Here is a 72,089-nt window from a genome sequence, read left to right as displayed (position 1 = left end):
TACTACTATGCGACGATACACCGAAACGTCTAGTTTTGGCCGATCTGCCAATATCTCCTATCTCAGGACTCGAATATAAATCAATAAACAAGACATTACATAATCAAATGTAATAATAACAGTCTAGTATGTGATTTAGGGAAACTCGTATCAAATCTGAATCGAGTTGTGCAATCCCGTGACCACATGAATTATACCTTTCTTGTCGCACAGTCTGTGTCGAACCAAAATCTCGAATACCAAGTAGTCAATACAAATCTGAAATGGCATAAACAATGTGCATTTCAGTCATATACATCTCAAGCAAATCAATATGCGAAGCTAACATCGGTTTCAATGCAATTCGACGGCATAACGGCGTAATTCTTTTATACCGGTAACTCAAGAACATCATACTCAATCACCATCAACTCATCATCTCATCTAACATCTATATACATGCTGTAATCTGTATATTCTCAATCCAACACATGCTGGAAATCGAACGTATAGCATACGGCGTCTGAAATTCGATCTGTTTACGTTTCTACGATGCTCAGTATATCAAGAACACATAATCTATGTCAAATCTGAATTCTTCCAACACATAATTTTCGAAACATGCTGGAAATGAACAATACTTACATCCTTAGCTAGCTCTTGTTGCAAGGATCACAAATCTGTACTCGAAAGTAAAATCGGATAGCTAGTTGTTGCATAATCTCAATTCTAACATGAAGAAACTTTGAAGAAAACAAAAGGACCTCTCGGTGCTCTTAGCAGCTGAAATGAAGAATGAAGATTCAGCAATTTCGTATATATATACCTGCCATGTGTCAAGCCAAGAAAAGGAGGTGGATCTCTCGCATGCAGCACCGCGGGTGCGCTCCTCTTGTACCGCGGGTGCGCTGTGCTCACGGCGAGTTCATCAAAAATTGCAACACTTAGACCGCGGGTGCGGTCCCTGCATGACCGCGGGTGCGGTCTCACCACCGCGGGTGCGGTCTTGTTAACACCGCGGGTGCGGTCTTGCTTCGCAAAATTTCACTAATTTCCTCTCAATGCACCGCGGGTGCTGTATCTCTAACACCGCGGGTGCGGTGTGGCTTCGACCAAAACCTCACAATTCCGATTTAAATGTCATGCATTTTCAAATTTGTGAATCTCACATCCATAACAGCTGATAATTCTCGAGTCTTACATTTTTCCCCCTCTTAGACAAGAGTTCGTCCTCGAACTCATAAGCAAGTAATCATGCAAGTATATACAAAATTGTAAAGTCAAAACGGAAAGAAAGACTCACATCATAAGAATAGCTCGGGATGCCTCTGTCTCATCTCAGACTCTGTCTCCCAAGTTGCTTCCTCGATGCCATGACGACTCCACTGAACCTTCACAAGCGGAATAGTCTTGGTTCTAAGCTGTTTCTCCTTCCGATCAAGAATCTGTATCGGTCTTTCCACATAGCTCAGAGTATGATCTAATTCGGCTTCGTCAGGCTAAATGACATGAAAATCATCCGGCATGTATTTGCGCAACATCGATACATGAAAAATATCATGTATACCGGACAGTGAAGGAGGAAGAGCAAGTCTGTAAGCTCGATCGCCAATCTTCTCAAGGATCTCGTACGGACCGACGTATCTAGGAGACAACTTCCCACGCTTGCCAAATTTGACAACGCCTCTGAAAGGTGAAATCTTCAAAAATACTCTGTCTCCCTGATCAAACACTAATGGTCTGCGTCTGATATTGGCATACTTTGCTTGCCTATCTTGTGCCGTCTTCATTCTCTTCTGAATGATCTTCACTTTCTCGGTCATCTCATGAATCATATCAGGTCCCAACTCTGGTACCTCGGAGATATCATCCCAGTACAACGGAGATCTGCACTTCTTTCCGTATAATGCTTCGAACGGTGCCATCTCAATGCTAGTCTGATAGCTGTTGTTGTATGAAAACTCACACAACGGCAATGAATCTTGCCAACTAGTACTACAGCTCTCAGCATGTCCTCTAAAGTCTGGATAGTCCGCTCTGACTGTCCGTCTGTCTGAGGATGATAAGCAGTGCTCAGGTGTAAAGTCGTACCCAAAGCCTGCTGCAAGCTGTGCCAGAAATGAGAAGTGAATCTTGGATCACGATTTGATACGATCGACTTCGGCACACCGTGCAATCTGACGACCTCTCTGACATACAACTCTGCCATCTGATCGTGTCGGTAGGTCATTCTGTACGGAATAAAGCAAGCTGATTTGGTCAGTCTATCAATGATGACCCAAATCGAATCACAGCCCCGTGATGATCGAGGTAACTTCGTCACGAAGTCCATGGAAATGTGGTCCCATTTCCATTCAGGAATAGACAAACTCTGAAGTAAACCTCCGGGCTTCTTCCTCTCGGCCTTCACCTGTTGGCAATTCAGGCATTTAGACACAAATTCTGCAATATCTGTCTTCATCTGCTTCCACAAGAATTGCGTCTTCAAGTCATTGTACATCTTTCTGCCTCCAGGATGAATGCTGAACCGACTACAGTGTGCCTCTAACATGATCTGTCGTCTCAAATCTGAAACATCTGGCACTACTAGACGGTTATTTACATACAGAACAGAATCTCTAACCTGATATTCTGAGATATGACCAGCTCTGACCATATCAATCGATCTCTGAACGTTCGGATCAGTTCTCTGTGCTTCTTTGATCCTCAAAATCAGATCCGGCTCAATCTGAATCGCAGCAAGTCGCAACGGTCTACTATCTGTATCAAATGTCAATCTGGACAAGCAACAATCTTCTACTAAATTCGATACACCTACAGTCGATAAGGAAAGAGCACATACCTTTCGACTCAAGGCGTCTGCCGCTGCATTCGACTTTCCTGGATGGTATTTGATCTCGCAATCAAAATCTTTCAGCAGATCAAGCCATCGTCGCTGCCTCATGTTCAACTCTGACTGAGAAAAGAGATACTTCAGGCTCTTATGATCGGAATAGATCTCAAATTTCTCGCCATACAGATAATGACGCCAGATCTTCAATGCAAATACGATCGCTGCCAACTCAAGATCATGAATCGGATAGCGGGTCTCGTGTGGCTTCAGCTGTCTAGAGGCATACGCTATCACGTGCCCTCGCTGCATAAGAACACACCCTAGTCCTCTGTGAAATGCGTCACAATATACAACGAACTCACTTGTACCGGTAGGAATCGTCAAGACAGGCGCATTAGTCAGCCTCTTCTTCAGCTCAATAAAACTGGCTTCACAATCTTCTGACCACACAAATGGCATGTTCTTCTATGTCAACTGGGTGATAGGCTTTGCTATACTGGAGAAGTCTCGAATAAAACGTCGATAATACCCGGCTAGACCCATGAAACTGCGTATCTCTGGCACAGAAGTCGGTCTCGGCCAACTGATCACAGCTTCAACTTTACTCGGATCTACTGCAATACCATCTCCAGATATAATGTGACCCAAGAAGACAACTTGTCTCAGCCAAAATTCGCACTTGGACAGTTTAGCATACAACTGCTCTTTTCTCAAAGTCTTCAGTACAATTCTCAGATGATCTGCATGCTCAGTCAAACTCTTCGAATACACCAAAATGTCGTCAATAAACACAATCACAAAATCATCTAAATATCTCTGAAAAATGCGGTTCATCAAACTCATAAACACCGCAGGTGCATTCGTCAAACCGAAAGGCATAACAACAAACTCGTAATGTCCATACCTGGTTCGGAATGCAGTCTTCAGTATATCAACATCTCTAACTCGGAGCTGATGATACCCTGATCTCAAATCGATCTTCGAGTATACAGAAGATCCCTGTAGCTGATCAAACAAGTCGTCGATGCGAGGCAAAGGATACTTGTTCTTCACTGTTGCCTTGTTCAACTGCCTATAATCAATACACAATCGCATCGAACCATCTTTCTTTCGAACGAAAAGCACCGGAGCACCCCAAGGAGATACACTGGGTCTGATATATCCCTTGGACAAAAGATCCTCCAACTGTGCTTTCAACTCTTTCAGCTCTATCGGCGCCATCCTATACGGAGCTCTCGAAATAAGAACACTGCCTGGCACAAGATCTATGCTAAAATCTACCTCTCGAACCGGTGGCTGATGAAACTTAAATTTAATAATTTATTATATGTTAAAACCTATATTTTAAAATTTTAAGTTTCATTAAAATTATAAATTATGTTATTTTAGTATTGTTTGTTTATATTTAAATGTCTTACTAAATTTATTTTATTTTCAGGTTTTTTTTACGTGTTGGTAAAATAATGATAACTCAAGCTAGAAAATTCAAATGGAGGTGACTTTAACATGGTTGGAATCCTTGAGAAGTTATCTACAACTTTGCAGAAGACATGATTGCCTAAAAAGCTCATTAAGATGATCAAATTGTGCAAAGATCAAAATGAGGACACATTTACTTTTACTATGACCATCATTTAGTAAAAAATTAATAACTATTTCAATATTTATCCAAATGAGGTGAATCAAGTGCCCAAACTCATCTACACAAAATTCCCCACATGTTTGTGGCCTTAATCAGAGTCAAAGTGGTGAGAAAAGTCGTGGAACAAGGCATTGAAAGAAGGGACATGGAATTGGAGTTGAGGAGACAAAGAATACTATTACAACTACATGACATTAATAGAATTTTTGACCCTTTCTCTCATTTGGCCTATAAATAGAGGCCTTGTGGTAGCTTGAGAATCATTCTATCTCATTGTAAAATATAGTGTGAGTGTGTATCAAAGTTCTAAGTTCCAATATATTTTCTTTCATTTTCTCAACTATGAGTGATATTTTAGTGTTGATTAAAAGTAAATTCATGGCAAGCTAAATCTATTATGTCAAGGTGAAGAGGATGCATTCTTGGTGAAGTAAGATTGTTTATATTTTGTATATTCTTTCTTTATTTCTTTTCATTTAGCTAACTTATTTTCATTGTAGGTATAAAAATGAATTATTTCTTGTTATCAATTTACATCAAAAGCTTGATACCATTGAAGTGGTTATCTTGATTTGTTGTTTAATTTTGATACAATAAATATTTCATCACTTATTATTATATATAGATATATATATATATATTTATATAATAATATCATAATATTTCATTTAGACGATAGCGTGGCTCTGCCGGTTGTTTTAAATGAAATATTATGATTTAATACTAATATCTAACAATCTAACATTTACTTTATCGCAACTAACTTTTATTTTTCGCATCTAACTTTTACTTTCTCGCAACTAACTTTTACTTTTCCGCAACTAACATTTACTTTATCGCAACTAACTTTTACTTTACTGCAATTAACTTATTAAATCAATATATTTCATTTAGGCAATAGCGTGGCTCTGCCGGTTGTTCTAAATGAAATATAATGATTTAATCTAACATTTACTTTATGCAATTATTTATTTATATAGTTATAATATAATCATAGGTACCATATATAAAATATCGGTTAATTCGGTATTTTCTATAGTGGGAACTATATTATATTATGTATGTGTTTAATTTTCTTGGAACTATTATTTATGGTTGTTTCTTTTGTTTTACTTTTAGTTAAACAATATTATATAAACCAAGAATAAATCCTCAAGCCTTGACAAAATTTATAATTTGTAAACTTCATTCTTGCATTTGGTAATCTATAAATTAATAAATTTAAACTAAAAATAACCTCTCTGTGGATCGATCTCGTACTTACGAAATATATTACTTGCAGACAACCTACACTTGGGTGAATTATTATTTAAGTAGTAGCAGTGGCCACCCTGGAATCTCATCAGGAAAAACATCTGCAAACTCGCAAACCACTGTCAAATCTGCCAATGCTGGGCTCGACTTCAGTAGGTCTACTGAATATACGAGAAAGCCCTCTTCTCCTCTCTGAAGCAATCTACTCATAGTCAGAGCAGATACTAAGGGAATCCGAGATCTGGAACCCTTGCCGTAGAATTTCCCCTCATCTGTCATGTCGGGTCTGAATCTGACAATCTTGTGGAAACAATCTACAGTGGCCCTGTACTTGGTCAACATGTCTATACCAACTATACAATCAAAATCAGCTAAACCAAGTACTACACAATCAAGATCAATCTCATGCCCCTCAAACTGAAGCATACAGTGTCGAACAGTAGTCACAGATATCAAACCACTTCCCAACGGAGAAGCTATAGACACTACTGTAGACATCGACTCAACAGGCAATGAATGTCTCAATGCAAAATGCTCAGATATGAATGTATGGGATGCACCTGTGTCTATCAACACATATGCAGGTTAACCGCAAAGAAAACAGTTACCTGCAATGACATCATCAGGTGCCTCCTGCGCCTGCTCTTCTGTCAGCGCAAACACCCTAGCCTGCTGCCTCGGAGGTTGACTCACTGTCTGACTACCTCCTGGTCTCTGCTGGGTCGGTGTGGATGGGGGCTGGAAGGAATGTACAGAGGATGCCTGTCTCTCCATCTGAGGCACTGTAGCAGACGATCCTGCACCCTGGAATCGCTGGGAACTCCTCTGTGGGCACACTCTGGCGAAATGCCCCTGCTGTCTGCAGATGTTGCAGCGTCCCAGAACTTCTTGACACTGCTCCGTGGTATGTCGCCCTCCGCACGAACCACAGTATGCGCCACTATAATCTGACCCCTGACCCCTCTGTCGAGATCCACTCGAACTCAATGAACTACTCCCAGATTTCTTAAACTGTTTGCCTTTAGCCTTCAGGAATTCCTTCTTGCCACTACCACTAGCTCCACTGTCAAAACGAGGAGGAGGTGGTGGAAACTGTACGTTCGTGGACTGTGGTGGTCTCTGTCCCTGAACACCGTAGGAAACGCCTCGTTGCCTGATCAAGCCAGCCTCTGCTCCCTTCGCTCGGTTCAGTGCCTCTGAAAAAGTTTTAGGCCGTCCCGTGTTCACCAAAGTAAAGACATCCGGATTCAATCCGTTGATGAACTGATCGGCCACTGCCTCGTCGTTCCCTGCCACATGAGGTGCATATCGTAGCAATGCTGAAAATTTAGCCACATACTCCTCGATGTTCCACTGTCCCTGCCTCAGATTCGCAAATTCAGCTCCTTTGTCTTTTCGGTAGGAGACGGGAAAGAAACGCTGATAGAACTCGTCCTTGAAGACTTTCCACGTGATGTCAATGCCTCGGTGCTCCAAGGCTCTCTTCGTAGTCAACCACCAGCTCTTTGCAACCTCTTGCATCTGATGCCCTATCAATTTCACGCGTCGCTCATCAGTATATGCCAAAGACTCAAACAACATCTCGATATCATCCAGCCAGCTCTCGCATTCTACTGCACTCTCTGTGCCCTTCAGGGTAGGCAGATGGAAAGACTGAAATCTCTTCAATAAGGTCTCCATCGGCGTAGCGGTAACATCCATCTGTGCACCGGATGTGCTACCCTGCTCTGGCTGTGGTATACGTCTAGGCGGCATAAATCTGATTATCAAACTGATTAGTACACCATAAAGATCATCTGTCTCAGCCCTCCTCTGATCATATACCTCTGATCAAGAATCGGTTCTGATTCAGGCTTGAAATGCTGTAAATCAATTCAGATAATACAGCAACATACAATAGGGAAAGCAATAAACCATGCTAGCATCTCAAAAGCAAGGAAGATGACTCGATCTACCCCGCTCATTCTATTCTATCTTAGTCTACAGAACCTACAGCTCTGATACCACCTGTTGTGGGGACCCGGGCTTCAACTCAATTCTTTTGGGATTTAATTGGATCTTTGTTCGAAAATGTGGGTCAAAAATTTGCTTTTAACATTAATTCAAATGTATAATAAAAGCATGACATATATTTATAATAATTAAACAACATCAGATACATACAAGTCTGTCTAGTACAACGATACAACTAATGTTCGAATCTCAAATACAAGTAGTTCAGATCTAGACAAAAACTACTAGTAATCTGCTGCTACACCCGGCATCACCACGCTATCAACTCTCTCTTCCTCGTCGTGACCCAGATCCTGCCCCACCTGTTGCCATGCACACATACAGACACGACAACAGCCGGATAACTCCGGTGAGAACATATCCCAGTATAAAACATGGATGCATGCAATGTAATAATCATGTACAAAAGCATAGCATATGTATAAAGTAACATGCATGTAAATCTAAACATGTAGAAGAATACAAATCTGTATTCAACATTTAAATCTTGACTCGACTCGTTTCTAATCTAGGGATCCCGGTGTGAATAAGACGGTCTGTCACCTACCCAGCCACTCGGGGTAACGGTACGTTTTATTCCTAGACTTCGGTCAACTCTGTATCGAGGGTCTACACATAGAGCAAATCTACTACTATGCGACGATACACCGAAACGTCTAGTTTTGGCCGATCTGCCAATATCTCCTATCTCAGGACTCGAATATAAATCAATAAACAAGACATTACATAATCAAATGTAATAATAACAGTCTAGTATGTGATTTAGGGAAACTCGTATCAAATCTGAATCGAGTTGTGCAATCCCGTGACCACATGAATTATACCTTTCTTGTCGCACAGTCTGTGTCGAACCAAAATCTCGAATACCAAGTAGTCAATAAAAATCTGAAATGGCATAAACAATGTGCACTTCAGTCATATACATCTCAAGCAAATCAATATGCGAAGCTAACATCGGTTTCAGTGCAATTCGACGGCATAACGGCGTAATTCTTTTATACCGGTAACTCAAGAACATCATACTCAATCACCATCAACTCATCATCTCATCTAACATCTATATACATGCTGTAATCTGTATATTCTCAATCCAACACATGCTGGAAATCGAACGTATAGCATACGGCGTCTGAAATTCGATCCGTTTACGTTTCTACGATGCTCAGTATATCAAGAACACATAATCTATGTCAAATCTGAATTCTTCCAACACATAATTTTCGAAACATGCTGGAAATGAACAATACTTACATCCTTAGCTAGCTCTTGTTGCAAGGATCACAAATCTGTACTCGAAAGTAAAATCGGATAGCTAGTTGTTGCATAATCTCAATTCTAACATGAAGAAACTTTGAAGAAAACAAAAGGACCTCTCGGTGCTCTTAGCAGCTGAAATGAAGAATGAAGATTCAGCAATTTCGTATATATATACCTGCCATGTGTCAAGCCAAGAAAAGGAGGTGGATCTCTCGCATGCAGCACCGCGGGTGCGCTCCTCTTGTACCGCGGGTGCGCTGTGCTCACGGCGAGTTCATCAAAAATTGCAACACTTAGACCGCGGGTGCGGTCCCTGCATGACCGCGGGTGCGGTCTCACCACCGCGGGTGCGGTCTTGTTAACACCGCGGGTGCGGTCTTGCTTCGCACAATTTCACTAATTTCCTCTCAATGCACCGCGGGTGCTGTATCTCTAACACCACGGGTGCGGTGTGGCTTCGACCAAAACCTCACAATTCCGATTTAAATGTCATGCATTTTCAAATTTGTGAATCTCGCATCCATAACAGCTGATAATTCTCGAGCCTTACATGTACTGGAATCGAGCCTGGCATTGGCAGATTTGCCAATGAGGTATGAGTTGACTGATGATTTTTAGATAAGATTGCAGATTTGCTTTATATTAGAATTGAATCGAGATCAGGTACGGTTTATTTGATTAGAATTTAGTACAAAATAATATTGAAGATACAGAATGAGTTGAAAGAATTGACAGATTAGAATATTAGCTGAGAATCACAGTTGATTGAGTATTTCTTTCGAAGATACTTCAATTCTGTTTATAGATTGACAGATTTTGGGTGTTCAGAGGTATTTTGAAGAGCTATGCTTGTTATATCTGCTTGCGTATGGTGATTGCTCTAAATCAGTATTTGAGACATCTGATATTGTTTGAGAGCATATTCTATTTGCAGATGAGATATGGCAGATGATTTAGGCACTGTGAAGATTGATCAGTAGTCAGAATCCTCAGTGTTGTCGCAATCTTTGTTTTATGAGTTTTTTTTAAACTCACTAGATCTGTATAGGTTCTTTCTACTCTGAATCTGATGTAATATTACTGTTATTGTGAATCAGTGTTTGATACAGATTAGTGTAAACAGTCAGACATGTGATCAGAATGTTCAGAATTTGTTTGTAATAATCAGAACAGAGCATCAGTCAGAATAACAGATATTTGATTTTGTGTTATATGGGACTGATTATGTTATGATATTAGAATGTTTCAGAATGGGTTACAGATTTTGATATTGATAGTCAGAACCGAATACCAGGTAGGTATTTCTTCTTTATTTTATGTTATTAACTGATTTGTTTATACAGGATGGTTCGAATCTGAATTCACAGATAACGTCAGAACCGAACAGTTATGGATTCAGTTTTCATTCAGATAGTTGTGAATGTACGTTATTCGAACAGATAGTGGTGATATAGACAGATCAGATCAGTTGTCACAGAATTTGTACAGAAATGTTGGCAGAAATTGTACTGATAAGTCTGAATTGCTAACAGAAGAAGCCAGAAAGATAGAAATTAGAAGATTATTACAGAATTTGTATATTTCTGAATAGAAATGGAAGTACATTTCTATGGCTTTCGTAATGAAATTACCGTCATTTTCTTTAGATTATGATATGATATGATTATGATTGACAGATTTCTCAATCTATATCTATCAGTTTGTACCAGATTACGTACAAACAGAACTAGATGACATAGATCGATGTCAAAGAAATAATCAAATAGATTAGAATATTGAATAAGATGATATCAGATTGTGATTTTGATGGAGTTGTACTTATGATAAACTATATCATAAGCTCTCTTGTGCAGATTTATTACAAATTGGCAGGTAGTTAGAGAGATTGACAGACAGTCAGAATGTACTAGTCAGATATTGGAAGATATCCAGAGAGTGGTAGTGCTGGATGCTAGCACTAGTTGACATAAAGTTTTGTTACCTTATGGGTGATTGTGTGGTGATAGCTATCCAAAGAGTACAGAGATTGTTATAGATGACACATTGTACAGTAAGTGCTACAGAGTCCGTATAAAGAAGATTCAGACAGGAATAAAGATAACTCAGAAATGACAGATTTAATTTATGGAAGTGTTCCTAAGATTAAAATTTGGCCAAGTAAATAATGTAGTTGAAAATTGTGATTTTCATAAACATTATTGAGGACTAAATTAAATTAATTCAAGTGTTGAATTAATTAAACACTAGTGGACCTAGTAGAGTCTAAATAATTAAATTAATTCAAGTGTTGAATTAATTAAATAATATTGAGCCTTGTAGAGCTCAATTAAAATAATTATTTAACTAGTGGGACTTGAGTAAATTCAAGTATTATTTAATTAATCTCAAATGTGTTTGAGATAATTAAAATTTAGTCCATGGTTTTTAATGTGTTAAAAATCATATAATATATGTGAGACATGCTAGGGTTTGCATGCTTGGGAGGTGAAGAGCCTTGATTACTTTTTATTAAAAAAATTCAAAAGACATGCAACTTTTGAGAGACAACTTTTCACAATACCTAGTCTAGTCTCCCACTCTCACTCACACTCTCTCTTGGCCGAATTCTTGAGGGATTTCTCTCCCAATTTTCTTCCATTTTGTTCTTCATTTTCTTGGAGAAAAATTTCTTCTCTTTGATAAATCCTTAAGTTTTTCTAGTGCAAAACTTGAGGGGGTTTACATAGCTTGTGGTGGGCCTAATTCTTGGAGGATTGGAGGTGGAAGCTTGTACATCTTTCAACCAAGAAGAGCTAAAGTATTTATACTTTAGTTGGTGCCATTACATCAACCTTAAGAGGTTGATAGGTAAAATCTCTTAAACATCCTATGCATGTTTTTGTAGTTTTTGTAAATATTACACAAATCTTTTATGGGGGCCGAAATATTTGCTCAAAAATTTATTATTTTTGCTTCCGTTGCGCTTCCGGCCTCCGTAACCGGTCCGCTTTCAAGTGGTATCCGAGTTAAGGTTACGGTTTTTGTGTAATATTTGCATAATATTATGTTGAGATCGATTTCTAACCGTTTGAGATTTTTTGGTGCAATAAAACTCAAGGACCGAAAATTTTACAAAAAAAAAATAATAATAATTTTCGGGGCTGCCCGAGGGCTGCCCGAGGGGCTGCCCGAAAATTTCGGGCAGCCGAGGGGCAGCCCAAGGGGCTGCCCGAAATGTGCAGGTTTTTTAAAAAAAAAAAATAAAAATTTTTGTTGTTGCCGGAATCCGGCGACGGAGCTCCGGCGACGGCGATGACGACTAGGGTTTCCAAAAGTGTTTTGGTGAATCTTAGTGTCATGGGCCTTGAGATGTTGGGCCATTGGATAGACAACATAATTTGTGAAATTTAAATGGGCCAAAATATTTTTGGTGAAAAATGAGTTTTGGGCCCTTAAGTTTAAATTTACAATTGTTGCACATATTTTCTCATAAAATAAATAATTGAAGTAGGACTTTAATTATTTATAGTAAATTGTGATTTACAAGAAATTCGATTATAAATAAATTAATTTGAAAGTAGACAAAAGTGTTTGTATACTTTGTTAATTTAATTTATAATTGTGGCTGTTAGTGATTGGATCAAGAAATATAATATTGGATCAATTAATTATAGTGATAATTAATTGATGGTGTATGATATGTGATATTATGCATGAAGGATGATCAAAAGCCCAAGCCCAATTTGCTAGGTGTATGCTAGGATATTTGTGTTGTATGATTGTAATAATTATCAATTTTTTAAAGTGGGCTTGGCTTATGGCCCGTTCCCACCCCATGAGATGTATCCCTATGTGCCATGGATATTTAATTGTAAATATTAGAATAGGGGAAGATCAAGATTGGAAGATGGTGGCCTTGGTGATTATGAAGATCGAAGACATGTAATATTGGATGCTAATGTAATAGTATAGTTGCATTGCATCCCGTGCATTTACCCTAGGATTGGACCTAGGCCCGTGTTTGGCTCACACAGGCCATTAGTGTTGGGACAATTGATCATCCTTGTACTGTTTTATATTTATAATATATGCATGATATGTTATAAATAATGAGTATGTGCGTTATTATTATTATAATAACAAAGTTGCATGAATCCGGCAAACATACGATCAAACATGGCGAGCTTTTAAAATAAAATTAATGATGAGACCTTTCAAAATTAAAAACCCTCATTTTGAATAAGATTCAAAATTATTATCAAGTCCGAAAAGGGGAATTATAAATTTGTTTATAATTTCCTTGTCTTCCATCGACAATGGGTGCATGATGAACGCTACCCGTACTCGGGGCTCGGCTCATATTACTGGGGGAGCCTTGGGTGCCGAAAAGCTGTGACATCCATTGACATGGTGATGTGAACTACGTGGAACTCCCATGATTTCGGCTCATATTATTGAGGGAACTCATGGCGACCGTCCATTAAGGTTCAATATCGATGGGTTAGGCTTGACACGTAAAGATGAACGACGTCTATAATGGGTCCTAATCAAACGTGAAACAAAAGTTTACGTTAAGGGTTGCATTGTGATGCAATTGGGAAACTACCTTTTAGGAATTGTGATTGGCTGTATAATCGGGATCATTATTCGCTAATTGGACCTTACGTACCTACTGAGGAAAGGAGTTTCCCGTTTTCACTAGAGGGTAGTGAAAATGTCAAAACAGTGGGAGCGATAATTTATAAAGTAAAAGTCCAAACTTTATATCTTATTAAATATTTTAAAATAGTCATTAACATTTATCTGTTTTACTTTTCAGTACAATCTTTGACATGTCATCAATTCGCAACCCGTTTTCCGTCATTCTCTAAAAACACATTCTAACCGGACCAAACTATATCACTTGGCTAAGAAATTTAAAGATTGTCTTAAACTCGGAGAAAATCGCATATACACTGACTGAGTCGCCCCCTGATGAGGCTCCGACTGACTGCAGTCCCGAGGAATTGCAGACCTACAAGGATTGGTGCGACCATGACTTGAAGGCGAAGTGTTATATGCAGGCTTCAATGAATGATGAGCTGCAAAGGCGATTCGAGGATGCTAAGAATGCTGCTGACATTCATATGCACCTCAAAGAGCTCTTCGGTGAGCAGACTCGGCCTTTGAGGCATGCCACAGTAAAGGAGCTCATCACTTTACGCATGCGAGATGGGACTTCGGTCCATGAGCATGGCCTAAAGTTGATTGGGCTCGTGGATAAGCTCGTAGGCATGGATTTGATCTTGCCATCGGAGTTGACCACGGATGTGTTGCTGTTGTCACTGCCCAGCTCTTTCGATCCTTTTGTCGTGAACTTCAATATGAACAAGCTCGAGCCCAGCCTTGAAGAGTTGGTGAACATGCTTGTGACCTTTGAGTCCACAATCAAAAAGGAGAAGCAGGTTCTTTATGTGGGCTCTTCATCTGGCACGAAGACCGGTCCACCTGGGAAGGGAAAGAAGCGTTCTTTCCAGCGTACCAAGAAGAGCGTGCCCTTGAAGAGGCAAAGTCCGAGTCCCGTAGTGGCAGCCGCGCCAGTGAAGGCTGAAAAGACTGTTGACATCTGTCACCACTGCAAGAAGCCTGGACATTGGAGGCGTCAGGGAATATCTTGCGCAGAAGGGTTCTGGCAAAGGTATGTTCTACATTGAAGTGAATATCTCTATTAACTCTACTTCTTGGGTATTGGATACCGGCTGTGGCTCACATCTCTGTAATGATTTGCAGGTGATGGGAAGAAGTAGGAAGCTCAGGGAAGGTGAGACCTTCTTGAGGTTGGGCAATGGAGCAAGGGTTGCTGCCAAGGCTGTGGGAGATGTTTATTTATGTTTGAACAATGATTTTAATTTGGTTTTGAGAGATGTTTTATTTGTACCAGACTTGATCAAAAACATTATTTCCATTCCTATGCTTGATATCGATGGATTTTCTTGTTTATTTGGCAAAGGTGTTTGCAATATTTACAAGAATGAATGTTTAGTTGGTACCGGTGAACTTGAAAACAATCTCTACACCTTAAAATTAAAAGATATTCCACTTAACAATGTCCAAACGATAACAACAACAAATAAGCGCAAACAAGATACTCTTAATTCGGCACAATTATGGCATGCTCGATTAGGACATATTTCCTCAAGAAGGATGAACAAGCTAGTGGGAGTTGGCATATTTGATATGTCCGATATTAATGCTCTCACGACTTGTGAATCCTGTCTAAAAGGAAAGATGACCAAAATTCCCTTTAAGGGCCATGCGGAGCGAGCCAAAGGGTTATTAAATTTGATCCATACCGATGTGTGCGGTCCGCTTAGCATCACCACTAAGCATGGACATGCCTACTTCATCACCTTTACCGATGACCATTCGAGGTATGGGTATGTGTATTTGATGAAATACAAGTCTGAAGCCTTTGAACGGTTCAAAGAATTCAGAAGTGAAGTAGAGAAACAATTGGGACGAAGCATCAAGACACTTCGATCGGATCGAGGTGGCGAGTACTTGAGTGCTGAGTTCCAAGAGTATCTAAGGGAGAATGGGATTCTCTCGCAGTGGACTCCGCCCGCTACACCACAGTTCAGTGGTGTTTCGGAGCGTCGTAACCGGACTTTGATGGACATGGTTCGGTCTATGATGGGGTTCACGGAGTTGCCGCCATCCTTTTGGGGATATGCGCTTGAGACAGCGGCACTGTTGTTGAACCATGTCCATACAAAAGCAGTTGATAAGACACCATATGAGATATGGATGGGTAAGCCACCCAAATATTCTTATTTTAGAATATGGGGGTGCCCTGCTTATGTGAAGCAGGTAGTGGGAGATAAATTGGATAGTCGATCCATTTTATGCTACTTTGTGGGATATCCAAGGAATTCAGCTGGATATTATTTCTATCATCCTCAAGAAACAAAGGTGTTTGTTTCTAGGAACGCAACCTTTTTGGAAAGGGAATTTCTATTGGATAGAAAAGGCGAGATGATAGAACTCGAAGAGGTTCGAGAAACACCCACAGTTGTAGAACCCACACCCGAGAAGCCCAGTGAGGAGATACAAGCTCCTAGAAGAACCGAGAGAGTCTCGAGACCACCTGTGAGGTATGGTATGCTTCTTGAAGAGGGCCATGATGAGCCTAATCTTGGATGTGATCCAAGGACCTTCAAAGAAGCGTTATCGGATGCCGATTCATCCAAATGGCTTGAAGCAATGGAATCTGAGATGAATTCCATGCATTCGAACCAAGTGTGGAATCTCGTGGATCCACCTGAGGGAATTGTTCCCATAGGGTGTAAATGGATTTACAAGAGGAAACTTGGGGCGGATGGGAAGGTATTGACCTTCAAGGCGCGATTGGTAGCAAAAAGGTATACTCAAAGACAAGGTGTTGACTATGAGGAAACCTTTTCTCCAGTTGCGATGTTCAAGTCCATTAGGATAATGCTAGCCATAGCTGCATGGTATGACTATGAGATATGGCAGATGGATGTGAAGACAGCCTGCCTTAATGGGGATATTAAGGAAGAGATTTACATGTCTCAACCTGAAGGGTTTACATCCATTGGAAGTGAGCATATGGTATGCAAACTTCAAAGATCTATTTATGGTCTTAAGCAGGCATCGAGGAGTTGGAACCTCAGATTCGATAGTACAATCAAAGAGTTTGGTTTTACTAAGAATCCTGAGGAACCCTGTGTGAATAAGAAGGTCAGTGGGAGTGCTGTGACATTCCTTGTTCTTTATGTTGATGACATTCTACTCATTGGGAATGATGTAGGAATGTTGCAATCAACAAAGATATGGTTAGCAAGTAAGTTCTCAATGCAGGACTTGGGTGAAGCATCTTTTGTATTGGGAATACAGATTTATAGAGATAGATCAAAAAGATTGCTTGGTCTCACCCAGTCCACATACATTGATACCATCGTGAAGCGGTTCTCGATGGATGAGTCCAAGAGAGGACATCTACCAATGTGTCATGGCGTGTCCCTATCCAAGTCTATGTCTCCCAAGACTGATGCAGAGATAGCGGCGATGACACGAATTCCGTATGCTTCGGCTATTGGTAGTATCATGTATGGGATGATATCTACACGTCCTGACGTGGCATTTGCACTAAGTGTAGTGAGTAGATATCAATCCAACCCCGGTCTTCCACACTGGAAAGCTGTGAAAGACATCCTCAAGTATTTGAGAAGGACCAATAAGTTGTTTTTGGTCTATGGGGGTGGAGAACTAAAATTGGAAGGCTATACCGACTCTAGCTTCCAAAGCGATGTTGATGACTCGAAATCAACCTCCGGATTCATATTCATGCTCAATGGTGGTGCTGTCTCTTGGAAGAGTTCCAAGCAAGACAGTACAGCGGATTCCACCACTGAGGCAGAATACATTGCTGCATCGGCTGCAGCAAAGGAGGCTGTTTGGATTAGGAATTTCATCCAAGAGTTGGGCGTCATTCCAAATGGAGTTGCTCCTATCCCGGTGATGTGCGACAACACGGGAGCCATAGCTCAGGCGAAGGAGCCAAGGTCTCATCAGAAGTCCAAACATGTATTGAGAAAGTACCACATCCTCAGAGAGATCGTGGAACGAGGAGAAGTGTCGATCGACAAAGTCGGCTCCGCAGATAATGTTGCTGATCCACTAACCAAGCCTTTACCAGGACCATCATTCGAGAAGCATCGCGAATCAATGGGTCTAAAGTACATGGGTAGTTGGCTCTAGTGCTTCCATAAATTAAAATTTATATTTCTCTCATAGAAGTCATACTTCTATTTTTCTTTACGCTTATAAACACATTTATAAGCCGTTCAACACATTGAACTATTTTACTTCTCATCGGGATTTACAGAGCTAGTACTTGTGTGGCCCTCAATGGTTCATTGATACAACTAGCCGTGGGTTCACATCTCCATGTGATTCGGACTAAACATGTCCTTATTCGAGCATACCCCAATTGCTCCATTCTTACTTATCAACTCCTTGATAATAAGAACGTCAGAACTCAAGTCTGATAGTACCCAACCAATCACGTTAAACGCCTAGCAGGATCGCTTACGTGATTCCCTAGGTATCACATGATAGTGCCTGCAAGAACCATTCAATTATGGTTAGCGTACAGTACGGTCCCTTCAACTCATATATCCCGACCGATTCGACAACTATTGGTCTATCGAGAGTTGTCAATCAATCGATACTATGTGTCATGTCGTGGTTGCATCGATGGTGTAATCTATGAAACCCCTTTCATAATTACCACCATACTCTGATCAGAGATTTCAATCCACACATACATGAAAAACACATAGGATATCCATACCCGTAGGTAAGCGGTGAATCCCCGACTACAATGCATCGACTCCTATACGTTTCGCCGTAACACCCAACCTTGCCACCTGATGACCCCATAAGAGTCGGTAAACAAGTCAAAGTGAAACGCTAGCACATAGAGTCTCAATGTTGTCCCGGGTCATAAGGACTAATGGTGTACAACCATAAACTAGGACGTTTCCACTCGATAAGTGAGAACCACTTGGAAAGTCCTTTATAGAGGGTTGTTCAGTGCACTCTACAAGGAGCACCTATCTGCATGTTCGGACATCACAATGTCCCCTACCAATGAAACATGGTACTCACATCGCAGATACTAGTCTCTAACTCGAGCGGCCTTTATCCTTCTTAGTGGCGGCTGAATCGACTAGGAACGGTTTAGAATATACAGTATTCCAAATATGAGTTTCATGATACTCATCATATGAGTATCTCATATTCTTTCTACTATTTGTATATTCAAGGACTTTATCTATGCAACTAGCATGGGTATAAAGATAAAGATGCGCCAAATAAATAAATTCAAATATTATTAAAATAAAGATCGTTTATACAAAGAGTTTCATCGTGAACAGTCGGCCAACACTTGGCTCGATGTGCACCTACTCTAACAGCTAGCACGACCACCCCCGCGGTGCGTGTGCAGAAAATGTAGTGCAAAGCCCGTAGCCACACCGCACCTGCGGTATTAGATGGAGCGCAACCGCGCTGATGACACCGCACCCGCGGTCTTGTAGGCAGCGCACCCGCGGTCTTTGCTTCGAACATTTTGGATATAGACCACCGCTTGAGCGCACCCGCGCTGCTACTCTCACCGCACCCGCGGTCATGCGTGTTGCATGAAGAAATAAGCCACGTTTCCCAGCTTTTGCATGCAGTATATATAGACGAAGGACACGTTGTTTACCTCAGAAAATTCAAAAAAAGGGGCGAGGCTTTGGAGAGAAATATCCTTACGCCTTTTGTGAGAAATCCGTGTATTAGAATTCGAAGCTGAACGCAGCAGCGTGTTCCTCTGGACTAGAGCTACACAAGGACGTAAGTTTTATTACGTTTTGCAGTGTTTTGAAAATATGATGTTACTAGAATTGCATGGGATTCAGATATGGTGTTTCTACTACCGTAGACAATGTAGAATTGAAGACAGATTAAAGAACAGACTGTTTCTGTAATTGTTATGATTTTCAGAAGATATTGATTTAGATTAAACACTAGATTTGTATTGTTCTTGATTGAAGAATGAATAGATGATTATTCTTGTATGTCTGGATAGATTATTCAGTAGATATGTGAAGTCAGATCAAAGAAAGAATATCGTATGTCGGTGTTTTGTATTTCAGCATCTCTGAAGATGTATTTGTTAGATATTCATATGCTGGAACAGATTAATCAGATTCAGATATGATTTAGATTATATCGGGATATTATTGATACGACTCAGATTGTATTTTGTTCAGATATTGATCAGATTTTGTACTGAGTGGAGTATTGATCAGAACAGATTGTGTTTTGAGTTACACATTGATACAGTGTATTTATATTGTCATGTCAGATCGGATATGGACAGAGTGAACTTCGAGACTTCGTCTTCCTCAGACAGGGAGGACAAAGGTATAATTCATGTGATATTCGGGAAGAAACAACTCAATTGAGATCGCCATTTGAGTTGCCCAATAAATCACATACTATATCCTTGTTTATAAATTTGTTTATAGAACTTGTATGCAAATCTTGCTATGCTTTGTTTACAGATCATGTTGCATTGCATTAAGATGATTATGCTTGTTTACAGATTGTGTATTCATGCATTAAGATAGGAAAGTCTGCGAGATCATCCAGACTTCTAGACGTTCGGCGATATCACAGCTTAGGGGAAGATCATCGCCCCTATTGTAGACGTGGATACAGATCAGGCCGAAGTCTAGGAATAAGACGGACATCACCTCGATTGGGAGGGTAGGTGACAGACAGTGCCACCTTATTCACCCCGGGATCCCTAGAGTTATAGTCGAGTCGAGTCTAGACATGATTTGACTAGAACTACATGTGTTTAGAGATGTGGTTTCATAGATTATGAAACCCATGGTTATTGCTTTCAGTCATGATAGCATGCTTATCTAAATTGAGTTGAATTGCATGTTTATCCGAATTGAGTTGCATGCTTATTTTGATTTGACTTCATAGATTATGAAATCTATTACTTTTGAATATGAACATGATAGCATGTTTTATGATTTAGATTGTTTCTATACATGCTTACCATGTTTTATACTGGGATTTATTCTCACCGGAGTTATCCGGCTGTTGTCTTGTTTTGTATGTGTGCATGACAACAGGTGGGGCTGGATCGGGGTCAAGAAGATGATGAGAGAAGACGAGTTTAGCGTGGTGATTCCGGACTTATTGTAGATTTGATTTTAGTACTTGAAATTAGTATGTGAATCTTAGATTTAGGTTGTACAGTGTTGTACCTTTATACTGAAATGTAGTTTTATACAGATATGTATATTATTATATGCCATTACCTTCCGCACTTATAATTTAAAAAGAAAAATTTTAGACCCCGTTTTATCTTAATTGATAATTAAATCCCAAAGATGATTAAGAAGATGATTAGCGTCCGGGTCCCCACAGTATAGGATATTGATATTTCGTTTCTAATTTGATAGTACTGTGTTTGAATCCGTATATGCTACAGATTAGGGTGAACTAGAGGGAGTATATACAGTTTCCAACCGAATCAGAGTTGATTTCGAGAGTTACAACAGTTCAGAATATGATCAGAATGTTCAGAACTTGATTGTAATAATCAGAACAAAGTAACAGATATGTGATTCTGTGTTTTGTATGAGATTGATTATCTTGTGATCTCAGAATGTGTCAGAATTGTACAGCAAAGCTTGATATTGATAGTCAGAGCCGAATATCAGGTAAGTACTTCCTCTTTAATTTATATTATTGACTAATTTGTGTATATCAAATAGTTCGAATTAGAAAGAACAGATATTGTCAGAAGCTTACAGTCATGGATTCAGTGTTCAGTCTGATGATTGAGAATGTATTGTATTCGAACAGATAGTTGTGATATAGACAGATGAGATCAGTTATAACAGAATTGTATTGGAATGTTGGCAGAAATTGTATCGATACGTCTGAATTGCTAACAGAAAAGACACAAAAATAGAAATTAGAAGATTTATTACAGAATTGTATAGTTTTAAATAGAAATGAGAGTACATTTCCAGAGCATCCGTAATGAAATTACTGCCATTTTATACAGATTGTGAAATATGATATGATTAAGATTGACAGATTGTTCAATCTATATCTATCAGTTTGTACCAGATAATGTACAAACATGACAAATGACACAGATCGGTGTCAGAAAAGTGGTCAGAAAGATCAGAATGTCATAGTAGATTATGTCAGATTGTGATTTTGCTTGAGTTTGTATTCGTGACAGAATATATCATGAACTCTTTCTTAAATTGTTTCACAGATTGACAGGCAGTCAAAATGGGTTATCCAGCTATTGGAAAACCTTGGCACAGCTTTGGGGCTGGATGTTAGCACTATGCAGCTTTAGTGTTGGATGTTAGCACTAATTGATATGATTTAATATCACTGCGTGATAATAGCTATCAGTTTATCAGATGGGTAATGAGATAGTTATAGACAAGACGGTATACAGTGAATACTACAGATTTCTTTTAAAGAAAATTCGAAGGAAGATGAAGATAGCTCAGAAATGACAGATTTGGTAAACCAACATCGGATGATGATGTTTGGTATTTGGAGTGGAAGATTGAATTTATCCTTGACCAGGATAAACAGAATTGATAACCGTCAATAGTATTGATGGACTATGAACTGTGATTGGGATAAACAAATGGAACAACGACTGTTGGTATTGTTTTATTGAACGGTGATTGGTTTATACAGATGTTGTATAACCAATATGGCAAGATTGAGTTTATCAGAGTTAGTTTAGAGGTATTATGATGTTATACTTCATGAATTCGTATTCCAGATGGGGATCAGGGATTTGAGTTTTGATTTAAACTCTAGTATACATTTCTTCTCGTATATCTGAATTGATTTCTTATGAGTTCAGGGACGAACTCATATCTAAGAGGGGGAGAAATGTAATGCCCAGAAATTATAAGAAATGATAAGACAAGATTATAAAGTGTTGCCAGGATGGAAAAATAAGAAATTTTGGAAAATGCAGCACCGCACCCGCGGTGCTAGACATCACCGCACCCGCGGTGCATGGACAGTAAGTTGGCAAGAAATTTCGAAGCATTACCGCACCCGCGGTGCTAGCCAGAGCGCACCCGCGGTGCCAACACCGGACCCACAGTACAGAACAGAGCGCACCCGCGGTCTTGAATTTCAGAAAATGATAAGCATGCCGAAGCATGAGCGCACCCGCGGTGCATGACATGACCGCACCCGCGGTCATGCGTGTTGCTTGACAAATGCTGCCACGTTTTATGAATTGCATGCAGTATATATATAGCAGAATTACACGATTTATTCCTTAGAAAACTCAGAAGAAGGTCGAGATTTTGAGGAGAAAATCCTTACGCCTTTTAGATTTGCGATTGTGGAAGATTCGTCCATCAGAATTCAAATCTGAACGCAGTATTGTGCTCCACGTGCTAAAAGCTACACAAGGAAGTAAGTTTTATTACGTTTTGAGATGTTTTGGAAATATGATGATGCTAGAATTGCATGTGATTCAGATATATCGTTTCTGCTACTGTGGACATTGTATAATCGAAGTCAGATTTCAGAATAGACTGGTTATGCAATTGTTAAGAATGATGAAAGATATTGATTTATATTTTGATATCAGAATTGTGTATCATTGATTGTGAACATACCGGTATTGAGATTTTGAGTTCTGGTATTATATATGTGATGTTCAGATTGGCAGGTTTATTCAGATTGTATTGTTATGCCGTCGAAACATCAGTTGAGTTATATTGATCAGATTCAGTATTGATTGAGATTTATCAGACTCAGTAATTACTCAGATTGTATTGTAATGTCGATGACATGAATTAGATTGTATCTTGTTCAGATATTGATCAGATTGTATACTGATTTGAGTATTGATCAGAACAGATTGTGTGTTGAGTTATTTACTGATACAGCGTATTCAATATTGTCATTTTAGATTGATATGGACAGAGTTGAATATAGATCATCGTCTTCGTCAGATAGGGACGACAAAGGTATAATTCATGTGATATCTGGGAAGATACATCTCAAATCAGATCTCCTTTGAGTTTCCCAATAAAATCACATACTTGATTATTGTTTGTTTTCTGATATGATTATGATTTGTTTATAGACTTTATATTCAAATCTTTTGTAAATGAGCATGCTTTGTTTACAGATTGTTATACATTGCATTTGAGATAGGAGAGTCGTTGACAGCCATTGTCACATATCTAGATGTTCGGTGTATCTCAGCTTAGGAGCAGCCCTGACTCCTATTGCAGTCGTTGATACAGCTCAGACCGAAGTCTAGGAATAAGACGTACAGTCACCCCGAGTGGGAGGGTAGGTGACAGCCATTGACGTCTTATTCACACCGGGATCCCTAGAGTTATAGTTGAGTCGAGTCTAGACATGATTTGACTAGAACTGCATGTGTTCAGAAATGTGGTTTCATAGAATATGAAACCCATATTTATTGCTTTCAGTATGATAGCATGTTTATATGATTTGATTTAAATTGCATGTCTATCTGAAAGGAGTTGCATGCTTATTGTGATTTGATTTCATAGATTATGAAATCTATTACTTTGAATATGTTCATGATAGCATGTTTTATGATTTAGACTGTTTATATACATGCTTACCATGTTTTATACAGGGATTTATTCTCACCGGAGTTATCCGGCTGTTGTCTTGTTTTATATGTGTGCATGACAACAGGTGGGACTGGATCGAGGTCAAGAGGATGAGGAGAGAAGAAGAGTTAGCGTGGTGATTCCGGACTTACTATAGATTTGGTTTATTACCTGAACTTAGTAACTGAACCTTAGACTTAGATTGTACAGTATTGTACTTTTATACTGAAATGTATTTTATACTGAGATGTATATTATTTAGATTCCATTACCTTCCGCATTTACATTTTAAAAAGAAAAATTTTTAGACCCTGTTTATCAGAACTGATAATTAAATCCCAACGACGATTAAGAAGATGATTAGCGTCCGGGTCCCCACATGATCCTATCTTTATCTTCATACTGGAGATGGTCGAAGATTGCTTTAAGCGCTTGGACCCACTCGATAGCCACTAACGGATCAGTGCTACCTGCGAATTCCGGTGGATCCATTCTCTTAAAAGCAGAAAAGACGGCATCAGTGCCAACTGCCTGAGCTACTTGGCCTCTCACTTGACCTCTACCCTGTCCTGTTCCTTGCAATCGAAGCAGCTGCTGAATATGCTCGCTATGGACTTTGGCCTGCTCTTTAAGCAACTTGCCGAACTCGTCGACAACTCTCGAGGAAGAACTATCCTCACCCTCTACAGCTTTACGCTTAGGAGGCATACTCTACAATGTGCTCACAAAAGACATATCAATAGATAACAATGGATAGATGCAAAGAAAACATACCCGGACAGTTGAAAGTAGACGAAGTCATATGCATTGGTCCGAAGAACGGTGCTCCGATACCACTAAATGTGACACCTCGACCCAATTTGAGAAAATACAGCGGAATTTAAAATCTTTCTTTCAAATGGAAGGAGTTTCAAAATACATTACCATAAAATGTTTAAAGGTAAATACATGATCATTCAAATGATATAACAAAAATACAAAATATCATTCCTATTATCATGTTCCAAAAATGCTTGCAAAAATAACATCTCCCTTCCAACTTCGTATGCATATGACTCCGGGCCACAATCAACGTCCAGGTCCGTCGCTCTTATCTGCATCACATGAAATAACTGAAATGAGTATAAAACTCAGCAAGTAGAACTTTTACATAGCAATGATACATAGTATACTCTGTAAAACATGGCTTTGAAAACATTAAATACCATCAACTCTGAAACATGAATATCATAGCAATAGCATAACAATGAGATGGTATTTCTCTTTACTATAGTGGATTGATATCCATAGTAACTCTGTCTGTGGTGCTCGTATCCCATCGATATAAATCGACAACTCTGAGGGATATAAGCCTATGGTCGTTGATCAACTAATTGCATACAATCTCTGACTATGTATCTATCAATCCATAAAACATTTAAACTCTTTCTTGGCATTAAACCAAACACTTTGAAGACATAATCTCTTGTATTCCCTTTTTCACAATTGAGACATTTAATTGTCTCTAATATACAATCAAGTATAACAATACATAATCTGAATCAAATGGAAGGGAATAACACAATAAAACCTTTTAAACACAATACATATACTATCATGTGAGCACAAGAGATGAAATTCCACTTACAAACCACTAGAACACCTTCACTAATCACTTGGTTGAAATCCTACAACAATAATCCATAAATAAAACCATCAATATCTTAATAATCAAACAACCATGCTAATTAATCCATAAAACCAACATAAACAACAAACCCATATCATCTCTCCTCCAAAACAAAGAAATAACTATACCAAAAGCTTACCTTAGCTTCTTAGAGCAACCAAGAACCTCGATCTCAACTCGAAAATCCAACTAGAAGCTTGAATCGAAGATAGGAAGTGAAAGAAAATGAAGAAACCCTAATCTCTAGAGAGAAAAGTCGAAATGAAAGAGAAAAGAATGAGTAAAGTAAGTCAAAACATCATTTAAAATTTCGAACAGTTTACTGAAATGCGCGACCGCGGGTGTGGGGACCCGGGCTCTAACTCAATTCTTTTGGGATTTAGTTGGATCTTTGTTCGAAAATGTGGGTCAAAATTTTGCTTTTAACATTAATTTAAATGTATAACTAAAGTATATCATGTCTTGATATTAAATAAACAACATAATATACATACATGTCTGTTTGGTAAAATCATACGCTAATGTTCAAATACCAACTACAACATAAGTAGTACAAGTCAAAAGGAAAACACTAGGAATCTGCAACGCCCGTGATCTCCACGCTATCGTCAATCTCTCATATAGCTCGAGACCCAGATCCCGCCCCACCTGTTTCCATGCACACATACAGACACGACAACAGCCGGATAACTCCGGTGAGAACATATCCCAGTATAAAACATGGATGCATGCAATGTAAACATCATATACAAACGCATAGCATAAATCAAGTAACATGAATAAAATCTAAACATGTAGAAGAATACAATTCTGTATTCAACATTTAAATCTTGACTCGACTCATTTCTAATCTAGGGATCCCGGTGTGAATAAGACGGTCTGTTACCTACCCAACCACTCGGGGCAACAGTACGTCTTATTCCTAGACTTCGGTCAACTCTGTATCGAGGGTCTACACATATAGCAGATCTGCTCCTATGCGTCGATACACCGAAACGTCTAGTTTTGGCAAGTCTGCCAATATCTCCTATCTCAGGACTCGAATCTAAATCAATAAACAAAACATTACATAATCAAATGTAATAACAATCTAGTATGTGATTTAGGGAAACTCGTATCAAATCTGAATCGAGTTGTGCAATCCCGTGACCACATGAATTATACCTTTCTTGTCGCACTGTCTGTCAAGATCTCGAATCAAATGTCAAACCTGTCACTTCAAATCTGAAATGGCAATGTGTAGACACACCATATCAATCTCTAACTCAAAGAAACATATATGCAAATCAATAATAAATCTCGGTACAAATCGACGGCATAACAGCGTAATTCTCGGTACCGGTCAACTCAAAAACATCGTACTCAATCACAATCAACTCATAATCTCATCAACACCTCAATACATAAACTGAAATCTGTACAATCTTAACATCATACATGCTGAAATTTTGAATAATAGCATACGGTGTCCGAAACTCAATCTGCCAACGAATATACGATGCCCTATATCTCAAGACCACATATTAAAACTCAAATCTGAATTCCCTCAACACATAAATATCGAAACATGTTGGAAATGAACAATACTTACATCCTTTCGTAGCCAACGATGCAAGGATCACAAATCTTAACTCGGAATATAAATCGGATGGCTAAATCATTCAAACTCTCAAGTTAAAGATCAAAAGAATGAAATCTCCTCCCTCTAAGCTCTCTCGGTTCTCTCATTCTGAAATAGAAAGAATGAAAGACACATATCATATATTGCATGCAAAAGGGACGAGTGTTATGTTTTCCAAGTGACACGCACTATCGCGGGTGCGGCAGCATAAGGGCACGGGTGCGCTGTGCTCTCGGCAGCAATGCATTTTCCTAAATGTCGATCACCGCGGGTGCGGCGCTTGCATTACCGCGGGTGCGGTCTCACCACCGCGGGTGCGGTCTTACACGCACCGCGGGTGCGGTGTTGCTTCGCACATTTCCCTTAATTTTCTGTCACCTACACCGCGGGTGCGGTAGTCCTAGCACCGCGGGGGCGGTGTGGCTTCGGCCATGCTTCAAAAATTCCACTCTAAATGTCATGCATTACCATAGCTTCGAGTCAACATCAATGACAACCAATAATTCTCGAGCCTTACATTTCTCCCCCTCTTAGACGAGAGTTCGTCCTCGAACTCATGAGCAAATAATAATGCAAGTATATACAAAACTGTACAGTCACAACGGGAAGAAAGACTCACATCATAAAAATAACTCGGGATGCCTCTGTCTCATCTCAGACTCCGTCTCCCAAGTTGCTTCCTCGATGCCATGACGACTCCATTGAATCTTCACTAACGGAATAGTCTTCGTCCTGAGCTTCTTTTCTTTCCGATCAAGAATCTGTATCGGTCTTTCAACGTAGCTCAAGGTCTGATGTAGCTTGGCTTCGTCAGGCTGAATGACATGAGAATCATCCGGCATATATTTGCGCAACATCGATACATGAAAAACATCATGTATACCGGACAGTAAAGGAGGAAGAGCAAGTCTGTAAGCTCGATCGCCAATCTTCTCAAGGATCTCGTACGGACCGACGTATCTAGGAGACAACTTTCCACGCTTGCCAAATCTGACAACGCCTCTGAAAGGTGAAATCTTCAAAAATACTCTGTCTCCCTGTTCAAATACTAACGGTCTGCGTCTGACATTGGCGTATTTCGCTTGCCTATCTTGTGCTGTCTTCATTCGTTTCTGAATGATCTTCACTTTTTCGGTCATCTCACGAATCATATCAGGCCCAAACTCTGGTACCTCAGAGATATCATCCCAGTACAACGGAGATCTGCACTTCTTTCCGTATAAAGCTTCGAATGGTGCCATCTCAATGCTAGTCTGATAGCTGTTGTTGTATGAAAACTCACACAACGGCAATGAATCTTGCCAATTAGTACCAAAATCTAGTACTACAGCTCTCAACATATCCTCTAAAGCCTGGATAGTCCGCTCTGACTGTCCGTCTGTCTAGGGATGATAAGCAGTGCTCAGGTGTAAAGTCGTACCCAAAGCCTGCTGTAAGCTGTGCCAAAAGTGAGAAGTAAATCGTGGATCACGATCTGATACGATCGACTTCGGCACACCGTGCAATCTGATGACCTCTCTGACATACAACTCTGCCATCTGATCGTGTCGATAGGTCATTCTGTACGGAATAAAGCACGCTGATTTGGTCAATCTGTCTATCACAACCCAAATCGCGTCACATCCCCGCGAAGATCGAGGTAACTTTGTCACGAAGTCCATGGAAATGTGGTCCCATTTCCATTCAGGAACAGACAAACTCTGAAGTAAACCTCCGGGCTTCTTTCTTTCTGCCTTCACCTGCTGGCAATTCAGGCATCTAGACACAAATTCTGCAATGTCTGTCTTCATCTGCTTCCACCAGAATTGTGTCTTCAAATCGTTATACATCTTCCTGCCTCCACGATGAATGCTGAACCGATTACAGTGTGCCTCTGACATGATCTATCGTCGCAAATCTGAAATCTCTGGAACTACTAAGCGGTTATTCACATACAGAACAGAATCTCTAACCTGATACTCTGATATATGACCAGCTCTGACCATATCAATCGATCTCTGCACGCTCGGATCAGTTCTCTGTGCTTCTTTGATCCTCGAAATCAGATCTGGCTCAATCTGAATCGCAGTAAGTCGCAACGGTCTACTCTCTGTATCAAATGTCAATCCAGACAAGCAACAATCTTCTACTAAATTTGATACACCTACCGTCGACAAGGAAAGAGCACATATCTTTCGACTCAAGGCGTCTGCTGCTGCATTCGACTTCCCTGGATAGTACTTGATCTCGCAATCAAAATCTTTCAGCAGATCAAGCCATCGTCGCTGCCTCATGTTCAACTCTGACTGAGAAAAGAGATACTTCAAGCTCTTATGATCGGAATAGATCTCAAATTTCTCGCCATACAGATAATGATGCCAGATCTTGAGTGCAAAAACAATCGCCGCCAATTCAAGATCATGAATCGGGTAACGAGTCTCGTGCGGCTTCAGCTGTCTAGAGGCGTATGCTATCACGTGCCCTCGCTGCATAAGAACGCATCCTAACCCTCTGTGAGATGCGTCACAGTATACAACGAACTCACCTGTACCTGCAGGAATCGTCAAGACAGGCGCACTAGTCAGCCTTTTCTTCAGCTCTACAAAACTGGCTTCACACTCTTCTGACCATACAAATGGCATATTCTTCTGTGTCAACTGGGTGATAGGCTTCGCTATACTGGAGAAATCTCGGATAAAACGACGATAATACCCGGCTAGACCCATGAAACTGCGTATCTCAGGCACAGAAGTCGGTCTCGGCCAACTGATAACAGCCTCAACTTTACTCGGATCTACCGCAATACCATCTCCAGATATAATATGCCCCAAGAAGACAACCTGTCGCAACCAGAATTCACACTTGGACAGTTTGGCATACAACTGCTCATTTCTCAAAGTCTTCAATACAATCCTCAGGTGATCTGCATGCTCAGTCAAACTTTTCGAATACACCAAAATGTCGTCAATAAACACAATCACAAAATCATCTAAATATTTCTGAAAGATGCGGTTCATCAAACTCATGAAAACCGTTGGTGCATTCGTCAAACCGAAAGGCATAACAATAAACTCGTAATGCCCATACCTGGTTCGGAATGCAGTCTTCGGAATATCAACTTCTCTAACTCGAAGCTGATGATACCTTGATCTCAAATCAATCTTCGATTATACTGAAGATCCCTGTAACTGATCAAACAGATCGTCGATGCGAGGCAAAGGATACTTGTTCTTCACTGTTGCCTTATTCAACTGCCTATAATCAATACACAGTCGCATCGAACCATCTTTCTTTCTAACGAAAAGCACCGGAGCACCCCAAGGTGATACACTGGGTCTGATATATCCCTTGGACAGAAGATCCTCCAACTGTGCTTTCAACTCTTTCAGCTCTATCGGTGCCATCCTATATGGAGCTCTCGAGATAGGAACACTGCCTGGCACAAGATCAATGCTGAAATCAACCTCTCGAACTGGAGGCAACCCTGGAATCTCATCAGGAAAAACATCTGCAAACTCGCAAACCACTGGCAAATCTGCCAATGCTGGGCTCGACTTCAGTAAATCTACTGAATATAAAAGAAAGCCCTCTGCTCCTCTCGGAAGCAGTCTACTCATAGTCAGAGCAGATACTAAGGGAATCTGAGATCTGGAACCCTTGCCGTAGAATTTCCACTCATCTGTCATATCGGGTCTGAATCTGACAATCTTGTGGAAACAATCTACCGTGGCCCTGTACTTTGTTAACATGTCTATACCAACTATACAGTCAAAATCAGCTAAACCAAGTACTACACAATCAAGATCGATCTCATGCCCCTCAAACTGAAGCATAGAGTGTCTAACAGTAGTCACAGATATCAAACCACTTCCCAACGGAGAAGTTATAGACACTACCGTAGACATCGACTCAACAGGCAATGAATGTCTCAATGCAAAATGTTCAGAGATGAATGTATGAGATGCACCTGTGTCAATCAATACATATGCAGGATAACCGCAAAGAAAACAGTTACCTGCAATGACGTCATCTGGCGCCTCCTGCGCCTGCTCCTCTGTCAGGGCAAAAACACGTGCCTGCTGTCGGGGAGGCTGACTCACAGTCTGACTACCTCCTGGTCTCTGCTGGGTCGGTGTAGAGGATGTCTGAAAGGAGTGTACAGAAGATGCCTGTCTCTCCATCTGTGGCGCTGGTGCTGATGATCCGGTGCTCTGGAATCGTTGTGCACCTCTCTGGGGACAAACTCTAGCGAAGTGTCCCTGTTGCCTACAGATGTTGCAGCGTCCCAGAACTCCTTGACACTGCTCCGTGGTATGTCGCCCTCCGCACGAACCACAGTATGCACCAATATAATCTGACCCCTGACCTCTCTGTCGAGATCCACTCGAACTCGATGAACTACTCCCAGATTTCTTAAACTGTTTGCCCTTAGCCTTCAGAAATTCCTTCTTGCCACTACCACTAGCTCCACTGTCAAAACGAGGAGGAGGTGGTGGAAACTGTACGGTCGTGGACTGTGGCGGTCTCTGCCCCTGAACACCGTAGGAAGCCCCTCGCTGCCTGATCAAGCCAGCCTCGGCTCCCTTCGCTCGGTTCAGTGCCTCTGAAAAAGTACTAGGCCGGCCCGTGTTCACCAGGGTAAAGACATCGGGATTCAATCCGTTGATGAACTGATCGGCCACTGCCTCGTCGTTCCCTGCCACATGAGGTGCAAATCGTAGCAATGCAGAAAATTTAGCCACATACTCCTCGATGTTCCACTGTCCCTGCTTCAGATTCGCAAATTCAGCTCCTTTATCTTTTCGGTAAGAGACGGGAAAGAAGCGCTGATAGAACTCATCCTTAAAGACTTTCCACGTAATGTCAATGCCTCGGTGCTCCAAGGCTCTCTTCGTAGTCAACCACCAGCTCTTGGCAACATCCTGCATCTGATGCCCTATCAGTTTCACACGTCGCTCATCAGTATATGCCAAAGACTCAAACAACATCTCGATATCATCAAGCCAGCTCTCGCACTCTACTGCACTCACTGTGCCCTTCAGGGTAGGCGGATGGAAAGACTGAAATCTCTTCAATAAGGTCTCCATCTGCGTAGCGGTGACATCCATCTGTGCACCTGATGTGCTACCCTGCTCTGGCTGTGGTATACGTCTAGGCGGCATAGATCTGATTATCAAACTGATTAGTACACAATCAATATCATCTGTCTCAGCCCTCCTCTGATCATAGACTCTGATCGAGAATCGGTTCTGATTCAGGCTTGAAATGTTGTAAATCAATTCAGATAATACAACACAACATATAATAGGGAAAGCAATAATCATGCTAGCATCTCAAAAGCAAGGAAGATGACTCGATCTACCCTACTGCTCTGATACCACCTGTTGTGGGGACCCGGGCTCTAACTCAATTCTTTTGGGATTTAGTTGGATCTTTGTTCGAAAATGTGGGTCAAAATTTTGCTTTTAACATTAATTTAAATGTATAACTAAAGCATATCATGTCTTGATATTAAATAAACAACATAATATACATACATGTCTGTTTGGTAAAATCATACGCTAATGTTCAAATACCAACTACAACATAAGTAGTACAAGTCAAAAGGAAAACACTAGGAATCTGCAACGCCCGTGATCTCCACGCTATCGTCAATCTCTCATCTAGCTCGAGACCCAGATCCTGCCCCACCTGTTGCCAAGCACACATACAGACACGACAACAGCCGGATAACTCCGGTGAGAACATATCCCAGTATAAAACATGGATGCATGCAATGTAAACATCATATACAAACGCATAGCATAAATCAAGTAACATGAATAAAATCTAAACATGTAGAAGAATACAATTCTGTATTCAACATTTAAATCTTGACTCGACTCATTTCTAATCTAGGGATCCCGGTGTGAATAAGACGGTCTGTTACCTACCCAACCACTCGGGGCAACGGTACGTCTTATTCCTATACTTCGGTCAACTCTGTATCGAGGGTCTACACATATAGCAAATCTGCTCCTATGCGTCGATACACCGAAACGTCTAGTTTTGGCAAGTCTGCCAATATCTCCTATCTCAGGACTCGAATCTAAATCAATAAACAAAACATTACATAATCAAATGTAATAACAATCTAGTAAGTGATTTAGGGAAACTCGTATCAAATCTGAATCGAGTTGTGCAATCCCGTGACCACATGAATTATACCTTTCTTGTCGCACTGTCTGTCAAGATCTCGAATCAAATGTCAAACCTGTCACTTCAAATCTGAAATGGCAATGTGTAGACACACCATATCAATCTCTAACTCAAAGAAACATATATGCAAATCAATAATAAATCTCGGTACAAATCGACGGCATAACAGCGTAATTCTCGGTACCGGTCAACTCAAAAACATCGTACTCAATCACAATCAACTCATAATCTCATCAACACCTCAATACATAAACTGAAATCTATACAATCTTAACATCATACATGCTGAAATTTCGAATAATAGCATACGGTGTCCGAAACTCAATCTGCCAACGAATATACGATGCCCTATATCTCAAGACCACATATTAAAACTCAAATCTGAATTCCCTCAACACATAAATATCGAAACATGTTGGAAATGAACAATACTTACATCATTTCGTAGCCAACGATGCAAGGATCACAAATCTTAACTCGGAATATAAATCGGATGGCTAAATCATTCAAACTCTCAAGTTAAAGATCAAAAGAATGAAAGCTCCTCCCTCTAAGCTCTCTCGGTTCTCTCATTCTGAAATAGAAGGAATGAAAGACACATATCATATATTGCATGCAAAAGGGACGAGTGTTATGTTTTCCAAGTGACACGCACTATCGCGGGTGCGGCAGCATAAGGGCGCGGGTGCGCTGTGCTCTCGGCAGCAATGCATTTTCCTAAATGTCGATCACCACGGGTGCGGCGCTTGCATTACCGCGGGTGCGATCTCACCACTGCGGGTGCGGTCTTACACGCACCGCGGGTGCGGTGTTGCTTCGCACATTTCCCTTAATTTTCTGTCACCTACACCGCGGGTGCGGTAGTCTTAGCACCGCGGGGGCGGTGTGGCTTCGGCCATGCTTCAAAAATTCCACTCTAAATGTCATGCATTACCATAGCTTCGAGTCAACATCAATGACAACCAATAATTCTCGAGCCTTACAGCGGGTGCGCTCCTATCTCTACCGTGGTTGCGCTGAGCTCACGGCCTCCGAACCAAAATTCTGAAATCGACGACTGCAGGCGCGGTGCTGCAAGGACCGCGGGTGCGGTCTGGTCACGGCCAAGAACAATACTAATGCAACTAAAATCGATCCGAAACACTGAAAAAACACAACCAACACCAACTAACAACATCAACCACGCCACAAAACAATAATACCAACTATACTATAACCCATAAACACAACTCTAAACATCTAAATCACATAACCCAATAAACATACAAAATTTAAACCGTACCGTACACCAGGCTCGGCTATTACAAATTGTCATCCTCAAACGGATGGACAAACTGAAGTTGTAAATAGAACTTTGGGAACACTTTTGCGTGCTATTCTTAAATAGAGCTTGGATTGACATTTCTATGGACTTTATTTTGGGGTTGCCTAGGACTAAGAAGGGGAGGGATTCTATTTTTGTTGTTGTGGATAGATTCTCTAAGATGGCACATTTTATAGCTTGTCATAAAACCGATGATGCTTCCAAAATTGCGGATTTGTTCTTTAGAGAAGTCGTTAGTTTGCATGGCATGCCTAGGACTATTGTTTCTGGTCGCGATGTTAAATTCTAGAGTTACTTTTGGAAGACTTTATGGGCTAAACTTGGCACAAAATTTTTGTTTTCTACTACTTGTCATCCTCAAACGGATGGACAAACTGAAGTCGTCAATAGAACTTTGGGAACACTTTTGCGTGCTATTCTTAAAAAGAACTTGGATTGACATTTCTATGGACTTTATTTGGGGTTGCCTAGTACTAAGAAGGGGAGGGATTCTATTTTTGTTGTTGTGGATAGATTCTCTAAGATGGCACATTTTATAGCTTGTCATAAAACCGATGATGCTTCAAACATTGCGGATTTGTTCTTTAGAGAAGTCGTTAGGTTGCAAGGCATGGCTATGACTATTGTTTCTGATCGCGATGTTATATTCTTTAGTTACTTTTGGAATACTTTATGGGCTAAACTGGCACAAAATTGTTGTTTTCTACTACTTGTCATCCTCAAACGGATGGACAAACTGAAGTCGTCAATAGAACTTTGGGAACACTTTTGCGTGCTATTCTTAAAAAGAACTTGGATTGACGTTTCTATGGACTTTATTTTGGGGTTGCCTAGGACTAAGAAGGGGAGCGATTCTATTTTTGTTGTTGTGGATAGATTCTCTTGTGGGGACCCGGACGCTAATCAAGTTCTTAATCATTATTGGGACTAATTAATCAATTATAAAAGAGGGTCTAAATTTTTTTTTTTAAAATACAAAGCGGAAACGTAATGTAATTTACTCAAATTACATATTAAACATGAATATACAAATCTTGTGTTATCTACAAGAATTCAACTAGGTTCAACTACATATCAGTACTGAATCCTATGTTGCTTCGAAGCCCGGATCTCCACGCTATCTAATCTTCTCTCATCCTCTTCTTGACCCTGATCCAGCCCCACCTGTTGTCATGCACACTTACAAAACAAGACAACAGCCGGATAACTCCGGTGAGATATGAATATCCCAGTATAAACAATGTATACATGCAATCATATAAAAGCATATACGAAAGCATATAAGAATTATTCATAACATGTCCCAAATCAGAAACATAAATTCATATCAAACATTCAATAATCATGAATGGCATAAACAATGTAAATCAACATGTCATATCAGACTCAACTCAACCGACGCGTCGTCTCAGACTCGACTCAACTCTATCCTAGGGATCCCGATGTCTGAATAATAATAATTATACCGAACCTCAGTCGATAGGAATGAATCAATCCCTAACGGCATCGATATAATTCATATATCCAGTGTCTGGGCGAATCAGCCGCAGAATTGACGAATCAGTCAAGAATTAGGCGAATCAGCCAATAACCAGACGAATCAGCCTGTAATTTAAGCGAATCAGCTTAAGTTTAGACGAATCAGTCAATAACCAGACGAATCAGCCGGTGACTAGGCGAATCAGCCTATGACTCAACGACTCAGTAATCAATACATACAGTCAGTATCTAAGCAACTCAATCAATGACTAGCGAATCAGCAGTCATTACATGCAGTGGCTATAAATCAATAGACAACAATCATAAGTTTCATCAATTGCAAATGTCAATGCAATAAACGAAAGTATGTGATTTAGAGAGACTCGAGTTGTGCAATCCCAACTCAACATTAATTTATACCTTTCTTGTTGTCGCTCTGATACAATCGAAGTCTTGATTCAACGTCTGTCACTGTTCAATCTGGCAATGACAATATCAATATTCTGTATCAATATTCTAATCAATTCAAAACATCTCTGTTTTATCAAATTCTGACGGTACAACCGTACCATCTTACGATACTGATAATACTATATCCGTCTATATCAATTCCAATCATTTACAATCAACCACTGTACCAATCTGGTAACAATTCTAGTCAATTTCATTCTGAAATTCATAACAATTCCATATTCAGTCCGTTTCTTAATCTGACTTCGATTCTACGCTGTCTGACATGTCAAGAACAACATATATGACGTGTATTCAATTCTAACAACATCATATTTCCAAAACATGTCCAAACGTAATAAAACTTACGTCCCGTAGTAGACTGCATTGCTAGGAACACGGTGCCGTACTCGGATTCAAGTTTGGACGGACGGATCAAAATATAAAGGCGTAAGGATTTCTTCGAAAGTTTCTCTGAGCCCTTCCTCGATTTCCCTTCTTATTTGCTGAGGAAGGAGACGTGATATACATATATATATCAAGTTTGCATGTAGGAGAAACGTGGCGTTTTTCCACCAATTGCATTCGGTGCTCGAGCGGTGCAAATCTACCGCTCGAGCGTGGTAGGTTCTGTCCATGCTCTTCCGGAATACACCTTTGGCGCTCGGGCGGTCAAAAACTACCGCCCGGGCGCCAAGTCTTCTGCCCGAGACAATTTCTTGATGCACACTGGCGCTCGAGCGGTCACTTCCTACCGCTCGGGCGCAAGACTTTCTGTCCAATTCTTGTATAAGTCATATACTTGGCCCCGTTCGGTCTCGGCATTATGCATCTATAATCATATCAGTTCATCATTAATAAATCATCTCAGATTACGGTAACCAAATCCTTGGGCATTACATCTCTAGGATGGCATATTTTATAGCTTGTCATAAAACCGATGATGCTTCAAACATTTCGGATTTGTTCTTTAGAGAAGTCGCTAGGTTGCATGGCATGGACTATTGTTTCTGGTCGCGATGTTAAATTCTTGAATTACTTTTGGAAGACTTTATGGGCTAAATTTGGCACAAAATTTTTGTTTTCTACTACTTGTCATCCTCAAACGGATGGACAAACTGAACTTGTCAATAGAACTTTGGGAACACTTTTGCGTGCTATTCTTAAATAGAACTTGGATTGACATTTCTATGGACTTTATTTTGGGGTTGACTAGGACTAAGAAGGGGAGGGATTCTATTTTTGTTGTTGTGGATAGATTCTCTGAGATGGCACATATTATAGCTTGTCATAAAACCGATGATGCTTCAAACATTGCGGATTTGTTCTTTAGAGAAGTCGTTAGGTTGCATGGCATGCGTAGGACTATTGTTTCTGGTCGCGATGTTATATTCTTTAGTTACTTTTGGAAGACTTTATGGGCTAAACTTGACACAAAATTGTTGTTTTCTACTACTTGTCATCCTCAAACGGATGGACAAACTGAACTTGTCAATAGAACTTTGGGAACACTTTTGCGAGCTATTCTTAAATAGAACTTGGATTGACATTTCTATAGACTTTATTTTGGGGTTGACTAGGACTAAGAAGGGGAGGGATTCTATTTTTGTTGTTGTGGATAGATTCTCTGAGATGGCACATATTATAGCTTGTCATAAAACCGATGATGCTTCAAACATTGCGGATTTGTTCTTTAGAGAAGTCGTTAGGTTGCATGGCATGCGTAGGACTATTGTTTCTGGTCGCGATGTTATATTCTTTAGTTACTTTTGGAATACTTTATGGGCTAAACTTGGCACAAAATTGTTGTTTTCTACTACTTGTCATCCTCAAACGGATGGACAAACTGAACTTGTCAATAGAACTTTGGGAACACTTTTGCGTGCTATTCTTAAATAGAACTTGGATTGACATTTCTATGGACTTTATTTTGGGGTTGACTAGGACTAAGAAGGGGAGGGATTCTATTTTTGTTGTTGTGGATAGATTCTCTGAGATGGCACATATTATAGCTTGTCATAAAACCGATGATGCTTCAAACATTGCGGATTTGTTCTTTAGAGAAGTCGTTAGGTTGCATGGCATGCGTAGGACTATTGTTTCTGGTCGCGATGTTATATTCTTTAGTTACTTTTGGAATACTTTATGGGCTAAACTTGGCACAAAATTGTTGTTTTCAACTACTTGTCATCCTCAAACGGATGGACAAACTGAAGTCGTCAATAGAACTTTGGGAACACTTTTGCGTGATATTCTTAAAAAGAACTTGGATAGACATTTTGTAGTGACCCGTTCCAGAATCACCTACTAATCAAGAACTAAGCATGCGATTAACTTAATTAAAAACAATCAGAAATAAAGGCGGAAAACTGTCACCAAAAGATAGTTATACAACCCAATCGAAAATCCAGGACAACTCAACTAAAATGAAATATACGGTACAACCATATCGAATCAAAAAGATACCGAAGAACTAAACCAACCAGCTACTCAACGTCCTCCTCCTCCTCCTCCTGAGCTGTCCAACCTGAGGCCTGCCCCGTGGTAATGGGGTGTCCAAGATAAACAAAACCGAGGACATGAGCGATAAGAACGCCCAGTACAAAAGCATGAGTATACAAACCTATATGAAATGCACATGCTATGATATGATACCAGGGTAGTCAAGAAACAGGAGTAACAAAGGATCTCAATATGCTCAGTCTAGAGGCGCCAAGTGGATAGTGCCGCGCGGTACTCCTCTGGGTCACTGCATCCACTACAAGAAAAGACGTGGACCTAAAATGTCCCGGATCACCGAAGCCCTCCGGACCCGTCGGCCACTGTGTACTCTCGGTGTCCATGCGTCCACAACACAAGACAGGGCTGAGCGGCCCCACAAGATATAGCTTATCTCGAAAGAGATACAGCTCAACAGTAAAGGCTATCTCGAAGGAGATACGGCTCAACATGAAATGCAACATGCATCATACAGCGTGACATAATAGCATGCATCATATGACATATATCAATGCACCACATAATCATGCAACACATATAAGAATGTATACTCGACCAGGATATCTCGGATAGTACTTTCGTACCTCTATCACTGCAATCCTAATCCACTGGAAAACCAGACAAACAGGTCTATTCCAAGCCTATTCATCAAGTGAAAACCATCACTAAAACTTATCTACCAGACTTAACTAGATAATCCTGAAATAATAATCCAAACCTTCGTCCGTCGCTAGCCCGCTGATGCCGCTAGCTCCCAACTAGAGCACAGCTCCGCTACAAAGCCAGTAGCTCCCTGCTAGTGCCTGAACCTCGAGAAAGACTAGAAACCTCTCAGAAATGACTAAAACGCTCTGGAACGCTCTGAAATGGCGAGTAAGAAATGAAGCCTCGCGCCTCTATTTATAGCCAATGTTCGGACGATCCGATCCACTTCGGAAGCTCCGATCCGGTACACTCGGACGATCCGAACCCACTTCGGACGATCCGAACCTTGCATGCGTTCTACGTGTCCAGCCACCTGTCTCGGACGATCCGAACCCTTGCTCGGATGATCCGAATTCTGCATGTCTGCCACGGGTCCAGCCACCTGGCTCGGACGATCCGACATCTGGCTCGGACGATCCGAACCATGATCGGACGATCCGAACCCGGTTCGGTCCTTCCGATCTCACCGAAAATAATTAATCCAATAATTAACTCAAATTAGGAATCGGGATACTACACATTTCTATGGACTTTATTTTGGGGTTGCCTAGGACTAAGAAGGGGAGGGATTCTATTTTTGTTGTTGTGGATAGATATCTAAGATGGCACATTTTATAGCTTTTCATAAAACCAAAGATGCTTCAAACATTGCGGATTTGTTCTTTAGAGAAGTTGTTAGGTTGTATAGAATGCCTATGACTATTGTTTCTGATCGCGATGTTATATTCTTGAGTTACTTTTGGAAGACTTTACGGGCTAAACTTTGGCACAAAATTGTTGTTTTCTACTACTTGTCATCCTCAAACGGATGGACAAACTAAAGTCGTCAATAGAACTTTGAGAACACTTTTGCGTGCTATTCTTAAAAAGAACTTGGATTGACATTTCTATGGACTTTATTTTGGGGTTGCCTAGGAATAAGAAGGGGAGGGAATCTATTTTTGTTGTTGTGGATAGATTCTCTAAGATGGCACATTTTATAGCTTGTCATAAAACCGATGATGCTTCAAACATTGCGGATTTGTTCTTTAGAGAAGTCGTTAGGTTGCATGGCATGCCTATGACTATTGTTTCTGATCGCGATGTTATATTCTTTAGTTACTTTTGGAATACTTTATGGGCTAAACTTGGCACAAAATTATTGTTTTCTTCTACTTGTCATCCTCAAACGGATGGACAAACTGAAGTCGTCAATAGAACTTTGGGAACACTTTTGCGTGCTATTCTTAAAAATAACTTGGATTGACATTTCTATGGATTTTATTTTTGGATTGCCTAGGACTAAGAAGGGGAGAGATTCTATTTTTGTTGTTGTGGATAGATTTTCTAATTTGGCACATTTTCTAGCTTGTCATAAAACCGATGATGCTTCAAACATTGCGGATTTGTTCTTTAGAGAAGTCTCTAGGTTGCATGGCATGCCTAGGACTATTGTTTCTGGTCGTGATGTTAAATTCTTGAATTACTTTTGGAAGACTTTATGGGTTAAACTTGACACAAAATTGTTGTTTTCTACTACTTGTCATCCTCAAACGGATGGACAAACTGAAGTTGTCAATAGAACTATGGGAACACTTTTGCGTGCTATTCTTAAGAAGAACTTTGATTTACATTTCTATGGACTTTATTTTGGGGTTGCCTAGGACTAAGAAGGGGAGGAATTCTATTTTTGTTGTTGTTGATAGATTCTCTAAGATGGCACATTTTATAGCTTGTCATAAAACCGATGATGCTTCAAACATTGCGGATTTGTTCTTTAGAGAAGTCGTTAGGTTGCATGGCATTCCTAGGACTATTGTTTCTGGTCGCGATGTTAAATTCTTGAGTTTCTTTTGGAAGACTTTATGGGCTAAACTTGGCACAAAATTGTTGTTTTCTACTACTTGTCATCCTCAAACGAATGGACAAACTGAAGTTGTCAATTGAACTTTGGGAACACTTTTGCGTGCTATTTTTAAATAGAACTTGGATTGACATTTCTATGGACTTTATTTTGGGGTTGCCTAGGACTAAGAAGGGGAGGGATTCAATTTTTGTTGTTGTGGATAGATTCTCTAAGATGACACATTTTATAGCTTGTCATAAAACCGATGACGCTTCAAACATTGCGGATTTGTTGTAATAGCCGAACCCGGTGTACGGTACGGTTTAAGCTTTGCTTGTTATTTGGGTTATGTGATTAGATGTTTAGAGTTGTGTTTTGGGCCATAGTATTATTGGTTATTATTGTCTTGAGGTATTAGTTGTTGTTGGTTGTTCGTTTCAGAGTTTCGGATCGATTTTAGTTGGTTGAGTATTGATCATTGCCGTGACCAGAGTACACCCGTTCTCTTAGAGGAGTGCCCCCGCGGTGTACTATTCATGATTTTGGAGTTGGGAAGCCGTAGCAGGATTGCACCCGCGGTAGTGTAGGGACCGCACCCGCGGTGGTTGCAGCACCGCTCCCGCGGTGATGGTGTTCCAAAAAATGTTGGTTTGGTCGAAGGCATAGCGCACCCGCGGTGCTTGTGTGAGCGCACCCGTGGTCATGCATTATTGAGGTATGGGCGAGATATTTAGTAACTTTTTGGAGTGGTTGGCTTCATTTCCTCCTTTCCTTTTCCCTTCAAACTCGATTTTCTCTCTTCTAGCAAGGGTTTTCCTCCATTTCTTTCATTTCCTACCTTTGATTCTTGGTTCTAGTTCGACTTTCGAGTAGAGATCGAAGTTCTCCTTGGTGCTAGGAAGCTAAGGTAAGCTTTTGGTGCGATTCTTTTAAGGTTTTGAGTTAAGAGTTGACTTGGGTTTGTTGTTCTTGTGGATTTATGGATTATTTAGCTTGGATTCTTGGATATAGAGTTGATGTTGGTGTTATTTATGGATTATTGTTGTAGGTGGTATTCAAGAGCTTTGATTGAGGTGTTCTATTGGTTTGTAAGTGGAAATTCATCCCTTTTGCTCACATGATGTTATATGTATTGTGTTTTAAAGGTTTTAATATGATATTCCCTTCAATTGATTCATTGTTATGTATTGATTCCATTGCTATGTTTATTGGAGATAATTGATGTCTCAATTATTGTTCAAAGGGAATACAAGAGAAAAGATAGAGTTTCAAAGTGTTTTTAATGCCAAGAGAGAGTTTAAATGTTTTCTGGATTGATAAATACATAGTCAGAGATTGCATGCAATTAGTTGATCAACGACCACAGGCTTATATCCCTCAGAATTGTCGGTTTATATCGATAGGGATACGAGCACCCCAGAGCAGAGATACTATTGATATCAATCCCCAGAGTAAAGAGAAATACTATCTCATTTATATGCTATTGCTATTGTGACACCCTGACCCGTTACAATTAAAAATACAGCGGAATTTAAAATTTTCTTTAAAATATAGAAGGAGTTTCAAAATACATTTCATAAAAATGTTTACAAAACAAATACATGATCATTCAAATGATATACAAAATACAAAAGAATCGTTCTTATGATCATGTCCCAAAATGATACAAAATAATCTTCCTTCCAACGGTGCATGCATATGACCCCTATCCACAGTCAACGTCCAGGGTCACCACTCTGATCTGCATCACATGAATAAACTGGAATGAGAATAAATCTCAGCAAGTGGAACTCTAACATAGCAATGATACATAGTATACTCTGTAAATCATGACTTTGAAATCATAAATACCATCAACTCTGAAACATGAATACTGTAGCAATAACTGTAGCAATAGCATATCAATAGGATAACAATACGATGGTATTTCTCTTTTCTCTGGTTGGATTGATATCAATAGTATCTATGACTGTGGGTGCAAATATCCCATCGATATAAATCGATAACTGTGAGGGATAAAAGCCTATGGGCGTTGATCAACTAATTGCATGCAATGCTCTGACTATGATTCAATCAATCCAATAAAACATTTGAACTCTGAATAACATTTAAAGCCGTCGTTTCGCAATCTCTATCTTTTCTCTTGTATTCCCTTTATAACAATAGTGAGACATACAATGCCTCCAATAGATAATCAATGAAATCAATACATAACAATGGATCAATAGAAGGGAATAACACTTTGAAACCTTTAAAACACAATACATATAATATCATGTGAGCAAAGGGATGAAATTCCACTTACAAACCAATAGAACACCTTCAAACTAACTCTTGGTACACCACCTACAACAATAATCCATAAACAACACCAATATTAACTCTAAATCCACAAATACAAGTCAAATATTCCATTAAACCAACAATAACAACACCTTATAACAACTCATTCCCAAAACCATGATAGAATCGCACCAAAAACTTACCTAAGCTTCCTTATACCACGGAGAACGTCGATATCTAGTCGAAAAAATCCAAACAAAGCCAATAATCAAAGGTAGGAAGCAATTGAAAATGGAGAAAACCCTTGCCCTAGAGAGGAAATCTCGAAAAGAAGATAAGAGATAAGGTATGGAATGGCCAACAACTCCCAAAAAGCAACTAAATATCTCGCCCATACTTACATCGCGGGTGCGGTCACACAAGCACCGCGGGTGCGCTAAGCTCACGGCAATCCAACAAAATTCCATGCACGAACACCGCGGGTGCGGTGCTACAATTACCGCGGGTGCGGTGCACACCGCGGGTGCGGTCCTTGCACTGCCGCGGGTGCGCTCATGCCACGGCCTTCAAATTCTAAAATGATGAATAGTACACCACGGGGGCACTCCTCTAAGAGCGCGGGTGCACTCTTGCTACGGCAATGAACAGTAATAAGGCCACAAAAATAGATCCGAAACGCTGAAACGAACAATCAACACCAACTAATACCTCAATAAAACAATAACCAATAATACTATGGCCCAAAACACAACTCTAAACATCTAATCATAAAACCCAAATAACAAGTAAAGCTTAAACCGTACCGTATACCGGGTTCGGCTATTACAGCTATTCATGTTCAGAGTTTACGATTCAGAGTTGATGGTATTTTTGATTTCAAAGCTATGTTTTACAGAGTTTATTGTCATTGCTATGTAAGAGTTCCACTTGCTGAGATTTATTCTCATTTCAGTTATTTCATGTGATGCAGATCAAAGTGGCGGCCCGGGACGTTGACTGTGGACAGGGGGTCATATGCATACACCGTTGGAAGGAAGATTTTGGCATGATCATAGGAATGATGTTTTGTATTTTGTTATGTCATTCAAATGATCATGTATTGTTATTTTGTAAAGATGTTTAAAGAAATGTATTTTGAAACTCCTTCCGTATTTTAAAGCAAATTTTAATTTCCGCTGTGTATTTTATTTAAAGAGGTCAGAGGTGTCACATTAAGTGGTATCAGAGCGGTGTTCTTCGGACCAATGCATATGACTTCGTCTACTTTCAACTGCTCGGGTATGTTTTCTTGCATCTATCCATTGTTATATATTGATATGTCTTTTGTGAGCCCATTGTAGAGTAGAGGATGCACCAGCAGTAGAGGGTGAGGATAGTTCTTCCTCGAGAGTTGTCGATGAGTTCGGCAAGTTATTGAAAGAGCAGGCCAAGGTCCATAGTGAGCAGATCCCGCAGTTGCTCCGATTGCAAGGAGCAGGTCAGGGCAGAGGCCAAGCAAGAGGGCAAGTTGCTCAGGCTGTTGGCACTGATGCCATATTTTCTGCTTTTAAGAGGATGGATCCGCCGGAATTTTCAGGGAGCACCGATCCTTTAGTTGCAGTCGAGTGGGTCAAGGCTTTAGAGGCGATCTTCGATCATCTCCACTACGAGGACAAAGACCGTATCAGCTGTGTTGTATTCATGTTGGTTAAAGCTGCTCGCATATGGTGGAATGCGACCAAGGTTGGAGTTGATGTCTCGACATTGAAGTGGTCAGAGTTTATAGAGTTGTTCTATGACAAGTATTTCCCCGACGCACTTCGAGCGAGGAAGGTTTCGGAGTTCTTGGAGCTTCGACAGGGGAGCTTGAATGTGGATGAGTATATTCTGAAGTTTGAAGAGGGTTGCTTGTTTGCTTCGTACATTGCTTCCAATGACAAAGACAAAGGTGCTCATTTCATTCGAGGCCTTAGAGCTGAGATTCGTCGAGATGTCAATATGTCCAAGGCTGTGACTTTCAAGGAGATCGTGTCCAAGGCTTTGTTGGCCGAGCAGGACGAGAAGGACATCGCCAGGGAGAGGCAGGCGAGACATCAGGCGATTGCTCAGAGGGGCCAGAGTTCGAGTCAGCGTGGTAGAGATCGGTTCAAGGGGAAGGGCAAGATGGATTCGAGTCCTAGACCACCGAAAGTTCCAGTTGCTCCATCTGATCCCGAGAAGCCTTTATGTCCCAAGTGTGGGAGACATCATAGGGGAGAGTGCAGATTTGGCACTCATTCTTGTTATCGTTGTGGCACGGCAGGCCACATTGCCCGAGATTGTCCAAGAGGAGCTAGCCAAGAGAAGGTTCAGGGTCGCATCTTTGCGATGACCAAGGAAGATGACAGCATTAAGGGAGGTACGCTCGCCAGTGCAGGTACTTCGCTGGTCCTTCCTTTTATTTCATGTCTTGAGGCTGAGAGATTGCTGTGTATAGGTTGTGATGGGTTTCTGGCTTCTATTGTGGATGTGGATGATATTGTGAAGTTGAATATTGATGATATCGATGTGGTGAGGGAGTTTGCTAATGTGTTTGAGGATGATGTGCCGGGTTTGCCGCCGGACAGAGACGTTGAGTTTGTGATTGATCTAGCTCCAGGTACGGTTCCTATTTCTAAGGGTCCGTACCGAATGGCCCCTACCGAGATGAAGGAGTTGAAGACGCAGTTGCAGGATCTTTTGGATAAAGGTTTTATTCGTCCGAGTTCTTCGCCTTGGGGATGTAAGGCTCGAGAATTACCAGTATTATTGATGTTAGATTTGTATAGATAAGAATGCATGAATTATGAGATTTTGAGCAGCAGGCCCGAAGCCACACCGCACCTGCGGTACAGGAAGGACCGCACCCGCGGTGCATTGATAGAAAATTTGTGAATTTGTGCGAAGCAACACCGCACCCGCGGTGCTAACAGGACCGCACCCGCGGTGGTGAGACCGCACCCGCGGTCATGCAGGGACCGCACCCGCGGTTTCGGAATTTTGGAAAATGGACGGACTGCCGAAAGCATAGCGCACCCGCGCTCTTGAGCTGCCGCACCCGCGGTGCTGCATGCAACATGCCACCTTCGTTTCTTGGCTTGACACATGGCATATATATATATATAGGAAGCTGCTGAATCATGTATTTCTCATTTTCCAGAGTCAAAACCGAGAGAAGCCATTATTCTTCAAGTTTCTTCAAGCTTCAAGGCAAGATTGTGCAAAATCTAACCAACCGATTTTAGATTCGACTTCGGTTTTGAACTCCTCTTATCATTTGCTATTCAAGGATGTATGTTTTATTACATTTCAGCATGTCTCGAAATATATGTGTTGGGGAAATTTAGATTTGAGTTAGAATATGTGTTCTTGATATGTTGTGCATGATTTATTCGTTACCGGATCGAAATTTGGAGACCATATGCTATTGTTTCGATTTCAGCATGTGTTATGGGAAGATTATGCAGATTTCAGTGTATGTATTGTTGTGTTGATGATATTGGGAGTTGATTTGGAATTAGCATGTTATTATTGAGTTATCGGTATCACGAGACTACGCCGTTATGCCGTTCAACTGTATTGAAATCAAGTATTGTTTGTATACTAGTTGGTTGTGTTCTATATTGATAGAAGGTGCATCTATATTGCCATTTCAGATTTGAAGTGACAGGTTTGACATTTGATTCGAGATCTCGACAAACAGTGCGACAAGAAAGGTATAATTCATGTGGTCACGGGATTGCACAACTCGATTCAGATTTGGTACGAGTTTCCCTAAATCACATACTAGATTGTTATTACATTTGATTATGTAATGTTTTGGTTATTGATATAGATTCGAGTCCTGAGATAGGAGATATTGGCAGACTTGCCAAAACTAGACGTTTCGGTGTATCGACGCATAGGAGCAGATTTGCTATATGTGTAGACCCTCGATACAGAGTTGACCGAAGTCTAGGAATAAGACGTACCGTTGCCCCGAGTGGTTGGGTAGGTAACAGACCGTCTTATTCACACCGGGATCCCTAGATTAGAAATGAGTCGAGTCAAAATTTAAATGTTGAATACAGATTTATATTCTTCTACATGTTTAGATTTTATTCATGTTACTTGATATATTCTATGCTTTTGTACATGATTAGGACATTGCATGCATCCATGTTTTATACTGGGATATGTTCTCACCGGAGTTATCCGGCTGTTGTCGTGTCTGTATGTGTGCATGGCAACAGGTGGGGCAGGATCTGGGTCTCGAGCTAGATGAGAGATTGACGATAGCGTGGAGATCACGGACGTTGAAGATTTCTAGTGTTTTCCTTTTGACTTGTACTACTTATGTTGTAGTTGGGATTTGAACACTAGCGTATGATTTTACCAAACAGACATGTATGTATATTATGTTGTTTATTTAATATCAAGACATGATATGCTTTAGTTATACATTTAAATTAATGTTAAAAGCAAAATTTTGACCCAAATTTTCGAACAAAGCTCCAATTAAATCCAAAGGAATTGAGTTAGAGCCCGGGTCCCCACAACAGGTGGTATCAGAGCAGTAGGTTCTGTAGACTGAGATAGAATAGAATGAGCGGGGTAGATCGAGTCATCTTCCTTGCTTTTGAGATGCTAGCATGATTATTGCTTTCCCTATTATATTTGTGTTGTATTATCTGAATTGATTTACAGCATTTCAAGCCTGAATCAGAACCGATTCTCGATCAGAGGAGGGCTGAGACATATGAAATTAATTGTGTACTAATCAGTGTGATAATCAGATTTATGCCGCCTAGACGTATACCACAGCCAGAGCAGGGTAGCACATCCGGTGCACAGATGGATGTCACCGCTACGCCGATGGAGACCTTATTGAAGAGATTTCAGTCTTTCCATCCGCCTACCCTGAAGGGCACAGAGAGTGCAGTAGAGTGCGAGAGCTGGCTTGATGATATCGAGATGTTGTTTGAGTCTTTAGCATATACTGATGAGCGACGTGTGAAACTGATAGGGCATCAGATGCAGGAGGTTGCCAAGAGCTGGTGGTTGACTACGAAGAGAGCCTTGGAGCACCGAGGCATTGACATTACGTGGAAAGTCTTCAAGGATGAGTTCTATCAGCGCTTCTTCCCCGTCTCCTACCGAAAAGATAAAGGAGCTGAATTTGCGAATCTGAGGCAGGGACAGTGGAACATCGAGGAGTATGTGGCTAAATTTTCTGCATTGCTACGATTTGCACCTCATGTGGCAGGGAACGACGAGGCAGTGGCCGATCAGTTCATCAACGGATTGAATCCCGATGTCTTTACCCTGGTGAACACGGGCCGGCCTAGTACTTTTTCAGAGGCACTGAACCGAGCGAAGGGAGCCGAGGCTGGCTTGATCAGGCAGCGAGGGGCTTCCTACGGTGTTCAGGGGCAGAGACCGCCCCAGCCTACTACCGTACAGTTTCCACCACCTCCTCCTCGTTTTGACAGCGGAGCTAGTGGTAGTGGCAAGAAGGAGTTTCTGAAGGCTAAAGGCAAACAGTTTAAGAAATCTGGGAGTAGTTCATCGAGTTCGAGTGGATCTCGACAGAGAGGTCAGGGGTCAGATTATAGTGGCGCATACTGTGGTTCGTGCGGAGGGCGACATGCGACGGAGCAGTGTCAAGGAGTTATGGGACGCTGCAACATCTGTAGGCAACAGGGACACTTCGCTAGAGTTTGTCCCCAGAGAGGTGCACAACGATTCCAGAGCACCGGATCATCAGCACCAGCGCCACAGATGGAGAGACAGGCATCTTCTGTACACTCCTTTCAGACACCCTCTACACCGACCCAGCAGAGACCAGGAGGTAGTCATACTGTGAGTCAGCCTCCCCGACAGCAGGCACGTGTCTTTGCCCTGACAGAGGAGCAGGCGCAGGAGGCGCCAGATGATGTCATTGCAGGTAGCTGTTTTCTTTGCGGTTATCCTGCATATGTGTTGATAGACACAGGTGCATCTCATACATTTATATCTGAACATTTTGCATTGAGACATTCATTGCCTGTTGAGTCGATGTCTACGGTAGTGTCTATAGCTTCTCCGTTGGGAAGTGGTTTGATACATTGCAGGTAGCTGTTTTCTTTGCGGTTATCCTGCATATGTGTTGATAGACACAGGTGCATCTCATACATTTATATCTGAACATTTTGCATTGAGACATTCATTGCCTGTTGAGTCGATGTCTACGGTAGTGTCTATAGCTTCTCCGTTGGGAAGTGGTTTGATATCTGTGACTACTGTTAGACACTGTATGCTTCAGTTTGAGGGGCATGAGATTGATCTTGATTGTGTAGTACTTGGTTTAGCTAATTTTGACTGTATAGTTGGCATAGAAATTTTGACCAAGTACAGGGCCACTGTAGATTGTTTCCACAAGATTGTCAGATTCAGACCCGACATGACAGATGAGTGGAAATTCTACGGCAAGGGTTCCAGATCTCGGATTTCCTTAGTATCTGCTCTGACTATGAGTAGATTGCTTCAGAGAAGAGCAGAGGGCTTTCTCGTACATTCAGTAGATCTACTGAAGTCGAGCCCAGCATTGGCAGATTTGCCAGTGGTTTGCGAGTTTGCAGATGTTTTTCCTGACAAAATTCCAGGGTTGCCTCCAGTTCGAGAGGTTGATTTCAGCATTGATCTTGTGCCAGGCAGTGTTCCTATCTCGAGAGCTCCATATAGGATGGCACCGATAGAGCTGAAAGAGTTGAAAGCACAGTTCGAGGATCTTCTGTCCAAGGGATATATCAGACCCAGTGTATCACCTTGGGGTGCTCCGGTGCTTTTCGTTAGAAAGAAAGATGGTTCGATGCGACTGTGTATTGATTATAGGCAGCTGAATAAGGCAACAGTGAAGAACAAGTATCCTTTGCCTCGCATCGACGATCTGTTTGATCAGTTACAGGGATCTTCGGTATACTCGAAGATTGATTTGAGATCAGGGTATCATCAGCTCCGAGTTAGAGACATTGATATTCCGAAGACTGCATTCCGAACCAGGTATGGGCATTACGAGTTTATTGTTATGCCTTTCGGTTTGACGAATGCACCAGCGGTTTTCATGAGTTTGATGAACCGTATTTTTCAGAGCTATTTAGATGAGTTTGTTATTGTTTTCATTAATGATATTTTGGTGTATTCGAAGAGTTTGACTGAGCATGCAGATCATCTGAGGATCGTATTGAAGACTTTAAGAAAAGAGCAGTTGTATGCCAAACTGTCCAAGTGTGAATTCTGGTTGCGACAGGTTGTCTTCTTGGGGCATATTATATCTGGAGAGGGTATTGCGGTAGATCCGAGTAAAGTTGAGGCTGTGATCAGTTGGCCGAGACCGACTTCTGTGCCTGAGATACGCAGTTTCATGGGTCTAGCCGGGTATTATCGACGTTTTATCCGAGATTTCTCCAGTATAGCGAAGCCTATTACCCAGTTGACACAGAAGAATATGCCATTTGTGTGGTCCGAAGATTGTGAAGCCAGTTTTGTAGAGCTGAAGAAGAGGCTGACTAGTGCGCCTGTCTTGACGATTCCTTCAGGTACAGGTGAGTTCGTTGTATATTGTGATGCATCTCACAGAGGGCTTGGATGTGTTCTTATGCAGCGAGGGCACGTGATAGCGTACGCCTCTAGACAGCTGAAGCCGCACGAAACCCGTTATCCGATTCATGATCTTGAATTGGCGGCGATTGTATTTGCACTCAAGATCTGGCGTCATTATCTGTATGGCGAGAAATTTGAGATCTATTCCGATCATAAGAGCTTGAAGTATCTCTTTTCTCAGTCAGAGTTGAACATGAGGCAGCGACGATGGCTTGATCTGCTGAAAGATTTTGATTGCGAGATCAAGTACCATCCAGGAAAGTCGAATGCAGCAGCAGACGCCTTGAGTCGAAAGGTATGTGCTCTTTCCTTGTCGACGGTAGGTGTATCAAATTTCGTAAAAGATTGTTGCTTGTCTGGATTGACATTTGATACAGAGAGTAGACCGCTGCGACTTGCTGCGATTCAGATTGAGCCAGATCTGATTTCGAGGATCAAAGAAGCACAGAGAACTGATCCGAGCGTGCAGAGATCGATTGATATGGTCAGAGCTGGTCATATATCAGAGTATCAGGTTAGAGATTCTGTTCTTTATGTGAATAACCGCTTAGTAGTGCCAGAGATTTCAGATTTGAGACGACAGATCATGTCGGAGGCACACTGTAGTCGATTCAGCATTCATCCTGGTGGCAGGAAGATGTATAATGATTTGAAGACACAATTCTGGTGGAAGCAGATGAAGACAGACATTGCAGAATTTGTGTCTAAGTGCCTGAATTGCCAGCAGGTGAAGGCAGAGAGGAAGAAGCCCGGAGGTTTACTTCAGAGTTTGTCTGTTCCTGAATGGAAATGGGACCACATTTCCATGGACTTCGTGACGAAGTTACCTCGATCTTCGCGGGGCTGTGACGCGATTTGGGTTGTGATAGACAGACTGACCAAATCAGCGTGCTTTATTCCGTACAGAATGACCTATCGACACGATCAGATGGCAGAGTTGTATGTCAGAGAGGTCGTCAGATTACACGGTGTGCCGAAGTCGATCGTATCAGATCGGGATCCACGATTCACTTCTCACTTTTGGCACAGCCTGCAGCAGGCTTTGGGTACGACTTTACACCTGAGCACTGCTTATCATCCTCAGACAGACGGACAGTCAGAGCGGACTATTCAGACTTTAGAGGATATGCTGAGAGCTGTAGTACTAGATTTTGGTACTAGTTGGCAAGATTCATTGCCGTTGTGTGAGTTTTCATACAACAACAGCTATCAGACTAGCATTGAGATGGCACCATTCGAAGCTTTATACGGAAAGAAGTGCAGATCTCCGTTGTACTGGGATGATATCTCCGAGGTACCAGAGTTGGGACCTGATATGATTCGTGAGATGACCAAGAAAGTGAAGATCATTCAGAAGAGAATGAAGACGGCACAAGATAGGCAAGTGAAGTATGCCAATATCAGACGCAGACCGTTAGTGTTTGATCAGGGAGACAGAGTATTTCTGAAGATTTCACCTTTCAGAGGCGTTGTCAGATTTGGCAAGCGTGGGAAGTTGTCTCCTAGATACGTCGGTCCGTACGAGATCCTTGAGAAGATTGGCGATCGAGCTTACAGACTTGCTCTTCCTCCTTCACTGTCCGGTATACATGATGTTTTTCATGTATCGATGTTGCGCAAATACATGCCGGATGATTCTCATGTCATTCAACCTGACGAAGCCGAGCAAGATCAGACTCTGAGCTATGTTGAAAGACTGATACAGATTCTTGATCGGAAGGAGAAACAGCTTAGAACCAAGATCATTCCGCTTGTGAAGGTTCAATGGAGTCGTCATGGCATCGAGGAAGCAACTTGGGAGACAGAGTCTGAGATGAGACAGAGGCATCCCGAGCTATTCAGTTGATGTAAGTATTCTGTTAGTTGATTTTACTGCTTTTGTATACACTTGTATGATTATATGCTTGCGAGTTCGAGGACGAACTCCTGTCTAAGAGGGGGAGAAATGTAAGGCTCGAGAATTACCAGTATTATTGATGTTAGATTTGTATAGATAAGAATACATGAATTATGAGATTTTGAGCAGCAGGGCCGAAGCCACACCGCACCCACGGTACAGGAAGGACCGCACCCACGGTGCATTGATAGAAAATTTGTGAATTTGTGCGAAGCAACACCGCACCCGCGGTGCTAACAGGACCGCACCCGCGGTGGTGAGACCGCACCCACGGTCATGCAAGGACCGCACCCGCGGTCTCGGAATTTTGGAAAATGGACGGACTGCCGAAAGCATAGCGCACCCGCGCTCTTGAGCTGCCGCACCCGCGGTGCTGCATGCAACATGCCACCTTCGTTTCTTGGCTTGACACATGGCATATATATATATATAGGAAGCTGCTGAATCATGTATTTCTCATTTTCCAGAGTCAGAACCGAGAGAAGCCATTATTCTTCAAGTTTCTTCAAGCTTCAAGGCAAGATTGTGCAAAATCTAACCAACCGATTTTAGATTCGACTTCGGTTTTGAACTCCTCTTATCATTTGCTATTCAAGGATGTAAGTTTTATTACATTTCAGCATGTCTCGAAATATATGTGTTGGGGAAATTCAGATTTGAGTTAGAATATGTGTTCTTGATATGTTGAGCATGATTTATTCGTTACCGGATCGAAATTTGGAGACCATATGCTATTGTTTCGATTTCAGCATGTCTTATGGGAAGATTATGCAGATTTCAGTGTATGTATTGTTGTGTTGATGATATTGGGAGTTTATTTGGAATTAGCATGTTATTATTGAGTTATCGGTATCACGAGACTACGCCGTTATGCCGTTCAACTGTATTGAAATCAAGTATTGTTTGTATATGAGTTGGTTGTGTTGTATATTGATAGAAGGTGCATCTATATTGCCATTTCAGATTTGAAGTGACAGGTTTGACATTTGATTCGAGATCTCGACAGACAGTGCGACAAGAAAGGTATAATTCATGTGGTCACGTGATTGCACAACTCGATTCAGATTTGATACGAGTTTCCCTAAATCACATACTAGATTGTTATTACATTTGATTATATAATGTTTTGGTTATTGATTTAGATTCGAGTCCTGAGATAGGAGATATTGGCAGACTTGCCAAAACTAGACGTTTCGGTGTATCGACGCATAGGAGCAGATTTGCTATATGTGTAGACCCTCGATACAGAGTTGACCGAAGTCTAGGAATAAGACGTACCGTTGCCCCGAGTGGTTGGGTAGGTAACAGACCGTCTTATTCACACCGGGATCCCTAGATTAGAAATGAGTCGAGTCAAAATTTCAATGTTGAATACAGATTTATATTCTTCTACATGTTTAGATTTTATTCATGTTACTTGATATATTCTATGCTTTTGTACATGATTATGACATTGCATGCATCCATGTTTTATACTGGGATATGTTCTCACCGGAGTTATCCGGCTGTTGTCATGTCTGTATGTGTGCATGGCAACAGGTGGGGCAGGATCTGGGTCTCGAGCTAGATGAGAGATTGACGATAGCGTGGAGATCACGGGCGTTGAAGATTTCTAGTGTTTTCCTTTTGACTTGTACTACTTATGTTGTAGTTGGGATTTGAACACTAGCGTATGATTTTACCAAACAGACATGTATGTATATTATGTTGTTTATTTAATATCAAGACATGATATGCTTTAGTTATACATTTAAATTAATGTTAAAAGCAAAATTTTGACCCACATTTTCGAACAAAGCTCCAATTAAATCCCAAAGGAATTGAGTTAGAGCCCGGGTCCCCACAGGGGAGCTCCGGTTCTATTTGTCAAGAAGAAAGATGGGTCGTTGCGGCTGTGTATCGACTACCGAGAGCTTAACAAAGTGACTGTCAAGAATAAGTATCCGTTGCCACGGATTGATGATTTGTTTGACCAATTGCATGGAGCTACTGTCTTTTCGAAGATTGATCTTCGGTCTGGCTACTATCAGTTGAAGGTTAGGGAGTCCGATATCCCTAAGACGGCGTTCAGGACCAGGTATGGTCACTATGAGTTTCTTGTGATGTCTTTTGGTCTGACCAATGCCCCTTCAGTTTTCATGGACTTGATGAACCGTGTGTTCAAGCCTTATTTGGATAGCTTCGTCATTGTCTTCATCGATGATATCCTGATCTATTCTAAGACCAGAGAGCTTCATTCAGAGCATCTCAGAGTTGTTCTTCAGTTGTTGAGAGAGAGGAGGCTGTTTGCTAAGTTGAAGAAGTGTGAGTTTTGGTTGGATCAGATTTCTTTTCTAGGCCATGTTGTTTCGAAAGATGGCATAGCTGTTGATCCAGTGAAGATAGAGGCAGTTCAGAAGTGGACTACTCCTACTTCTGTTTCTGAGGTACGCAGTTTCCTTGGTTTGGCGGGTTATTATCGTCGTTTCATTTCAGATTTCTCCAAGATTGCCCTGCCATTGTCCAAATTGACGAGGAAGACTGTGAAGTTCGAGTGGTCCATTGATTGCCAGAGTGGATTTCAAGAGTTGAAGGATAGATTGACGACAGCTCATGTCTTTCTTTGCCCAGTGGTTCGGAGGATTTTGTTGTCTATACCGATGCATCGAAGAAAGGCCTTGGTGCAGTGCTAATACAGCGAGGTAAGGTCATTGCATATGCTTCTCGCCAGTTGAAGGATTACAAGAGGAATTATCCGACGCATGATTTAGAGCTGGCAGCTGTGGTTTTCGCCCTGAAAATTTGGAGACGTTATTTGTATGGCGAAAAGTGTGAGATCTTCACAGACCACAAGAGTTTGAAGTATTTGTTTTCTCAGTGAGAGCTCAATATGCGGCAGAGGAGGTGGTTAGAGCTTGTCAAAGATTATGATGTGACTATCAGTTATCACCCAGGGAAGGCGAACGTTGTGGCTGATGCTTTGAGCCGTAAGTCGAGTTCTACCTTGAGTTCTTTGATTCAGAGGCCATTGTTGATGGATTTGCAGAGAGAGGAGATTTCTTTGGTAGTTCCGGGGACCATTGCTCACCTTTCAGCGTTGGTCATTCGGGCTACATTGACGGACAGGATCCGTAGAGAGCAGACTGTTGATGTTCAGTTGACAGAGATGAGAGCTAGAGCAGAGGAGAGAGGTAACTCAGAGTTTGGGCTGAATGGAGAGGGTTTGGTGACTTTCAGAGGCCGTATTTGTGTTCCTATTGGCGATGATATTCGACGAGACATTCTGACAGAGGCTCATACCGCGCCATATTCGATACATCCAGGCAGCACCAAGATGTATCAGGATCTTCGTAGACTCTACTGGTGGCCAGGTATGAAGAAAGATATTGCCATGTTCATTTCTCAGTGCCTTACTTGTCAGCAGGTGAAGATCGAGCATCAGAGACCTGCTGGGACATTGCTATCATTGCCGATTCCTCAGTGGAAGTGGGAGCATATTACGATAGATTTCGTGACTGGTCTTCCCAGAGTGCAGAGAGGTTTCAATTCCATTTGGGTTATCGTTGATCGATTGACCAAGTCAGCGCACTATCTTCCAGTCAAGACGACGTATTCCATGAACCAGTATGCTGAGGACTATATTGCAGAGATTGTTAGACTTCATGGTGTTCCAGTGTCGATCGTGTCTGATCGTGACCCCAGGTTTACTTCAGAGTTTTGGAAGAGTTTGCACAGAGCTATGGGTTCGCGGTTAGCGTTTAGTACATCTTATCACCCTCAGAGCGACGGTCAGTCAGAGAGAGTCATTCAGATTCTTGAGGATATGCTCAGAGCTTGTACTATTGATTATCCAGGTAGCTGGGATTCTAAGTTGCCTTTGGTTGAGTTCACGTATAATAACAGTTACCAGGTGACGATTGGCATGGCACCGTCTGAGGCACTTTATGGCAGGAAGTGCAGATCGCCCTTGTATTGGGATGAGATTGGCGAGAGGAAGATGTTAGGACCAGAGTTGGTCCAGCAGACTGCTGATGTTGTTGCTGTGATCCGAGAGAGGATGAAGACAGCGCAGTCGAGACAGAAGAGCTATGCAGATGTTCGTCGTAGGCCATTTCAGTTCGAGGTTGGCAATCATGTGTTTCTGAAGATAGCACCTCTCAAGGGTGTGATGAGGTTTGGCAAGAAGGGTAAGCTGAGTCCGAGGTTTATTGGTCCATTTGAGATTTTGGACAGAGTTGGTGATCGAGCCTACAGGTTAGCCTTACCGCCAGATCTTGACAGAGTTCACAATGTTTTTCATGTTTCGATGCTCAGGAAGTATATTGCGAATCCTTCCCATGCTCTTCACCACGAGCCATTGGACTTGACGCCGAATTTGACTTACCAAGAGATTCCGATTCAGATTCTGGATCGCGGAGTTAGAGTTTTGAGGAACAAAGAGATCGGCATTGTTAAAGTCCTTTTGAGGAACCATTTGATCGAAGAGGCTACGTGGGAACCAGAGGATGAGATGAGAGAGAAGTATCCTGAGTTGTTCGTTCTGTGACGTCAATTTCGCGGACGAAATTCCTCTAAGGAGGGGAGATTGTAATAGCCAAACCCGGTGTACGGTACGGTTTAAGCTTTTCTTGTTATTTGGGTTATGTGATTAGATGTTTAGAGTTGTGTTTTGGGCCATAGTATTATTGGTTATTATTGGCTTGAGGTATTAGTTGTTGTTGGTTTTTCGTTTTAGAGTTTCGAATCGATTTTAGTTGGTTGAGTATTGATCATTGCCGTGACCAGAGTGCACCCGCGCTCTTAGAGGAGTGCCCCCGCGGTGTACTATTCATGATTTTGGAGTTGGGAAGCCATAGCAGGACCGCACCCGCGGTAGTGTAGGGACCGCACCCGCGGTGATGACCGCACCCGCGGTGGTTGCAGCGCCGCACCCGCGTTGATGGTGTTCCATGAAATGTTGGTTTGGTCGAAGGCATAGCGCACCCGCGGTCATGCATTATTGAGGTATGGGCGAGATATTTAGTAACTTTTTGCAGTGGTTGGCTTCATTTCCTCCTTTCCTTTTCCCTTCAAACTCGATTTTCTCTCTTCTAACAAGGGTTTTCCTCCATTTCTTTCATTTCCTACCTTTGATTCTTGGTTCTTGTTCGACTTTCGAGTAGAGATCAAAGTTCTCTTTGGTGCTAGGAAGCTAAGGTAAGCTTTTGGTGCGATTCTTTTAAGGTTTTGAGTTAAGAGTTGACTTGGGTTTGTTGTTCTTGTGGATTTATGGATTATTTAGCTTGGATTCTTGGATATAGAGTTGATGTTGGTATTATTTATGGATTATTGTTGTAGGTGGTGTTCAAGAGCTTTGATTGAGGTGTTCTATTGGTTTGTAAGTGGAAATTCATCCCTTTTGCTCACATGATGTTATATGTATTGTGTTTTAAAGGTTTTAATATGATATTCCCTTCAATTGATTCATTGCTATGTATTGATTCCATTGCTATGTTTATTGGAGACAATTGATGTCTCAATTATTGTTCAAAGGGAATACAAGAGAAAAGATAGAGTTTCAAAGTGTTTTTAATGCCAAGAGAGAGTTTAAATGTTTTCTGGATTGATAAATACATAGTCAGAGATTGCATGCAATTAGTTGATCAACGACCACAAGCTTATATGAAAGGGGATCGGTTACGGTGACCGGAAGCGCAACGGAAGTTTAAAAATCAAAATTTTGTATCAAAATTTCGGCCACCCCCTATTTCATGTAGCAAATACAAAAACACAACTATGTCATACATAGGGTGTAAGAAAATCGTTACCTATCAATCTTAAAAGATTGAAGATGGCTCCAACTTTGTTGCTAAACAACAAAGCTCTTCAATGGATGAAGATCTACAAGCTCCACCTTTCTTTCGGACTCCTTTCTTCCAATCAAGCCCACCACCAACTAGGTAGATCCACCTTACACTTGCACTAGAAAATGTATGCCATTTTTCTTTGAAAAGTGAGTGTTTTTCTCCAACAATTGAAGAAGAAAAGAGAGAAAATTTTTGAGAGAATTAGCTTGAATATTTCGGCCATGGAGATGAATGAATGGGGGAAGGGAGACTTGTCTTGGACATGCAAAAAGTAGAGACCAAAAGTAGCATGCCATGCCTTGATATTTGAAAAAGTTGTCTCCAACCCTTCACCTCCCATGCATGATATATTATATGGTTTTTAACACATTAAAAACCACAGACTAAATTTAATTATCTCAAACATATTTGAGACTAATTAAACATTACTTGAATTTACCCAAATCCCACTAGTTAAATAATTAATTTAAATTGAGCTCTACAAGACTCAATATAATTTAATTAATTCAACACTTGAATTAATTTAATTATTTGGACTCTACTAGGTCCACTAGTGTTTAATTAATTCAACACTTGAATTAATTTAATTTAGTCCATAATAATGTTTATGAAAATCACAAATTTTCAAATACATTATTCAATTGGCCAACTTTTAATTTAGGAACACTTCCATAAATTAAAATTTACATTTCTCTCATAGAAGTCATACTTCTATTTTTCTTTACACTTATAAACTCATTTATAAGTCTTTCAACACATTGAACTATTTTCTCCTTTATAGAAGTCATACTTCTAATTTTCTTTACGCTTATAAACCCTTTTACAAGCCGTTCAACACATTGAACTATTTTCACTTCTCAACGGGATCTAGAAAGCTAGTACTTGTGTGGCCCTCAATGGTTCATTGATACAACTAGCCGTGGGTTCACATCTCCATGTGATTCGGACTAAACATGTCCTTATATGAGCATACCCCAATTGCTCCATTCTTACTTATCAACTCCTTGATAACAAGAACGTCAGAACTCAAGTCTGATAGTACCCAACCAATCATGTTAAACGCCTAGCAGCATCGCTTACATGATTCCCTAGGTATCAAATGATAGTGCCTGCAAGAACCATTCAATTATGGTTAGCGTACAGTACGGTCCCTTCAACTCATATATCCCGACCGATTCGACAACCACTGGTATATCGAGAGTTGTCAATGAATCGATACTATGTGTCATGTCGTAGTTGCATCAATGGTGTAATCTATGAAACCCCTTTCATAATTACCACCATACTCTGGCCAGAGATTTCAACCTACATACACATGATAACACATAGGATATCCATACCCGAAGGTAAGCGGTGAATCCCCGACTACAATGCATCGACTCCTATGTGTTTCGACAGAACACCCAACCTTGCCACTTGATGACCCCATAAGAGTCGGTAAACAAGTCAAAGTGTAATTCTAGCACATAGAGTCTCAATGTTGTCCCGGGTCATAAGGACTAATGGTGTACAACCATAAACCAGGACTTTTCCACTCGATAAGTGAGAACCACTTGGAAAGTCCTTTAATGAAGGGTTGTTCAGTGCACTCTACCAGGAGCACCTATCTGCATGCTCGGACATCACAATGTCCCCTACCAATGAAACATGGTACTCACATCGCAGATACTAGTCTCTAACTCGAGCGGCCTATATCCTTCTTAGTGGCGGCTGAATCGACTAGGAACCGTTTAGAATATACAGTATTACAAATATGAGTTTCATGATACTCATCATATGAGCATCTCATATTCTTTCTACCATTTGTATATTCAAGGGCTTTATCTATGCAACTAGCATGGGTATACAGATAAAGATGTGCCAAAATAATAATATCAAATATTATTAAAATAAAGATTGCTTATACATAGAGTTTCATTGTGAACACTCGGCCAACACTTGGCTCGACGGGCACCTACTCTAACAATCTCCCACTTGCACTAGAGCCAACTACCCATATGCTTTAAACCCATTGATTCGCGATGCTTGTCGAATAATGGTCCAGGTAAAGGCTTAGCTAGTGGATCAACAACATTATCTGCGGAGCCGACTATGTCAAAAGACACTTCTCTATTTTCCACAATCTCTCCGAGAATGTGGTACTTTCTCAATACATGTTTGGACTTCTGATGAGACCTTGGCTCCTTTGCTTGAGCTAAAGCTCCCGTGTTGTCACACAACACCGGGACAGGAGCAACTCAATTAGGAATGACGTCCAACTCTTGGAAAAAATTCCTTATCCAAACAGCCTCCCTTGCTGCATCTGATGCAGAAATGTATTCGGCCTCTGTGCTGGAATCCGCAGTATTGTCTTGCTTGGAACTCTTCCAAGAAACAGCAGCACCATTGAGCATGAATACAAACCCAGAGGTTGACTTCGAGTCATCGATATCGCTTTGGAAGCTAGAGTCGGTATAGCCTTCCAATTTTAGTTCTCCACCCCATAGACCAAGAACAATTTATTGGTCATTCTCAACTACTTGAGGATGTCTTTCACAGCTTTCCAATGTGGAAGACCGGGGTTCGATTGATATCTACTCACTACACTTAGTGCGAAAGCCACGTCAGGACGTGTAGATATCATCCCATACATGATGCTACCAATTGCCGAAGCATACGGAATGTGTGTCATCGCCACTATCTCTGCATCAGTCTTGGGAGACAGACTTGGATAGGGACACGCCATGACACATTGGTAGATGTCCTCTCATGGACTCACCCATCGAGAACCGCTTCACGATGGTATCAATGTATGTGGACTGGGTGAGATCAAGCAATCTTTTCGATCTATCTCAATAGATCTGTATCCCAATACAAAAGATGCTTCACCCAAGTCCTGCATCGAGAACTTGCTCGCTAACCATATCTTAGTTGATTGCAACATTCCTACATCATTCCCAATGATTAGAATGTCATCAACATAAAACACCAGGAATGTCACAACACTCCCACTGACCATCTTATACACATAGGGTTCCTCAGGATTCTTAGCAAAACCAAACTCTTTGATCGTACTATCGAATCTGAGGTTCCAACTCCTAGATGCCTGCTTTAGACCGTAAATAGATCTCTGAAGTTTGCATACCATATGCTCACTTTTGATAGATGTAAACCCTCCAGGTTTGAGACATGTAAATCTCTTCCTTAATATCCCCATTAAGAAAGGCTGTCTTGACATCTATCTGCCATATCTCATAGTCATACCATGCAGCTATGGCTAGCAAAATCCTAATGGACTTGAACATTGCAACTGGTGAAAAGGTTTCCTGTAAGGCTCGAGATTAATAGTTCTCATCGACATAATACTCGGAATATATGAGTATGTATATATATATTGAGGAGTGTTAAGTGAGATGAGAATAAGAAATACTTGGACAAGAGGAGAAAATCTTAAAATTTGGACAGAACAGTTGGCGCATATGCGCGAGGATAAGTGGCGCATATGCGCGATAATTCCAGTAGCATTGGCGCATATGCGCGGAAAGAGTGGCGCATATGCGCGACATCTACAGTAGCATTGGCGCATAAGCGCGGAAAGAAGCGGCGCATATGCGCGACACCTCCAGTGAGAATGGCGCATATGCGCGAGAAAAGTGGCGCATATGCGCGAAGTGTTAAAATCTGCATGGCCGAGACCAGTAGGTCTCGCGCATATGCGCGGATGATGTCGCGCATATGCGCGAGACGTGTACATCAAAGAACAAGCCATTTGTCCTAAATCATGCAAGATATATATAGGAGGTCTTCATTTGCCCTCTTATTCAGCTGATAACCGAGAGATTTCCAAGGGAAAAGCTTCAATCTTTCTTTCATCTCATAATTGAGTTTGTACAAGATTTATCCATCCAAACTTTAATCCGATTTCGGTTTTGAACTCCCCTCCGTATTAGCTACAAAGTAATGTAAGTTTCATTCAATTCCAGCATGTTTTGATATTTAGGTGATGGGAAAATGATGAATTGAACTTCCTACTATGTTCTTGAAATGGTAGAGGTTGTAGAACCGTAAACGGATCGATTATCGGATGTCATATGCAATTGTTATGATTTTTGTAGCATGTTTAGAGCTAAATATGCAGATTTTGAATACTATGACATGTTTAGGATGATGAGTTTAGATTGATAATGTGTTGATATGTGTTGAGAATTTGATTGACCGGTATCGAAGAATTACATCGTTATGCCGTCAAATTGTACCGAGATCATGTATAGAATTAGATATGGGTTGATTAGGTGAGAGATTAATAGAATACGTATTCCCATTTGTATTTCAGATCGGATAGTGACAGATTCGTCTTCGAGACTTCAACAATTGTGCGACGAAAGGTATAGTACATGTTTTGTTTGGGGAATCACGACTCAAATGAGATCACATTTGAGTTTCCCAACCAAAATCACATACTTGTTTTATTGTTCATACCTTGATATGATTATGATTGTTATAGATTTGTTTATAGAATTTGTATGCAGATCTTGCTATGCTTTGTTTACAGATCGTGTAGCATTGCATTATGTTTGTTTACAGATTTTGTATTCATGCATTAAGATAGGGCAGTCTGGAGATCAGGCAGACTACTAGATGTTCGGCGATATCTCAGCTTAGGGGAAGATCACCGCCCCTATTGTAGACGCGGATACAGATCAGACCGAAGTCTAGGAATAAGACGTACAGCACCTCGATTGGTAGGGTAGGTGACAGCCAGTGACGTCTTATTCACAACGGGATCCCTAGAGTTCTAGTCGAGTCGAGTCTAGACATGATTAGATTCACATTGCATGATTTCATATGAATGACATTCATATCAGCATGTTTCATGTTTGGATTGTTTATATGCATGTTACATGTTTATACTGGGATTTGTTCTCACCGGTTTTCCGGCTGTTGTTATGTCTGTATGTGTGCATAACAACAGGTGGGGCAGGATCTAGGTCGAGACAGAGATGATCGGGATAGCGTGGTGATCTCGGGCGCAGCAGAGGACTAGTGGTTCTTTTGTTAGACTTGTACTACCGTTTGTTTAGAGATGGTATTGAACACTAGTTGTAAGAACAAGACTTGTACTTCATGTTTATATTGTAAGTTAAACTAAGAATTATGTTTGTTTAGTTACATTTGATTTATTGTAAAAAGCAAAAATTTGACCCACGTTTTTAATAACAATCCATTTAATCCCAAGAAAAAGAATTAGAGCCCAGGTCCCCACAACAGGTGGTATCAGAGCCATAGGTTCCTTTAGACTGAGATGGGATAGAATGAGCGGGGTAGATTGAGTCTTCTTCCTTGCTTGATGACGTGCTAGCATGATTATTGCTTTCCTTATTACATGTTGTTGTTATTTGATTTCTTTCAGCATGTGAATGACTGAATCAGAACTGATTCTAGATCAGAGGTAACTGACTAGAGGATGGCTGAGACAGTTGTATATCTTATATACTAATCCTTTGGATTATTAGATATGCCACCTAGAAGAGCAGCAGTACCTCTACGACCAGCAGCGCCAGAACAGGGGAGCACATCCGGAGATCCTATGGATGTTACGGCGACCCCTATGGAGACGTTGCTGAAGCGATTCCAATCCTTTCGACCTCCCACATTAAAAGGTACCGAGAATGCCATCGAGTGCGAAAGCTGGCTTGAGGATATTGAAATGCTATTCGACTCTTTGGAGTACAGTGACGAGAAGAGAATAAAGCTAATTGGCCATCAATTGCAAGATATAGCCAAGAATTGGTGGTTGAACATTAAGAGAGTTTTAGAGCAGCGGGGTACCGAGATTACTTGGAAGGGATTCAAGACGGAGTTCTATTTACGGTTCTTTCCCATCTCCTACCGTAAAGACAAAGGTGCTGAATTTGCCAATCTGAGGCAAGGGCAATTAAACATTGAGGAGTACGTTGCCAAATTTTCCTCTCTGCTTCGTTTTGCACCCCATGTTTCAGGAAATGATGAGGCCATGGCAGATCAGTTTATAAATGGCCTGAATCCAGATATTTTTACGTTGGTCAATACTAGGAGACCCGATAATTTCTCGGATGCATTGAATCGTGCCAAAGGAGCTGAAGCAGGATTGCTTAGGCAACGGAGTGCTCCGTATGTTGCACCGAGTCCGAGACCGCCACCACCTCCATCCCAAGTTCCTCCTCCTCGATTCGAAAGCGGTGGTAGTAGTAGTGGACGCAAAGAACAGCTGAAGGCGAAGGGGAAACAGTTTAAGCGACCTGGGAGCAGTTCGTCCAGCTCCAGTGGATCAAGACAGACGGGTTTTGATCAAAGTTCAAGGACTCCATGTGTTTACTGTAATTCTTGTGGAGGTAGGCATGCGACTGAACAGTGCCAAGGAGTTACAGGCCGATGCAACATTTGTAGGCAACCGGGGCATTTTGCCAAAGTCTGTCCCCAGAGGAGTGTACAGCAAGGCCAGAGTGGAAGAGCATCCGGTTCCGTACCTCAGTTTGAGCGGCAGGCATCATCAGTTCACTCTTTTCAGCCTCCACTAGTACAGACTCCACTCAGAGGCCGAGGTAGTCAGACGGTGACTCAACCCCCGAGGCAACAGGCTCAAGTGTTTGCATTGACAGAAGAGCAAGCACAAGATGCACCAGATGATGTTATAGCAGGTAACTGCTCTCTTTATGGTTATCCTGCTTATATCTTGATAGATACAGGTGCATCGCATACATTCATTTCGGAGCGATTTGCATTGTTGCATTCATTACCTGTTGAGTCTTTGCTAGATGTTGTGTCTATTATTTCTCCGTTGGGAAGTGGATTGATATCTGTAACTACGGTTAGACATTGCATTCTACAGTTTGAGGGGCATGAAATTGACCTAGATTGTATAGTGTTGGGTCTGGCTGATTTTGATTGTATAGTCGGTATTGATATGCTAACGAAGTACAGAGCCACTGTAGATTGTTTCCATAAGATTGTCAAATTCAGACCCGAGATGACAGACGAGTGGAAATTTTACGGGAAGTGTTCAAGATCTCGGATTCCCTTGATTTCGGCTCTTACTATGAACAGATTGTTACAGAAAGGAGCAGATGGTTTCTTTATTTATGTTGTAGACATGCAGAAGACGAGCCCGACATTGGCAGATATACCAGTAGTGCGGGAATTTCCAGATATTTTTCCAGACGAAATCCCAGGATTACCTCCGGTTCGTGAAGTAGACTTTAGTATTGATCTTACACCAGGTACCGTCCCTATTTCGAGAGCTCCGTATAGGATGGCACCCATCGAACTAAAAGAACTGAAAGCACAGTTAGAAGATCTTCTGGCCAAGGGATATATCAGACCTAGTGTATCTCCTTGGGGCGCTCCGGTGCTGTTTGTGCGGAAGAAAGACGGTTCGATGCGATTGTGTATAGACTACCGGCAGCTGAAAAAGGCCACGATCAAGAATAAATATCCTTTGCCTAGGATTGATGACCTAATTGATCAGTTGCAGGGATCCTCTGTGTATTCTAAGATTGATTTGCGATCTGGATATCATCAGCTCCGAGTTCGAGATATAGACATACCGAAGACAGCATTTCGAACTAGGTATGGACATTACGAATTTATTGTCATGCCTTTCGGTTTAACAAATGCTCCTGCGGTATTTATGGGCTTGATGAACCAAGTATTTCAGAAATATTTGGATGAATTTGTCATTGTTTTCATTGATGACATTTTGGTGTATTCAAAGAACAGAAATGAGCATGCAGAGCATCTCAGAATTGTTTTGCAGACGTTGAGAAACGAGCGACTGTATGCTAAATTGTCAAAGTGTGAGTTTTGGTTGAATCGAGTTGTATTCTTGGGGCATATCATTTCTGGAGATGGTATTTCTGTAGATCCGAGTAAAGTGGAAGCTGTGATCAGTTGGTCGAGACCGACTTCTGTACAAGAAATACGCAGTTTCATGGGCTTAGCCGGATACTACAGAAGATTTATCAAAGATTTCTCCAGTATTGCCAAGCCGATAACTCAATTGACACAAAAGAATGCACCATTTGTTTGGTCAGAGGAGTGTGAGTCTAGCTTTGTTGAACTGAAGAAAAGGCTGACTAGTGCTCCAGTACTGACGATACCTTCAGGTACGGGTGATTTCGTTGTATATTGTGATGCTTCTCATAGAGGTTTGGGATGTGTTCTTATGCAGCGAGGCCATGTGATCGCATACGCCTCGAGACAATTGAAGCCACACGAGATCCGATACCCCATTCATGATCTGGAATTGGCGGCTATCGTATTTTCATTAAAGATTTGGCGTCATTATCTCTACGGCGAAAAATTTGAGATATTTTCCGATCACAAGAGCCTAAAGTACCTATTTTCTCAATCAGAACTGAACATGAGGCAGCGTAGATGGCTAGATCTTCTGAAAGATTTTGACTGTGAAATCAAATATTATCCAGGGAAGTCAAATGCAGCAGCAGATGCCTTGAGTCGTAAGGTATGTTCTTTGTCCTTATCGACGATAGGTGTTAACAAGTTAGTTGAAAATTGCTGTACATCTGTATTAGAGTTTGATACAGATAGTAAGCCACTACGACTTTTTACGATCCAAGTTGAGCCCAATTTGATTACGAGGATCAAGGAAGCACAAAGAACTGATCAGAATGTGCAAAGATCAATCCAAATGGTCAGATCAGGGCATGTATCAGAATATCAGGTACGAGATCAAGTGTTGTACGTGAATAACCGTCTAGTTGTGCCAGATGTTGCAGATCTGAGACAGCAGATTCTGACAGAGGCACATTGTAGTCGGTTCAGCATTCATCCGGGTGGCAGGAAGATGTACAACGACTTGAAGACACAGTTCTGGTGGAAGCAAATGAAGTCGGACATTGCCGAATTTGTGTCTTAAGTGTTTGAACTGCCAACAGGTGAAAGCCGAGAGGAAGAAACCTGGTGGATTACTTCAAAGTTTAGCCATTCCAGAATGGAAATGGGATCACATTTCCATGGATTTTGTGACGAAGTTACCACGATCATCCAGAGGCTGCGATGCGATTTGGGTTATTATTGACAGATTGACCAAATCTGCATGTTTCATCCCATACAGAATGACATATAGACAGGATCAGATGGCGGAGATTTATATTTGTGAGGTAGTCAGATTGCATGGAGTGCCGAAGTCTATCGTATCAGATCGTGATCCACGATTCACTTCACACTTCTGGCACAGTTTACAGCAGGCCTTAGGGATGACATTACACCTGAGTACCGCTTACCATCCTCAGACAGACGGACAGTCAGAACGGACTATCCAGACTTTAGAGGATATGTTGAGAGCCGTCGTGCTAGATTTTGGCATTGGTTGGCAAGAGTCCCTACCTCTTTGCGAATTTTCTTACAATAACAGCTATCAGACGAGCATTGAAATGGCACCGTTTGAAGCCTTATATGGCAAGAAGTGCAGATCTCCGCTATATTGGGATGACGTTTCAGAGGTACCAGAACTTGGGCCAGATATGATTCGTGACATGACAGAGAAGGTGAAACTCATTCAGAAGAGGATGAAGACAGCACAAGATCGACAAGCAAAGTATGCCAATATCAGACGTAGACCGTTAGTATTCGAGGCGGGAGATAGAGTATTCTTAAAGATTTCTCCATTCAGAGGCGTTGTTCGATTTGGCAAACGCGGGAAACTATCTCCTCGATACATTGGTCCTTACGAGATTCTTGAGAAGATTGGCGATCGAGCTTATCGACTTGCACTTCCTCCTTCTCTATCCGGAATACATGACGTGTTTCATGTATCAATGTTACTTTGAGCTACGTGGAACAACCGATACAGATTCTTGATCGGAAAGACAAGCAACTCAGAACGAAGACTATTCCACTAGTGAAAGTTCAGTGGAGTCGTCATGGCATCGAGGAAGCGACTTGGGAAACAGAGGCAGACATGAGGCAGAAACATCCCGAGTTATTTACATGATGTAAGTAAATTTTCAGTATTGATTATATTACTTGTCATGTATGTTTGATAATTTGCTTGCGATTTCGAGGGCGAAATCATTTTTAGAGGGGGAGAAACGTAAGGCTCGAGATTAATAGTTCTCATCGACATAATACTCAGAATATATGAGTATGTATATATATATTGAGGAGTGTTAAGTGAGATGAGAATAAGAAATACTTGGACAAGAGGAGAAAATCTTAAAATTTGGACAGAACAGTTGGCGCATATGCGCGAAGATAAGTGGCGCATATGCGTGATAATTCCAGTAGCATTGGCGCATATGCGCGGAAAGAGTGGCGCATATGCGCGACATCTACAGTAGCATTGGCGCATATGCGCGGAAAGAAGCGGCGCATATGCGCGACACCTCCAGTGACAATGGCGCATATGCGCGAGAAAAGTGGCGCATATGCGCGAAGTGTTAAAATCTGCATGGCCGAGACCAGTAGGTCTCGCGCATATGCGCGGATGATGTCGCGCATATGCGCGAGACGTGTACATCAAAGAACAAGCCATTTGTCCTAAATCATGCAAGATATATATAGGAGGTCTTCATTTGCCCTCTTATTCAGCTGATAACCGAGAGATTTCCAAGGGAAAAGCTTCAATCTTTCTTTCATCTCATAATTGAGTTTGTACAAGATTTATCCATCCAAACTTTAATCCGAATTCAGTTTTGAACTCCCCTCCGTATTAGCTACAAAGTAATGTAAGTTTCATTCAATTCCAGCATGTTTTGATATTTAGGTGATGGGAAAATGATGAATTGAACTTCCTACTATGTTCTTGAAATGGTAGAGGTTGTAGAACCGTAAACGGATCGATTATCGGATGTCATATGCAATTGTTATGATTTTTGTAGCATGTTTAGAGCTAAATATGCAGATTTTGAATACTATGACATGTTTAGGATGATGAGTTTAGATTGATAATGTGTTGATATGTGTTGAGAATTTGATTGACCGGTATCGAAGAATTACATCGTTATGCCGTCAAATTGTACCGAGATCATGTATAGAATTAGATATGGGTTGATTAGGTTAGAGATTAATAGAATATGTATTCCCATTTGTATTTCAGATCGGATAGTGACAGATTCGTCTTCGAGACTTCAACAATTGTGCGACGAAAGGTATAGTACATATTTTGTTTGGGGAATCACGACTCAAATGAGATCACATTTGAGTTTCCCAACCAAAATCACATACTTGTTTTATTGTTCATACCTTGATATGATTATGATTGTTATAGATTTGTTTATAGAATTTGTATGCAGATCTTGCTATGCTTTGTTTACAGATCGTGTAGCATTGCATTATGTTTGTTTATAGATTTTGTATTCATGCATTAAGATAGGGCAGTCTGGAGATCAGGCAGACTACTAGATGTTCGGCGTATCTCAGCTTAGGGGAAGATCACCGCCCCTATTGTAGACGCGGATACAGATCAGGCCGAAGTCTAGGAATAAGACGTACAGCACCTCGATTGGTAGGGTAGGTGACAGCCAGTGACGTCTTATTCACAACGGGATCCCTAGAGTTCTAGTCGAGTCGAGTCTAGACATGATTAGATTCACATTGCATGATTTCATATGAATGACATTCATATCAGCATGTTTCATGTTTGGATTGTTTATATGCATGTTACATGTTTATACTGGGATTTGTTCTCACCGGTTTTCCGGCTGTTGTTATGTCTGTATGTGTGCATAACAACAGGTGGGGCAGGATCTGGGTCGAGACAGAGATGATCGGGATAGCGTGGTGATCTCGGGCGCAGCAGAGGACTAGTGGTTCTTTTGTTAGACTTGTACTACCGTTTGTTTAGAGATGGTATTGAACACTAGTTGTAAGAACAAGACTTGTACTTCATGTTTATATTGTAAGTTAAACTAAGAATTATGTTTGTTTAGTTACATTTGATTTATTGTAAAAACCAAAAATTTGACCCACGTTTTTAATAACAATCCATTTAATCCCAAGAAAAAGAATTAGAGCCCGGGTCCCCACATTTCCTCAAAGTCAACTCCTTGTCTTTGAGTATATACTTTTGCCACCAATCGCGCCTTGAAGGTCAATACCTTCCCATCCGCCCCAAGTCCCTATGGGAACCGTTCCCACAGGTGGATCTATAAGATCCCACACTTGGTTCGAATGCATGGAATTCAACTCAGATTCCATAGCTTCAAGCCACTTGGATGAATCGGCATCAAATAACGCTTCCTTGAAGGTCCTTGGATCACATCCATGGTTAGGCTCATCATGGCCCTCTTCAAGAAGCTGACCATACATCATAGGTGGTCTCGAGACTTTCTCGGATCTTTTAGGAGCTTGTATCTCCTCACTTGGCTATTCGGGTGTGGGTTCTATAATTCTGGGTGTCTCTCGAACCTCTTCGAGTTCTATCATCTCCCATTTTCTATCCAATAGAAATTCCTTTTCCAAAAAGGTTGCATTCCTAGAAACAAACACCTTTGTTTCTTGGGGATGATAGAAATAATATCCAACAAAATTCCTTGGATATTCCACAAAGTA

Source organism: Primulina eburnea, chromosome 3 (assembly GCF_022965805.1).
Source record: "Primulina eburnea isolate SZY01 chromosome 3, ASM2296580v1, whole genome shotgun sequence".
Classification (NCBI taxonomy): domain Eukaryota; kingdom Viridiplantae; phylum Streptophyta; class Magnoliopsida; order Lamiales; family Gesneriaceae; genus Primulina; species Primulina eburnea.
This window is presented reverse-complemented; position numbering follows the sequence as displayed.